Genomic DNA, 70,890 nt, shown 5'->3' with positions numbered 1-70,890 from the left:
GGTCTGTATTTCAAAACGAGCCTCTGCAGTTTGATGCTGTCGGCTCCAATAAGAGAGCTGTTCTTCTTCCTGACCTGAATAGATCACGCAGGTTGAATGGAGTCAGTGGAGTCCATTAAAGAAAGGGAGGGAAACAGGGGCTGGAAATAAAGGGAGGAGGGAACGTGATTTAAAGGGATGCTCCGTCTGCTCACTGCCTTCCAAAAACCAACGCTGCTCCGCTGACATTCCACCCACGAACTTTGACCTGGGCTTTGTTGACCACTCCGAAAGAACACGGCAGGGGTGGGGTGGGGTGGGGGTGGGGGGGGGGTATAGTGGGGTTCTGGTAGTTTCATACACCGTTTCTTTTTTCATTCTCCATCGGGGGTTAAAGAAACACTACTACCTGCCTTGTTTATCCCCCTCTCTGTTTCTCTCTCCCTCTCACTCTCAGGGTCTCTTCTCTGTATTCTCATCTCATCTGCTCGCTTTCTAGAATATTCCACACATATTTCTCTCCCTCTGCCTCCACCTCTCAGTCTTTTTGTCTGCCCTCACAGGCAGGATCTCACCACAGGGAAGGAGTCACAGAGAGACAGAGAGACAGAGACAGAGAGAGAGAGAGAGAGAGAGAGAGAGAGAGAGAGAGAGAGAGACAGAGAGAGAGAGACAGAGAGAGAGAGACAGAGGGGGCTTAGAGAGTCAGAGCTCCATATCTCCTCTCGTCTTGTCTCCCTCCTTTCTCAACCACCCCCCACCCCACCCCACCCCAAACCAATCCCGCTACCCCCCCCCCCCCCCATCTCCTTGCCGGAAATCAAGCAACTCCTTTGGCACAGCGGCGCATCCTCGGTGCCAGAGAATGTCAGACACGAAAAACAAAAACAAGTGGGAGAAATGACAGGCGCGGCAAGAGAGCGATCGCCCGCCGGAGCCCTGTGGCAGAAGTCTCTCTCTCTCTCTCTCCCTCTCTCTCTCTCTCTCCCTCTCTCTCTCTCCCTCTCTCTCCCTCTCTCTCCCGCTCTCTCCCGCTCTCTCTCTCTCTCTCCCGCTCTCTCCCTCTCTCTCTCTCTCTCTCCCGCTCTCTCTCTCTCCCTCTCTCTCTCTCCACCATGCAGTGCCGTCTCTCCTCACGGATTGTTGTTTTCCACCTGAAGGGAACAGGTGAATTCCAGCGCCGGGCAGCTCTGTGTGTAGCTGTGCCATACGGTGCGTTCACAAGGGTGGGTGTGGGGGTGGAGTAGGAGACACAGAGAGAGACACACAGAGAGAGAGAGAGAGAGACACAGAGAGGGAGAGAGAGACAGAGAGGGAGAGAGGGAGAGAGGGAGAGAGAGAGCTTTGCTGTATCATAGCTCTGGCAAAGGATCAAGTGCTATAACAGTTATGCAAGCCTCCAGAAGAATATGATTTCTTTTTTGATCTCTCTGAACTCTTTCTTTCTCTCTCTCTCTCTCATTGAACTCTGTTTTTTTGTGTCCGGCTGGGCCGCCTGTCCCGTTTGGCTGCTCCGAGACACGTGACGGCGGTCCAAGCAGATCGTCCACGCCACATGCAGGCCCTTTGAGGAGCGAAAGACCCCGAGATCTCACCAACTTATCTTTGTTTTCATGTTGGCAAAGCCACAATATTCTATGCCCTTTGTTCTCTCCTCTCCCCCTCCCCAAGTTTGATCTGTGAGCTCAGCGTATCAAAGTGGTGGCGAGCAAAGTGGCTTTCATCTCTCGCAAAGCCTCGGGGGGATTAGGTGGGTGGGGTGGGTGGAGGGGGGCTGGGGGGGAGGGGGGGGGGGGCGGGGGTTTGGTGTGGACATCTGAGGAACAGTAATAAAGTCTCCTCATGCCCTGCGGGGTGAAGAAGCTCCTGTATGCTACACCCCCCCCCCCCCCCCCAACCCTAACAATGGAAGACTCGGAGCCGGCGCTGGCCACAACAGGAGCCGGAGATGCCCGGCCGCTCTGCCAGACCTCTACAGGCCAGATAGAGGATGGGGTGAGTGTGAGGGAGGAGGGAGAGAAGGAGGAGGAGGAGGTGATAGAGGAGCAGGACAGGAGGAGGAGGAGGAGGTGATAGCTAGTGGCAGGTGAGGAGATGAGGGAGATGTCTGGAATGACAAAGTGACTTAACACAAAAGATGCATAAATCATCAAAATTAAATGGTTTATTTTGTCTTTCTTAATCTGGCGTTAGCCACTGCACCGCTAATTATAAAATAGAGCTCACTCACAAATACACCCAAATTGGACACTAAGTAATGCCTTATACAGAGTTGATTATTTATCTGCATTCCTTTCCAGTGGTGGAAGGGTTTCATTTCACTGATTATATTTTCTCCTTTGGCTAAATAGGCCATGGCAGAATGGCAGAAAATATCTGGCATAAACCAGACCCCAGTTTACAGGCTCTGCTCCTGCACCTGATAGAAGTAATGGAAGAGATTGTCCTGGCAGTTTAGCTCAGTCACTGGCCCTCATTGAGTCCCACTGTATATGAAAATGCCATTCATCCCCCTTCATTCAGTTCTTTCTCAAGTCCAAGAGCCGCTGCCCATGGTGTGCTAGGAGTCGACCACTAGCAATCGCGAGCTCACTTGAACTGATTTCTGAGAAGCATCACAGCGGTGCATCTTTGTACCCAAATGGCAGGCTGACAAAGTGGAAATTCCCACACTGGTGGCGCATATGTGAGCCACCCTACTCATCAAAGGGGAACGAGAGATAGAGGGAGAGTGGACACACACACACACACACACACACACACACACACACACACACACACACACACACACACACACACACACACACACACACATACATACAGGCACGCACACACACACACACACACACACACACACACACACACACACACACACACACACACACACACACACACACACACACACACACACACACACACACACACACGGCGGAGGAGAGGAAATGCACTCGGGGAGACAAGACAATTTATGGAGGGATTTGATGGGATTTCCAGTTTGGTATCGAGGATGGGTCAGAGGGCTAGGGTGGGGTAGAGGTTACAGTAAAGCAACCGCAAGCACACGCACACATGCACAACACACACACACACACGCACAACACACACACACACACACACACACGCACAACACACACACACATGCTCTCATGCAAACTGCCGTGCGGCACCCTAATCTCTGACCAGATGTGTGCCTGGGAGCAAGCCCACGCCATGTCAGCAGCCCTGATGTTCTTCCTACCCCTTTCTCCTCTTCTTCCTCTTTTCCTCCTCTCTCTCGTTCTCTCTCATTCTCTCTCTCCTTCCCTCCTAGCTTTTATCTTGCAGCATTTGCTCCTCCACATCAAGTCCCAGGCTCAGCCACCTGCTATTGGTGCAGAAGAAGCATGCGAGGCCAGACACCAGGCCAGCAGGAATGAAAAGGACGTGTGGAGGGCTCCATTTGTGCACTGTCACTGCTGAGCCCAATAAAATACTATATGGAGTGCACCTTGCATGCAAATCCAGTGTGTTTTATGGGACTTCTCCAGAGACTAAAATGATTAAGCCATTTGTTCCTTTGCAAGCAATCAATATAATATTTATCTACTTTTGGAATCCTAAAAAGCCTGGCCCATGCCTGAGTTCCATGCCTGAAAACGTTAAAACCTGCTGTAGTTAAAATAAATGGGATAAGGGAAATGTAGTAAGACAGCTCAATATTATATGACACTTCCTACAGTTTTATGTCTGGTTTATCCAAGTAGGTTGTTTGGTTCGAACAGTATGTTGGAACAAAGGAATAGTCTGTTCTGCTTTAAAGGCACCACCGCGCAGGGTTGTGATGGATGAACTTTGAGCTCGTGCCAACCGTCTCCCATTCCTCAACCCAGAACAGGTTCCCCTCTTGTTTTGACAACGGCGCGTTATTGTGACAGGCATCACATTCCGGTGCCAAGCACGAGGGGGTGAGGGGTGGTGCAAGGCTAGAGACGGGGGGTGGGGGGGGGGTCGGGGGGATCCTTTAAGAGCCGAAGAGGAAGTGAATTGGGATGCAGTCAGACCGTGACCGAGACCCCAACAAGATAAACACAAAATCAGGTATGCGAGTCTCGATTCGCATGGACAAAACAGCACTCTCTGGAACCACTCACAGCACAGAAATGTCTGTTGTTCTTGGCCATCCAAAACAGTCAACCCCCTACCATCACCCCCGCCCCCAGCCCCTTCTCCCCCCTCCCCCCGCCTTCTTTCAGTCCATTTAGAAACATCAGGGCCCAGAGTCTCACCCACAGCTTTTAAAAAGTGGACGTTCACCTCTGCTGAGTGGAACTTGGCCTAAATAACCCCCCCCCCCCCTTCTTCTCTCCACCCACCCAAAGGCACAAACCTCTGGTGGTCCTGATTGATCCAGCAACACTCCCAGGTCACCCTGCGTCATCCACAACAACAAGACTAAGTGACCCGTAGCTGGAGGGCCTGCCAAACAAACTACTAACACCCCCACCCCACCCAACCCCAGCCAACCAACCACACCCCACCGACTCACATCCACCCCTCGAGCTCTGAGTCATAAGGCTGCAGAGGGTGAGGTCAGACGGGGTGGACGTACCTGTCACGGACGATGGGACGATGAGCCCAGGGCTCCAGGGCTTTTACCTGGGCCTTTAGGTAACAGCCCCATTGTGTGGGCTCTGATGGGGGGAGATACGAGACATCCCGCGAGAGGTGCTCCCATCTGATAGCTCTTTTGTTGCCCCACTTTGTTGCAAACGGGAGAGGATGGGAAACCGTTGACCCCCGCAGCTCTGCGTCTCTGGTCACATTTGTTGATTTGAAGGCTGTTGATTTGAAGGCTGTTGATTTGAAGGCATTTGTTTTCCCTGGCCGGCGAGCAGGATGGAAATATCCCTCCCACACACCCCACCAACCCGGCTTTTTCCACAAGTTTGTCCCTGCAGGACTCTTTTCAGTAATTTCGCAGTTACATTTGTTTATTTATTTATCTGTTTCATAAAGAGACACTACTGTCATTTTCGAATCAAAGTTTTGGATTCTATTTACTGGAAACCGTTAGTTGATTTTTTTGTGTTCTCAAAACAGTGTTAAAATTGTTTTGGATTTGGATTCTGAATGCATTCACTGAAGGTTTTCGTGCAGCGACCGCTACACTCTAGGAGGGCAAGTACTGTGGAATTAGTCAAAACAAAATGGACAAATTTTTGTTTTGCTTGAACATGTGAACAGTAATACCCCAGAAGAACACAATAATTTGTTACTGCTGCTGTTGCTCAACAGCCGCGTTCCCTACGCCACAGACAGGGAGGCCTGGGGGCACTTAGTGAGAGCAAAGCGGTGAAGCCCAACTGCTGCTGTGGGAAGATATGGATGGGCTCGCCTCTGACCCGAGGCCCGGTCACCCCCTGGTCCTCACATACTTCTGTTGACCCCGACCAAAGCCTGCGCCGCACCACCTGTGTCCCGGTGCCCCTGAGGAAGAGAGAGCTTCATCCAGGGCTTTTCTCAAGGTCGCCGAGTTCACGCCGGTGGTGCTCAGTCAGGTGACCTGCCGTCTCTACCTGGGGGACCTGGTTAGTGTGAGAGTGAGATAACGGGCGGCTGACAGCAGAATCACAGCGCCGTTATGTTGCACCGGTGCGGACGTCTCTCTCTCTGCGCAGGATTCTCTCGAAAGCCGTGACGTCTGAAAAGCCTTTAAATGGAGTCAAGGCACAGCGCAGCGATTTTCTCTCCTTTTAAAAGGCATCATTTAGTCAACTTTCCATCCACCGCTGGACTTCCAACAACTGGCAGTTTTGTTTGGATGTGCTGACGGAGGCTAAATGATGTTTTTGGTCACTTCATTTGGTTCACCGTGTACCCACAGATACACACAAACATCCACGCTTACACATACAGAAAGAACACACACTCTCACACACACGCACGCACACGCACACACACACACACACACACACCCTATCTGTGTGAATGGGAATGGTGGGCTGTGGGCAATTTGTTGCTGACTTTTCATCAACATCGGTGTCCCAGTAAAAAGCCTTTCATTAGACTGAGGCTGGAGCACTGGCCCGTGCTAGTCAAGTAGAACTGGCTAGATGAGGGGGTGAGGCCTACAGTGGTTGACCACAGGACTGTTCATTACTCTGATATATAGCAAAAGAACAGCTCCAGCCCCACCCCACCTCCTCACTAGAAGTCTCCGCAACCAGCGCCACCGCCACACAGACCCAAATTCCGCTCCACACCAGCATGGCATGAGAGGAGATGCGAAACCTCACCGTCGCCACTGATTGTGTGACCCAATAGCCCCACAAAGGCCTCCATTCTTTCGCCGGGCTCCAGTGAGGTCATCCCAGAAGGTGGGGCCTGAGACGGACCGCGCCGTGTGGTCCGCTCGATCCGCTGCGGTCCGGCAGCACTGCGGTCTTCTCTTGGCCGCCACAGGTCTGGGGTCCCCGCGACGGGGGAACTGAGGCAAGGCAGCCGGCTGAAAGGACCTGGCCTCAGGCCAGACGTCAGTTTGCCTCCATCCTCCCTCCCTCCCTCCCTCCCTCTCTCTCTCTCTCTCCACCCCAGTCCAGTTGCCACCAGGGTAATCAAGTGCTGCAGACAAGACACTCAGAGCCTGTGGTGGCCACACATCCATCCCTCTGGCGGGGCTTAAAGACTCAAAGCCACTCTAGGCATGTTTTTACTAATTCTCCGTATTTGCGCCTCTTGGGAGCTATATCAGTGCCACTGATTGCAGACAGCTGCATGGCTTGCTCCCATGTGAAAATGAATTATTTTCATTTGGCTTTGTAAAAACAAGTCAGTTCAAACTCAATTAAAACAAACTAGTTCCTTTATGACTTTTGGATGTTTGCTGCCATAGCTCAATCATCCGTAGAGAAACGTTTCAGATATATAGGCCTATGCTTCCTCCAGGTGTCAGGTTGGATGATCTAATCGATGGTTGATCGGTGATTGGGACTTCTCTACTCTTTAAAATAGAAAGGCTTTCTGTGAGTTCAATCTTTTCAGAGCTCAATGACATAACAATCATTCTGAACAATCAGTTCTTTGTGTAACAATGCAGCTACGCATTTAGACGTTAGGCAAAAAACTGACATTGTGTAAGGAAGGACACGAGTGTGAAGGATAGGAAAGCATGCGGTCACACAATATAGGCCAGTGACACTGCACATCTCAAAGAAAGTTAAGTTTTGTTTCCTGGGCCTGGGGAAGACATCATCACTACAACTGCTCCAATCAGGACCTTGGGAAAGACACACAGCTGCAGCCTAGACCATAACACAAGAGTTTTAGTGCTTCATTAGTGTGTGTGTGTGTGTGTGTGTGTGTTAAATGCATATAGGGTCAAGAACGCAATGGAGAAGAGTTTGTGTGTGTGTGTGACAAAGAGTGAGTTAGTGAATATGAGAGAGAGAGAGAAAAAGAGAGAGAGAGAGAGAGAGAGAGAGAGAGAGAGAGAGAGAGAGTGTACATGTAATTGAGCTTTGGCAATAATGTTCATGCAACGTTCATGCCAATAAAGCTTTCTTGAATTGAATTGAGAGAGAGAGAGAGATGAGGCTGTTCCGCTCATCTGGTTGTTGTGACTGTGCCGAGCGTGTTTTGCGGGGAATGGCCTCTGGACAGACAGTTGAGTGTCTGTTCCCAAGTTCTCAGGCCTCCTGGGGGTCAGAGGAGAGGGGACAGTGACGAGGACGAGCGTGGGAGCATCTGCCAGCCCGTCTGATTATGGCTGCCGTCAGCGGTGTTTACCGGAGGCCACTTCCTGGACAAGCCGCCATCAGTGCAGGGGGGTGGTGGGGGGGCTCTGCCCTCACAGTAGCACCACACGTCTGTTGTTACCTCGGGACGGCCGGTCAGCGGAGCTTCTGCGTCGGGTCGTATTACAGCCTGTCCGGCGCTCTGCACGCTTCCCAGGGGAAATGAACACCTCACTCTGAGCATGTGAGATTTACAGAGGGGCTCAAGACGCAGGCTTTATCTCTCTCTCTCTCTCTCTCTCTTCTCCTTTCATATTTTCCTGCTTTTTTGCTTCATCTCCTCTCCCCCCCCCACCGGATTCCCTCCCTTTTTCCCCTCCCTCTGTTCCCTTTTCTTTCTTCTGTTTCTCTTGCTCTCCATTTCATTTCGTTTTCCATTTTTAACTTCATCTTTTTTTTCTCTCTCACCTTCTCTAATTGGTACGTCTCTCCCCACCCCTAAGTGCTGGCCTTGCCTCTTTCACTCTCTCTCTCTCTCTCTCTCTGCTTTCCTCACTCTCTCCTTCTGCTCCCCCTCCTTTCATTCTCTCTCTCTCTCTCACAGGTGGTTGATGGCCCCAGGGCCAAAGCTACCGTGCCTTATCTTCATCTATCAGCATCCGTCGGCTCGTTAAAAGCGAGGGGCGGCAGCTCCCTGTGTCCCCGCTGACACTGGCCCCCGCTCTGTTTTGGAGATGATGCCGATGTTTTGGAAACGGGCTTTTTGACTGTCTGTATTATTTGCAAAAAAAAAAAAAAAAAGTTTTTCAGAAAAAAAAAACTGAAGAGCTCTGTGTTCTTGCCCCTTCTTCAAAAGCCGTATTCATCTCTCGGAGGGGGAAAACAATCTGTCGTACTCACAGCTCCAGAAAGGCTCTGAGGCACTTGAGGTTGGCTTGTCAGCTGCTGCAGAGCATCTGTGGTGAACGGATCCAAGTGGTTGACAGCTGGAGTGATGTGCCTGTGTGTGCTTGCAGCGAGACTTCACAGAACAGATAGAAAAAGACACTGAAGGGATAGAAATAGTATGGCAGAGAGAGAGAGAGAGAGAGAGAAAGAGGGGGGGGGGGGGCTCAAGTAGCCTCTGCATTGTCCAGTTATTAGTTTTGGGCACTTACACAAAGAAGAACAGTCTACTGTTTACTTGTCCATTGAGTAGTTTTACACTGACAACTGTTACATATGAAACTCTGTTGAGCGTAGCTGTGCAATACTGGGAAAATGAGTGCCATTGTCTACACAGCAACAACTCAGAGCCCACATCATGTTCACACAACAGTTATAAGGACTAGCACAATCTACAGGCCTCAGCAGTGCACTCGTGTGTCATTTACTCGGAACATTTACTGTACATTTATGCAGGGTTTCTGCAGGTATCAACAAGTTCAATTCAAGAATTTTTAAGGCCATTATAAATCAAATTTAAGACTGATCTAACCAAAAAATGTGAAATGCTTAAATCTAAACAGGCTGCAATGTTGAACTACAACACGACTACAACAACTACAATCTGTGCCACCCCAAAAATGTAAATAACCACTGGTAAAAATATGTTAAATGGGTGCTAACACAATTAAGACCTATAAAGACCCAGTGCATAATATTCTCATCCATTTACGACATCTGAACACCAAAAATCCCTATTATTAATTTTTAAACTTTTTTAGACCCTGCTTATTAATTAAGACACTTTCATTCAAACTGAACCATAGTACCATTCAGATATACTGATATGCATCAGTATGTGAGTTGACTGGGTATAATCAAACCTGTGGCATTACTCTTGCTCTACCACTTAAGATCCAGGAACAACACTCGTCAGTGTTAGAAAAGTCAACTCAGCTCCTCATCAAATAGACAACTCACACTTGGCGCTTACACTTCTCAGGCTGGACGTGACAAGAGAGGACGAGTCTCGTCTGCACGTACACACCGCCGAGGACGGAGGCGAGAGGATCAAGGCGAGGCCCACCCAGAGGGCCGGGTGTTGTCCGGCACTCAAGTCAGGCTACTCTCTGACATGGGTACTCATCAGGCATCACCGCAGGGCCAATACCCACAACTGACACATATACCACCAATCCTTTGTCACAGAGGGACGGTGCCAAGGGCTTGATGTAACTCTTCACAATCGCCGACTTCATCGTATCGCACCTGGTTGAGGACGCAGAGTGTTGGTCATGGGGGCGAGGAGGAGAACCACTCCCTGTGCCGTGATGTGGAGAGGGGAGGTGGGAGAGAAGCAGAGGCCCTGGTGCTCAGCGCACTATTTACACTGCAGCACGGCAAACGGCAAAGCCATAGAAAGACTACATTCTACATTCCGAACAGTCAAGCACAGCTGGGATGCTGTTTTGATGGTTACCATGGAGACAATAGGGAGCAGACTGATAGATAAAGAGCAAGAAAGAGAGAGAGAGCAAAAGAGAGAAGGAAAGAAAAACATGAGTTCTCTGGCTACAGGATACATAAATATTTTATATGCACTATTTTCTGCCTCTTTATCCTTTGTTCCTATAATCTGTAATTAATCATGCTCGGTAAACGCTCCCATATTGTTGTTTAATCCAACATGAAATAAATTGGAGACCTCCCAGCACGGCCATCTGCCAAGGTCATACGGGCAAATTCCAATAATTCATTCCACAATATTGAAATCACTTGATTGTTTTAATAGTAGAATCTAAAACACTGCTTGCTATTGTTTTGCTCTTCAGCTCTGAAACATAGCTAACAAGTTAGGTTTGATCCTCGCATATCACAAAACCCAATATACAGTCCACTAGCACCCCCTGGTGGCTACCACTTTCACATGGAAGCAGATCTAGACATTGGCTGCCAACCACTGATTTGTGTTTCCTCAACCAATTTTTGATGGTTTATAGAAACCATTTTTGCCATTCATATTTTAATAATAGTTATTAAGGTTTTCAATCACAGGTTCTTACATTTAGACAAAATTACTTATTTTTTTACTGTAAATGGTCATTAACTTCATTACATGTTGTGTGTTCCCACAGGGAAAAAGGCATTATCTCACACAATATATTAAATACATACACCAAATATATCAAAACACCAGAAAAATAACAACTGTGCCTATATTTGTGTCATTTATTCAATCACTTTTCCATCAGTCCCAGTGTAAAGTGAATGCTTCAAAAGACTTGGGGTACAGTACTGCACACACAAACACTCCATACCACTCCACCCAACACACCTCCACCCTCAACAGACCTCCTCCTCTTCTCCACCTCCTCCACGTCGCTCGTGAGGTAGCCTAACTCAGTCTCCTCCTTAAGCAGCTCGCCCTCTGTCCACTAAGGATCCCGTTCGCCAGCGCCCTGCTGTCCTTTCGTCTGTAAACGTTGCGGTGTGCGGAGGTGTGGGGGTGGGCGCCCGTCTACTAGCCAGGCTGCGGGTTACCCTTCTAGAATATTCTGTCTTTCTGTGCGTGGCCCCCCACCAGGGCCTGTCTCCAGCCTATGAGGCCTCCGGGGGTGAGGGGGGTCCAAAATAGGGGAGAGGGAGGTCCACCAGCTCCACCTCTCTGCTACTAGCCGTGTCCGTGACCTGAGGGTCTCTTGCCTAGAGAGAGGAAACAGAACAATTCCATCAACCTCGCTAAAGGCCAAACCTGGCTTATTTCGATAAGTCTCGCTAATTTTAGTGAGAATTCCGTTCCATTAATGAGGTTAACGTGAATCCCAGCTTGGTAACCATGGGAATTTATGCCACAGAACTAACCTGCTCCGTAGCAGGTTAACTTTCAAGCTAAATTAAGCTGTGTTGCAAAAAAAAAAACAATCAGTCGGAAAACGAGTCCAAACAGAGGGTTCCGTCAACCTGTGCTCTCGTCACCTGTAGCATACTACTTCAAAAATAGAAGTAGGCCTATAGTAATGTTTTTTTCCGACAGTGCACCAAGCATGGATTTACACATTCACTAGCTCCAAAGAATGTATGTTATTATATGATTAAAAATGTTTTAACTTCACATGCGTGTGGTTCTAGGAATCGTGCTACTCTGCGTCATTTACGTTCGGTGGTGGTGTAATGTGCAGCGAGACGGCATAGGATAGGATTTACATTCTTGCGTGTTCGCAGGTTCGCTTCCCATACGAAGTATTAAGGCTACATTGTTTATCACCTTGATAATGGCATTTTTAGTTATAATCTTTGATGAAAGACATATGTCTACTGCTGATAAAGGGTCATGCACATTTGGTAGGCTGTTCAGTGACAGCTTTGCCAGTGGGCTATAGCCTATTATATCTGATGCCAGCCAAAGGATAATTATTCTGTAGCCTAGGCAGCTAATAATTAAAACTGCTTCATGTGTCGACGATTGTTCATGAATGTCAAATCAACTGTGTGCTACACAGATTAAATATTAGGCATAAATTGAATTGAAAGCCATTGCATTTCAGATAATTTTATTTCAAAACACTTTGGGACTTATGGGAGACAATAGCCTATTATGTTGATACTAATTTATTTTATGACCACCTACACCTAGACAATAATTTGGAGTGAATGAACTCTTTTAATCTAAGAACGTAAGCTAGGCTATAGATAGTTTTGAATATCTATATGCATATCCATAAGTTGTTTTTGAGTTTATACTATTTATTCATGCACTCGTTTTGTTCAAGCATAGACTGTAGACCTATGTGTTCAAGAGTGAAGCCAATCAAACTTGCAATTGATTTCAAAACCATTAGCATTGTTGTTTTAAATGTATGCTTTCATTATTCTCCCATTTCTGTAGGCATTAGGCAATCTATTTTTTTCTCTCGATGTTAAATTTGATGACTTTCGATGAAAATCCTGTAGATGGCGCTTGCCAAATCGAACAGAAATCATCTAGTATTGTCTTAATTTTACGACATATATCCTCTTTTCGTCAATCTACTGTTTTGGTCTACTGTTGTACCTCGTGCACGAGCAGAGATGAAGCTGACTTCAACCTCGCTTGAATAAACGAGACCAAGATGCCGCTAACTTGAGTTAATGGAACGGCTTCAGCCCCAAGTGGAAGTCTACGCTAGTTCAAGCCAGGATATTTCTGTTAAGCGCCGCCTTCATTAGCGAGGTTGATGGAATATCCCCCTGATGTCTAGTTGTGAAGAGTGCTACACTTTTCTAATGCTGATGTTTTCACCTTTGTAAAACTCAGACATGGTTAATATTCTACTACAATGGTCACCAAACTACGGCCCGCCACCTCATTTTGGTTGGCCCCCCAAAACATGTCTGTGGTATGTAGCATCCGGCCCGCACGGGAGTACGACATCGTCAAACTATAACCTCCGCAATTTCCCCCATTCATTCTCTATGGCGAGTCTTAACAGTACACATGTAATACTCTTTTTGTCCACTAGTGGTTGTTTTGACACTGTTTCGCGTTTGCCATCGAAAACGGAATGAAATGTACAGGCCTACCTGCAAACAATGTAAGAGGCCTATGCTGACTTCATCAGTGCTCAAAGTATTCTAAAAGTTTATCCATTAATTGTTAATAACTAACTAACGTCTATTCAAGTCATATTTCTGGGACTTTCTGGGATAATTATTTCTATTTTTTATTCAATCGTTCAAATGTTCATACAAAGAGTTCACAAAGTTCTCATAAGGTGAGTGAAAGTTAGAATGGTGGTAATTTCAGACCACTTCAGCACTTCAGAGTTTGAGAACTTTAAATTATTTGTAGGATATTCACAACATGTGCTGTGTATTCGAAGACACAGAGTTCAGAGTTCACACATTTTTAATAAAATATACTTTTGGGACTCCCTGCTAATACTTTTGGGAATGCAAAAGTATTTTTATTAGTAGGCCTATTATTTAATTTGAGCTACATTTTACACTGATATGGCAATGATGGCAATATAAACACAGCTAACAATGGTATTAAATTGCAATAGCCTATGATTAAATGTAATGGAATATTCAACTAAGGTAGACTGCTGTTCACAGCACTAAGCTATTTATGGTTACTGATATACTCTGAGTTTCTGGCCCTCTCTTAGAGCCAGGCATAGTGAGCTGGCCCTCGGAAGAAAAAGTTTGGGGACCACTGTTCTACTACTACAGCCATTGGTTTGCACCGTTCTGTCTTATTGTCCTACTCAGCTACAGTACATCTAATGTTGTACTTATGCCATGTCTGCATGGTTGTATTCTATGATCAAGACAGGTGCCACAAAACATTAAATCGCTGGTGAAACTGGTCCCTTCAGTGTATATAGAAGTTTTTACCCCCCCCCCCCCCCCCCAGAAGAACTCTAGGTTCTTGAGCTCGTCCACTGCCTCGTCGTCCAGGGCTCTCACCTGTGGCAGTCAGCTGAACATTTTCTTCAGCTTGGAGAAGAAGCCTCCTTCCTCCTTCTTTCCCTCCTCTTTCTGGCTCTCCTCCTCTTGCTGCTGCTGCTGCTCTCCTCCAGAGGACTGGCTACTCTTGGCCCTGGCTGGGGTACAAAACCAGACTGGTCAGGCCACCTGCTCGCACAAGCTCAACACTACCGGCAGAGGGAAAGCAACAGTGTGGCTCGTCTGACAGGATCTTTTAAGGTAGAACCAAAGATGTTAGAATTACTATCCTTCTTGCCCTGTCAGCTAGCAGCATTGTACAGAATACACCGCATACGTAGCAATAAGTAAAAGATTATGTGAATTAGGCTTCAAATTATGTGCCAACTGTCTTTGTAATCAAAGATTTTAAAATGACCTGCTCTTGTGTCAGCTCATCTGAGTGGAGAGAGGGATTTATATTTGAGGGATTCAGCACTAGCATAGAAGTGAGGTTGCGTCTCAGATCCGGTACCAGACACCAATTCACAGAGGGGCATTATATTTTTCCAAGAGGGGCACAAATTCACCGTTGATCCACTGTTCAGTGTAGCGGGAATTTAAATTGATCACGTTAAGATAAGCCATTAATATACACTGGGGTATCTATTGTCTACAATGTACCCAAGTAAGCAACAGGGGACTTCCAGGATGGGCAAGGCCCCCCAATGACACCGGGACTGTTACATCTGTGTCCAAGGAGTGATTAATGTGTGTGTGTGTGTGTGTGTGTGTGGGTGTGTGTGTGTGTGGTGGGGGGTGAGGGGTGCTTGTGTGACATCACATTTCCACTCCAAGACAATCAAAGACAAATCACACCCTGTCTGTGTCTGAATGTACTGCAGCCAAAGGGTTATTACATGGCAACATGTAGAGCTATTCGATTTGACTCAAGAATGTTCTCATGAATTTCAAAGCACCCCCCCCCCCCCAACCACCCTCCTGAAAATCTGAAACACAGAAACACAAACTAAGAAACGCTATTTTGGATGAGTTGGCATGGAATGCCTACTAATCTTGTTGTGTCTGCACTGGCAAGTCCTGGCTAAATTCCCAACCTGGCACATTCAATCTGGCCCCCTAATCGCTCATAATCATAATCAGCTCATTCATTCATTCTCTCCCTCTCCACCTCAAGCTGATGGCTGCCGTGCATCACCCTGGTGGGTGCTACACATTGGTGGTGGTTAATGGGGTTCCCCTGTAAAGCGCTTTGGGTGCCTGTATGAATGCAAGGTGTCGTTGCAAGTACGGAGAGACTGGTCCACTGTACCTGCAGGAGTGACCCCGTTGACCGTGCCCTGCACGTCCTCCTCCTCCTCAGCATACTCCAACAGGAGCTTCCTCTGCCTCCGGCTCAGTTTCCTGCACAAGATGGCAGGCAGAGAATGAGACGGGACAACAACGCAAAAACACCTACAAATCAGCCATCTTGTGTGTATGCTGGAGGGTAAGTGACGGAGTCAGGATGTCTCTTACTTGGGGATTTTGATCTTGATGTGGACGTAGTGGTCACCGTAACTGTAGCTGTTCATGCGCTGGATGCCCTTGCCCTGTAGCCTGAGGCGCTGGTCAGGCTGCATCCCTGGAGGAATCTGATGGTTTTGAATGGCCACAAATGACTTCACTCCATACTACTGCAGCACTTGCCTAAACACCCTCAAATCGCCCTCAAAGTCCACTTAAGAGACTATCAATGAACCTTGGTGTGGAGCTACACATTGTGTTACATGTCCTGCATTACAAGCACAACAACCTTAAGGTAATAGCATGGCAATACCAATGTTATTCCGAAGATGTTATACCAATGTTATGCAGATGTCTACACAGATTTTTGTACTAACACCATCAGATACGTGTAATGATTTTCCTATTAATGATGCCGTATTGACAGTGTGGCCCCATGTTCAGAACGTGGAGAGGAGGCAGAGTAGCCGTGGCAGAGTGAGTCTCAGTCCCACCTGTATGCTGATGGTGTCATGGAGACCTGGCGCGGTGGCCGCGCCCCCCAGGACGGCCTGGGCCACCGAGATGTGCACGTCCGAGTGGATGTCCGGACCATCGCGTCTGAACACCGGACTCCTCTGGACCTGTGCGTGTGTGAGGGAGACCGTGTGTGTCATTGTTAAGTGACATTTACTCAGATATTAATGCACTATACACTATGCTGGCCTAGACACAACTGCAAAATAACACCACTGATCACTGGTAATAGTCTTATAGTTGGAAACGACTACTATTTGATTAAGTCTTGTTGTCCACTTTGACAGACATCTTAGATGGAGGATGTTCTCATTCATCTGAGCAAGGCCATGCCAATAGCAAAACTAGTGCCACTAGCATCAGAAAGATTTCAGGGCCCGGCCCAACAGAATTAGGCCACTATTTGCTCTCTCAGCCCATCACATACAAACAAAGACAAATTACTTTTGCAACAGGGACAAAAGAGCCAGAGAAATGTTTGTTCAGGCATCCAGAAACATCACCTGCGTTGGCTGCCGAGATGCTTCCTATGATTAGCCTGTTTCTCTGGCAGCACATAAGAGCTTTTCCTTTCCAACAGCTAATTATCTACTGGGTCAGCAGGCACACAATAGCCACATGTCAAGAGAATGCAGGCTAATCTAATTAGATTTTTTTCCAAAGCACTTCCATTAGCAAGCGAATACCTTCTGCACAAGCCAAACATACAGTATACAGTGACAATGGAAAGGGAGGAGATGTTCCCCCATGTTTGGGGCGAGCCCTGTCTCAGTGCTGGCTGACGCACTCACTCTAAATGTGATGTACATCTCCTTCTTTCCCACAGGCATCCGCACAGTCTGTCCGTCATCCACACCTGAAACAGCACCAGAACAGAGAGAGGTCAGACAACTACTCAACATGTCATCCACACCTGAAACAGCACCAGAACAGAGAGAGGTCAGACAACTACTCAACATGTCATCCACACCTGAAACAGCATCATGAAATGCATAAGCTTTAACTAAATAAGTAAATGTTCTCTCCAAATGCCGCTGTTTCAATGCACAAATCCCTTCAGCATAGGAGCCGACTGATTGAAGAAGTTGACCCACGGAGCCATAGACTGTATAAAGCATGGAGCGCTGAGTTGGAGCACGGAGTTGTTCTACACAAGCGTTCGATCATCTCAGTGATCTTGAGTGGCGCCTCACCTGGCGGTACCGGCACCGTGACCGTGTGCTTCTGCTTGGTCTGGCCCCGGCCCCGGCACATGATGCAGGGCGTGATGACGATGGAGCCGCGGCCACCGCACCGGCGGCAGGTGGAGCGCATCATGAAGGGGCCCGTGTTCACAGACTCCTGCGGAGGGCAGCAGAGGGCCAAAGATAAACAAAGCTTCGTTCAAGAACACTCTGTGCACAGAACTGGGACACCGTCTGCCACACAGGGCTGTACGTTCACTTTTTTTTTGTTGCTCATAGCCCTGGTGCTACAGAGGTTGATAGTTTTGTAGCACAATCCAATGGAGCCCGGGAGGTGTCATTGCAAGATTGTATATTTGTATATCTAGAAAACATTTGCTCATTTGACTAAATTGTGCACTTCTTTAACCAAAATGTGCTTTACAAATATCCTAACTACAGAACAACTAGGAAGCAACATTTAGTTCATATATTTACTTGATAATGTATTACATTATCATTTAGCTGGTAATGACTATATAACAGGTCAACTATGATGATTAAGCTTTCATACACCTATAATAACCTAACCAGTCCCATAACCCATTTGCACCTGAAACCTGAATGAGCATGACAGAAAAGGATATATCATATCATAGTCATGTTTACAAACGTGAAGGCAATGATAAGGCACAACATTGAAGACTCTTAAAATGAAAAGGGTTTCCTCACCATGCCTGTGCCATTGCAATAGTGGCAGTGCTGGACTTTGGTGCCAGGTTCACTTCCTTTGCCATCACAACGCGGGCAGGTGTCCTCTATGTTGACTGTGATCTCCTTGTTGACACCCTTGGCGGCTTGAGTAAACGTCAGATCCATTACAAACTGGGGGACAAAAACACAGAAAAACAACATGAATCAACATGAAACCATCATCAATACTTATGTAAGACAATACTAATCCATATACCTCAATTGATACATCAGGCTACTCAATTCTGTGAGCAAAGACATTAAAAGTATACCTTACTTATTGTGCAACTTATTCTAGTTAAGTGTGTTCTAAACATAAAAAAGGCAAATTAATCTGCAATGAGCTGCAAGTGTTGCCACTACTCATGAGCAATCAACCCTTTGTGACTGTGTGTATGATATAGTTCAAGAAGCTGTTACAAACAGGTGTATGATTGCAAGAACACTTGTTGTTCTCAATGTCACTAATGGACAAAGATGTCCTCTACTATGTATCCTGCCTCTGCAGGTGTCAATACTGTACATATCAGTGGAAACAGGACGGACCTCTGGAGGCTGCTCGAATATGGAGCTGAAATCTCCGAAGCCCCGCGCTCCAGTGAAATCACCAAAGATCTTGCGGAAGAGTTCCTCGGGGTCCACGTTGGAGCCCCCTCTCCAGAACTGCTGCTCTCTGGCGTTGCTCTGGCCTGGACCACTGGCCGAGCCGTACGTGTCATACTGCCTCCTCTTCACCTCGTCACTCAACACCTGGGGGGAGAGATTACAAAGTAAGGAAGTTTAATTTATATTGCATATTTAAGATAAAAGTGCTTCACACACAGTACCACAACGTAGTCTACAGGAAGTTATTTCTGAATCATTATTATAACTATACATATTGTTAAAAAGTATTATTATTGTTTATTATGGTTGTTATTGTTGCTGGTCTTGAGTTTTGAATTTCCCCTTGGGGATCAATAAAGTCTATCTATCTATCTATCTATCTATCTGTCTGTCGTTGCTGTTGTTGTCATCACCACCATCTTTTCACTTTTTCTACTTTTGGTTATTGAGGGACTTGCTATGGCATTGATATGTAATCATTTGAGCTTCAGATATTTCTATACCTCATATGCCTCTGCACACTTGGCAAACTTCTCTTTTGCTTGAGGATCATCTGGATTGGTATCCGGGTGGTACTTCTTTGCCATCTGAGGAACAGAAAACGCAGTAATTATAATAATCAAAAGTATAAAAACTCTATTCTGTGTACATAACATGTGTTAATTATACTTTCACTCAGGTAATACAAATAATATACTGCTATAAATTTATGTTCATAATATCTGATAACTTTAACGTCCGGTTCACAGTTTGTGGCCAAGGAATAATGAAGCCATCAAAATCTATAATTTGTAGAGCAACTACAAAATATAAGACTCTTATGGCTAAACAAAAAAAAAAAACTACATGACTTCACCTGGTAATATGCCTTCTTGATATCTTTCTGCGAAGCATTGCGCGGAACACCCAAAAGTTGGTACAGATCCTCCTTGTTCTGACAGACTGCACTGGTGTGGAAGGGCTGAGCACTGAGGACATGCCCGGCCTTGGACCCTGCAAACAATGTAAAAGAACTGTGCTTAGCACAGAATCTACAGATCTGACTACTGGTCAGAAGTCAACTACGGCATATCACCAAAAGAGGACCAATCTAATGTTACGTTTCTTCTATTCGTAGCCAGCAACAAAGGATTAGCATTTTGGATTAAGATGACAAAGAATGGAACACCGAAGTGTCATCACGTGCAACACAGGTTCACGATACAAAATTTCAAGTCGACCTGATCGACTCAATAGTCGATTTTTAGACATGACTGACATGCATGGTTCTGAGGTTCATGTTATTAGAAATTCTCTGGTATCAACATCACGATGTGCCAAGTAGCATGTCGAAAATGAATTAACATAATACTTCTGTCACAAAGCCCTGGGTCTTTGGAAGACCAGTTGAGTGAGTTGAATGTATCAGGTCACTTGTGATGGTAACGCTACCCAAAAGGCAAGTTTGTTAGTTTGTATAACTTAGTTGTCCTTGTGTAAGGCTGTTGCATCATCTTACAAAATTAAGGGCAGCCAACGTTAACTACGCTAACGCTAACCAGCTAAAATGACAGGACGAAGGTCGTTCACAGCTTTTTACCCCTGGGGGGTAAATAAAAACAATGCTCTGCTGCAAACTCAACTCTAAACTTCAGTATTTTCTTGCTTGCTAGCATAGCAACCATTAACGTTTAGCCGAGTAGCTTACATGACAACCTCCTCAATGTCACGCTGCTTGCCGCTTTCCAACATCTCGCATGACCCACAGCTGAATAATAACGTGTTCCCGTAAGCGACAGAAGCCGTGCATCACCGTATACTGAAGTGACAAAAACAGATACTTTGAAAGGTGCAGTGGATAAGGCAACTGATATTAAGCGTGCAGCACGACTTGATGTGGACGCCGCCATCTTTACGTCATGATAGGTCTAAGGAGGTCTACTGCGCATGTCAGTAGAAGTCATCATCAGAAGTCATACACACTAACTTATTTTTATACCAAGTAATTTTGATAACTTCATGACCACTGATAACAAACATGACCCACTCCCCCTCGTGTTCCATTTTTATGTTGATAGACATTTAGGCTATTATGTAATGTTATACTTATAGCTATAATGCATTGAAAATGGTTTATAATTATATTAACATTACTTTATTTTTTACTTTGTAAATGTTTTAATGATATTCCAGGTTAACATCAGCATTCATTTAAGGAAATGAAAACATTAGTTATATGAAAATGTCTGCTATCATATCACTATTCAATTACAGTAAATTCAATTCAATTCAATTCAAAGAACTTTATTTTTCCATTACAAATGAGTAAGCTTTTGTACTCAGTATGCAAAAACCAGTCTGAATACCTGGGAAGGCCTGGGAAGCAATAAGACACACCAACAAATATTGTACAACCAATTTATGTAGCAGAATGATTGGCCTTTGCATGTATCAATATCATTGACATTTGGGTGTGTCAACATGGAGATCATCTGATGAAGATAACAATCAAGTAGTTGTGCATATCAGAATCATTGTACACCAATGAAAATTACACATTTTGTAGGTGAAACTTGCTTAACTAAAGAGTTCCCATCTGGACAGCACTCGCTCTCAGGCACTAAGTAGGCTAGTACACAATGTACTACCCCACTTCCATCTTACAATAACACACAGATCAAATCAAATGCTCAAGGCAATGATTCCTGTAACAGAGTTGCAGAGTGCAGCAGCAGCACATGAGACCATCAACAAGAGAATGTCAGGGTTAGTGGAAGACCGAAACAGAGTGTGTGTGCGTGTGTGTGTATGTGTGTGGAAGAGGGGGCCTGTGTGTGTGTGCTTGTGTCTGTGTGTGTGTGTGTGAGAGAGAGAGAGAGAGAGAGAGAGAGAGAGAGAGAGAATCACGTCAACAGAAAATTTCAATCTAGCTATGAAAAAATTAAAAGATAAAGACAGCAAAGAGTGCCCTCAGCCAATTAATCATAAATGAAAATGTTAACACCAATACAATACACCCCAAGAAAATCATGACACAACAAAAAGAAAAGTATATACATTACTGGGAAAATACAATTAAAACTCAAAGTAAAATGGCATCAATCACTAGAAAGAGATCATAAAATGGCTGAATATACTTATGCATCATAAAAGACCCCCGGATCCGAAAATCAGTCACTAGGTACAGACTCAGTGACCACACATTGGAGAGAGGCCGCTACAAGCAAACATGGCAACTAAAAGAGGAGAGGGTATGCACATGCTGCACACAAGAAATCGAAAATGAAAAACATTTCAAAAAAATTGAAAACATTACATCAATATAATTCACAAAATTTGAAAAAATAATCCCAAATTTTAGAAATTAAATACTTAGGCCTATTGGAGAGTACCCAACCTTACTACCACTAGCAGCACGATATGTCCCAGAATGCCATAAAGCAGAGACAGCCACTAGGTAAGCCACTATGTATTTATTTCCTTCTTTGCTTTTTCTCTCTCCATTGTGTGTTAGTGTTTGTGTGTTGGGGGAGAGGATTGTGTGTGTGTGTGTGTGTGTGTGTGTGTGTGTGTGTGTGTGTGTTTGTGTTTGTGTGTGTGTAGTGTGTGTGTGTGTGTGTGTGTGTGTAGTGTGTGTGTGTGTGTGTGTGTGTGTGTGTGTGTGTGTGTGTGTGTAGTGTGTGTGTGTGTGTGTGTGTGTGTGTGTGTGTGTGTGTGTGTGTGTGTGTGTGTGTGTCTAATGTTCTATTCTTTTTATTATTCTCCATAGTCCATGTCAATTATTGTTACATTATTACTATATTAATTGCTAATTCTTTTGATGTAACAACTGCTTTGGCAACATTGTAACACTTACAGTCATGCCAATAAAGCTCATTGAATTGAAATTGAGAGAGGCTGTTCCTGTAAGTATGTGTGTGTGTGTGTGTGTGTGTGTGTGTGTGTGTGTGTGTGTGTGTGTGTGTGTGAGAGAGAGAGAGAGAGAGAGAGAGAGAGAGAGAGAGAGAGAGAGAGCAGGCCTCAACAGAGAATTCCCCACTTTAGTAACATACCACATAAGCAATAAATAATGTGTGTTTTGATCAAAAAATAGGGTTGCATGATTTGGAGAGAATATCATATTGCAATTTGTCTGACATATATTACGATTAGGGCTGAGCTACACCAGGCACATAACTGAAGCGTTCTGTTCGCGTTGCGTCTGCTGCAACAATTAGCTTCCACTAAAATCAATGGAAGTAGCTACACCAGACGAGATAGCGGCACGTACGGTCGAAAAAAATAGACCATTAATTTAAAATGGAATTTTTACGCGTCGCAAACGGAACGCTTCAGTTATGCGCCTGGTGTAGCTCATACCTTACAATTTGCGATATGATTCTTGAATGTGAATGATCTGATTCAGTTCAATATTCCAAATGTCTCAATTGTCTTAATTTGTGCCACCCCTGACTGGTGAGCACGGCTAGTGCACAAAAAGCACAGCACCCCGACCGACTGGGAAGCTCACTAATCAGAATTTCTGTGCCCCACTCGAACTACGCATACCCACCAACCAGAAGTGGCACAGTCAAGGAGGAGGACATGAATATAAAAGTCATAAATGTGACAAAATTAACTGAATGTTCCCTGAAGTTTTTTCAGGTTCAAAATTCATGTTTTCTGGTAGGTGTTTTCGTGACTCTTTTGACCATCATTTTACTTGTTTTGCTGTTGTATTCTGGGCGTTGTAATCAGATGTTACTTTAGCTGGCTGATTTCATGGCTACCTGAATACATGATGACCCCTGCCTACCTGAATGCATGATGGCCTACAGGTTGCTTGCCTCACTTTGAAAACTGATGTTCTAGTCCACCTCCTCAATGTTCCCCAGTTAACTGGCCCCTGGACCGCAGTGTGCCTGGGCACCACAGCCTCCTACTGGCATCCCTCCCTACATCCCTCCCTGGTACAGTTTGGAGATGATGAATTTGCAGTCCTTCTCCAACTCCTTCTGCTTGTTCTCGTACTCCTGTTTCTCAGCCAGTTTGTGGTTCTCCATCCAGGTAAAGTTATGGCTGCACCGCTCATCAACTGCCTTAATGTGGAATACATGTGGAATACATAGGACTCCAGGGAGATCTTGGCAGCAATCGTCTTCCTCAGCATGTCATCTTCTGTTTTGTATTTCTTTGCATCCTGTATCATCTTCTCAATCTCCTCCTTGCTGAACCATAGTATTTCAGCTGTGGCAGATATCTTCTTCTTCTTGCCAGTGACTGCCGACACATTGAGGATCCCATTAGCGTCAATGTCAAAGGTCACCTCAATCTGAGGAACTCTGCGAGGGGCCAGAGAGATCCCAGTCAGCTCAATCTTACGCAGCAGGTTGTTGTCCTTAGTCATGGCTCCTTCTCCCTCATATACCTGGATGGTGTCAGAGCATGGGGTGATGGTTTTGGTATATATGTCGGGGATGGTGGTGTTGCGCTTGATGAGGGCAGTCATGACTCCTCCAGCCGTCTCGATGCCCAGAGACAGCGGGGCCACATCCAGCAGCAGTAGGTCCTGGACGTTCTCAGACTTGTCGCCCATGAGAATGGCAGCCTGGACTGCAGCACCATAGGCCACTGCCTCGTCAGGGTTGATGCCCTTGTTCAGCTCCCTCCCATTGAAGAAATCCTGCAGCTGCTTCTGGATTTTAGGGATTCTGGTGGAACCTCCCACCAAGACGATGTCATGAATTTGTGACTTGTCCAGCTTGGCATCTCTCAGGGCCTTCTCCACAGGCTCAAGGGTTCCCCTGAAGAGGTCGGAGTTCATCTCCTCAAAGCGAGCTCTGGTGATGGAGGTGTAGAAATCAATGCCTTCATAGAGAGAGTCGATCTCAATGCTGGCCTGGGTGCTGACATCACAAACACACACACAGCCAATTTCACTAATGGAACACAAACACGCTCACACACATACATACACACACACACACACACACACATTTGTGTGTTCTTTTGAATTGTAATGGATAATGTTCTCTCTCTCTCTTTCTCTCTTTCACACACACACACACACAAAACACACACACACACACACACACACACACACACACACACACACTCAACACACACACACACATACAAAACACACTCAAAACACACACACACACACACACACTCAAAACAAACCCACAGTGTCCATTTTTGTTTTTGTGTCCTCAACACATATGGAAATTCAGAGGAGCTATGTCTAACGACCAGTGGTGGAATGTAACGAAGTACAAATACTTCGTTACTGTACTTAAGTAAATATTCCACGTATTTGTACTTTACTTAAGTAGAATTTATAGTGCATACTTTTGACTTTGACTTCGTTACATTTTACAGCAATTATCTGTACTTTTACTCCGCTACATTTCTACAACACCATCGTTCCTTTTTATGATACATTTTATGATCAGATTTTTTTTCTCTCTGGCAAACACGTTTGTTTTACCAGGGGGCGGGGTTGCTACCACAGATTCTGGAGCGCTACGTGCCCCGCTTCTAAATCTTTGAAACTAGTCTAGACCAGGCAAAGCGTGAGCTTGTAGCCATCTGCATTCGGTAGGCTATATTCACCAGACCCATGGCTACAATGGACATGCAACTGTGTTCTGTGCCTTTCTCTGTCTGTTATCTGCAGCGTTAGGGCCTCCCCTCCGATGAGATTGCTATCCGCGGATCAGCGAAGTTACAGGCTATGCCCATGCTTCTGTCACACGTCTGATCATTTGCGCCACAAATGAATGGCTATTATAGAACCGCAGGCAGAAAAAAACGTAGCATTTTCCAGATTAGGAAATATTTCTTAATTGTGTGTGATCAAATAAAGAGGCATAGCCTACAGAAATGTGAGCGCTCATTCAATGTCTATGTGCGTCTGCGCAAGTGAAACTGAACCTAATCATAAAGACACCTTTCTCAGCAACTTTTCTGTTCAATCAGCAGAATTGGCATTACGATCCACCCGACGTTTCCCTGTCCGTTAAACTTCAGGCTCTCGTGTTTTGCTGAATGATATACTCAGCAGATCACCCTTGTAGATAACCAGAATTACAGTCTCTAGAATTGTAGGTCAGAATGTAAACTGGGCCACAGATGGTAAGCGCAATTGCATTAGCTTAAAACTATCTAGTCGAATATAGCCTAACCTAAAACTAGCTTAGGCCTAATTAAAATGCCACAGCCCATACTATTTTTTCTTTTAGAATATTAAGAGAATAAATCATTATGCAAATACTTTTGCTTTTAATACTTAAAGTAGGCTACATTTAAACGCAGGTACTTTTTACTTTTACTTAAGTAGGGTTGTCATTGTGGTACTTTTACTTTTACTAAAGTAAATATTTCTCTGTGTATTTGTACTTTTACTTAAGTACTGAGATTCAGTACTTCCTCCACCACTGCTAACGACTCGTTTCAGTATGGTTCAGTTTGGTACAATACGCTTACTTGTACGCGGGGTGTAGGTTGAGTTACGTTGCGTAGGTAGGCTACCTTGGGCAGTTCAGTGGTTTTGTTGTTGTTAGCTTGCTGCTAGCAATTTACTTCGGCTGGCCAACTGAGGATAATAAGTAGCCTAAGGGATAATGTATAGAACGCCGGTCATTGTCGGGAAATAGGTCCCGACAGGGCGGACCGGACCCCGACGCGCAGCGGAGGAATTAAACAATTTTGTAACAAGTAAACTGGTTAATGACAATAAATACATAAGTCCATGTCATATTTTGTTAATATAATGCAACAACATTTCAAATCTATTCTGTTCGTGTGTAAGAGGTAAATCACGTGGTTTTGGTTATTACTAGTAAGGACAGATAGGCCTACAAAATGAAGGAGGCAGTAAAAACGACAATATTTAATCATGAGCAGTCACCATTCACAAACAATTCAGAGGTTTTTGCAGTTTTCAAAGACAAGCATTGAAATTACTATAAAATAGGCCAATAAAATGTGAGGGAGGTACTACCAACATAGGCCTACTGTAATGCCACTCTCTGATCCACATTCAGCAACATTTCAAAGACCAGCATTAAATTAACTTTATACAGAATTAGACTATGAAAATGTGGAGCAGAGTAAAAACGCTACTATTTAATCAATAGGCCTAGTAATCAACACTATTAATCAATCAACCCTTAAAACTAAACTACCAAACCAGTATCACGCTTTGCAACAATTATTAGGCCTACATGTGAACCAGTCTTCATATATTGTTATCTTTCCATTGGCAGTCAGGCCTACTTCTTTTCTTCAAAAATACCTTCGGCATATAGGCTATGGACTGGCCGTCCTGCCATCAGCGACGCCTGTCGTGGCCGTCCTGCTCTATCTAAGCAATAGGGGCCTACGGCACTGATTCTACAACAGTTAAGGGGCATTGTTAGGCATGACGGGTCTTTGGTGTAACCTACGGACTCGAGTGGCTTATTGCTTTTCTAAAACTGTTGCTATAAATACCTGGCAAAGTTTCATGAAGTAAAGGCTAAGCAACGAGAAATGTAACGATTTATTCATAAATAGTCATTCTTCCACCAAGAAATATTTTCCTCTATCTGAATGGTTGCCAAGCAACGTCGAGACGCAGCTGCTTTAACTTTTGTATCAAGTCAAAGAGTATAGGCCTACTCTATGATCAAGTTATATAGCGCAGTAATATAGAACGGAATGCCGTCAAGGTGTATGTTTGTGCTGGATTTTACAACAGCATCGAACATTATTCAGGCAATCACAATCAAGGACCGGAACTAGCCTATCAGTTTTAGAAGTTCCCTTAAGATTTCATCTATTACTCGTAGGATTTTATCTGACACTGTCATAATGCTGGCTCTAGTAGCAGGATTGCTGTCCACCATTTTGGACACTGCTCTCCTGTAAGGATTCCCAGATAGGATACTTTGGATATTGCTGGGCGTGACGGTGTGAGTTAGTAGTCTCTCCCCGATGCACAGCTCAGCGATGACCTTGCCCATCGCCCAGACGTCTGAACGCTGGTCCCGCACACCGTGCTGCTGCAGGATTTCAGGAGCGGAGTAAGCCAAATTGCCTAAGTTACGGGCAGACGATATTCCATCCCTGAAGAATTTAGCCAGTCCTAGATCTATGATGACGGCGCGGCGTGTTTCATGTTCCACCTGTAACACAATAGCAGAAGGAAGAAGCATAAGAACAGCACTCTGTAATCAATTTGTGTAGTGGTAGGGTCAGCTACGAGAATGGACTAGAACATACTTTAGGTAGATGAGGAAGGTATTTAAGCAGGTCACAATGCAAAAAGAAAGCTTTGAACATGATTCCATGACTTCATAATGTGGAGCAAACATCTCAATTAGCCTAAGAGAGTTTGATTCAAGCGTTCTTTTCCGAATTGCTCTTACCATAATGTTGTCAGGTTTAATGTCCTGGTGCACAATGTCTTTACTGTGAAGATAAGTCAGCCCTGCACACATGCCACTGATAATGCTTGCTTGAACAAAACGGTTCAACTGTAGGACACATTTGAATGGAAAAAGATCATAATTTACAAGAACATGTACTACCAGAAAATAGGCAATAGCAAATCAAACATTACTCACACAATCACTCATACAAACTTTTATTTTAGACTTGTGAGGGTAGAAGATTGTTGTCTCCAGCTCTTCTCCTGAGATAAACTCCAGAGGAATGTTCCATTTCAAATCCTTCACCCAGGGGTCACCCAGAAGCCTCACCACATTTGCATGCTTTGCTTTGCTGCAATTTTACAATGTTATATGTCAAAACAAGTATAATTATCTAATCGAATGATCTTTCTAGTCTAATTATGTCATTGCCTATTTATTATCCAAAACCACAGTATCCATTTCAAATGGATGGAAGTATTGTCAATTGGTCTGTGAAGATGAACAGACATAGACACTATTAACACTCATTCACTCATTGTCAACATCCACAGACTACCAACCTCCACCTCACCATTCACCATGAACTCCTGCCCTCACACGAAACTCACCGATACACTTTGTACTCTCTCACTAGGTCAGTCTCGCTGATGCAGTCCACTGGAACCCTCTTAACGCAAGCCCATTGGTCCCCATACTTTACCTTGTAGACCTTCCCAAAGCAGCCTTGGGCCAGAGTGCTGGTGTCTTGCTGTGCCATCTGAAGATGTAATCACAACAGAATTAAGTAAAAGTAAGTAAGTGGATGAATTGAACTACAGTAAATGGGCTCAGCCATACAAGGCAAAATCCTGAACAGGGTTTTACGCAAAGATTGATTCAGAGAAACAGTTCAAAAACATCATCATTAGTCACTGCAGATAGTCTTAAAACTATTCTGACATACTGTAAAAGGAAGAAGATCTTCGCTATTCTGAAGAGATAGACCTTTGCTACTTAAAATTTTCTGAAGAGGAAAAGATGAATAGCACAAAAGCAACAATTACAACATACAACAGTTCAATGACAACAATAGCATGCTGTTTACATGGGATGCTACGTTTTGTCAGGATATAGGCAGTCAAATGATAGGAACACTTATGAAAATAGTTCACGAATGATAGGACCACTTACGAAAATTACGAAAATAGTTCCTGCAAAAAAATTGAGATTGCAAACCTTTGCTTTAGCCATGTTGTCTGATGGGAGATATGCTCTTTGATTAGAGCAGTGCGCAAGCTGAGCTTTAAGTAGTGGTCCTGGTCCTCCTTTTGGTATTCCCGTCATCTTTATCATGAGTCATGACAGTCAGGTGCCTGACATATTTATATTATGAGTTGCTTGACTTCAACGAGGGTGTACTCAGCAGTATCAGTTCAAAATAAAAACAAAATCTAATGCTATGCTATGATTTATCTCAAGTCAAGTCAACTTTATTTATCCCTTTATTTAGACCATTCCATACACAGAGGTCATTCAATGTGCTTTACATAAACAAAAGCAAACAGGAATAGCTGATAAGAGCATAGAAGGGCAATAGTCAAAGAATAGTTTAAAAGGTAAAGAATAATAATAATAAAAGAAGAAGAAGAAAGCATAGAACACACAAGGTAATAATACATAAAACCATAAAGGGGCAATAATTTAATAGTGTTTAAAAAGTAATAATTAAAACAACATAGAATGAAAATAAAACAACATAGAATAAAAAAACAATATAGAATGATTCTACTATTCAAGAACCCAGTGTACAGTAGCACTCTATGAAGATTCTTGAAGTAGTTCCAAACTGTCTCAAGGGGTAGCTATGCTGCACCATCAAACCCCTCCCTCGCCCCCCGAATGACAGTGGATACCTCTCTTGGGGATTACACAGTCAGGCACATCAGTCTACATATAGTAACTGATTCACTACAGCAGAGGCCAGCAGACTCAGCAGTCACAGTACAGTAACAGCAACAGTAGCGGACTGCTTTCCGGGAATTCTCCCAGTGTACTGTAAATTGGTCTCCTGCTTTCACTTTTCCAAGCCTGGGCTGAAGTTAAAGGAACATGGCAGGTTTTTTGGAAATTAGTTTCTTGTCTACCACAGATATAACCTAGGGGACACAATGAAAACTAGATGTACCGCATAGCGGTACAAAATATGACCGCCGCTCAGTCCTGTACATCCGTTCCGCGAAAATAAATCACACTTCAATTTGTCTCCATATTTTACTCCATCCCCCACTCTTGAAACTTTTGTGTATGCTTGTTTGGCATGCCTGAGTGTGTGTGTGCGGCTGCACAGAAAGTAGCCTACTGGTGCTGAAAAGGTGAATAGATTGTAGAATAGCCAAAGAAGATGTAGCATTGTTATAAAACCTTTAAAATCTCTAAACAATCACAATGGCCTGTAAGTAGCTGAAGTAGGCAGTACAGTGATGACGGCATTGGTTACTTTTTGTCCAAGGTAGGCTTCAGCCATCTCCTTCATCTTGACCTGGACCATGGAGGAGATCTCTTCTGGGTAAAATGTTCTGTTCTTTCTTTTGTACTCCACTTCAACTTTAGGCTTTCCTCCATCACTGATAACTTGGAAGGGCCAGTGCTTCATGTCAGACTGCACAACGGGCTCATCAAACTTTCGTCCGATCAGACACTTGGCATTAAAGACTGTGTTGTTGGGGTTCATGGCCACCTGATTTTTTGCAGCATCACCAATCAGTCGTTCTGTGTCTGTGAAGGCCACATAACTTGGGGTGGTTCTGTTGCCCTGATCATTGGCAATGATCTCCACTTTTCCATGCTGGAACACTCCATGGACACACAGGAATAGGTGGTACCCAGGTCGATTCCAATGGAAACACCTTTTGCTGATGACATCTTGAATTCTGCACACACACACAATATACATTTTTGTATTAGTTTAGGACATAATCAAGATAGATCTTTAAAAATATGCATTGGTATGGCATATGAATGCATCAGTTTATTAATCTACATAAAATTCAAGACATTTTATGTAGGCTAACCTTCTGATAGGAACACTACTGACATGAGTATTAAATGTTCTCGTCTACATGGCATAACTTTTTGATTAAAAAATCAAAAACCTACGCGTCATTGTTGCTGACATGTCGAAAAGAAGAAAGCAACTCCATGTGAAACAATGTAAGGTTGTAAAGTTGAGTAATTTTAAGTTGATTTAATTAAACAGTCAAACTTTACTTTGTTGGTCCGTGGATTCATTTTTTGTCATGTGGATTGAGCCCATAAATGCTCGGGAAATCTGTTCAAATGAAATGAACCTGATCCATCGGGACGTTTTATGTAAATATTCTAGATTTAGATAAATGGCATCACCCGTGTGCAACGAATTTTCTCTTTATAATAGGCCTATGTCTGTTCTGGTGTAGGCTATTAATGCAACGACCAGCAGTTATACAGCGTTAGTAGAGGTGTAGGCTATTAATTTAGGCATAGCAGTACTTATTAAGGTGTGCAAACAAAAATGCACAGAAATGCAGGAAATGATGCCATTTCGCTTTAAAATGTCTGAGCAAGACATGTCATCTCACCTAGATTCTACTATCAGCGTAGCTTACGTGACTCACAGTGACTCAAAGGAAAAGTGCCTTCTCTTTTGGAATAGTTATGACAGACAAACTGAGAGGGATAAATGGCAAGGTTTCCCTTCTACACTGAAAAAAGTCTTTTTGCCAGGTTTTACTACTGAGATGCATCTATACACTGAAAACAATTTTACTTGATTCTATCATGCACATAGGTTGCACATGAATGAAATGTCTAAGTTTACATTACTGATTCATGCTGTGATGCTTATGCAACTTGATCAAGTCATTTCACTGACATTAACTGAATTTATATGAAGAATGTAAGCTCAACACAATTATATTATATACCGGCATCATGGAAAGGAGGCAACCAAAAGCATCTAATATAGAAACATTAATGTTTAAGGGTAACATTTGTTCAATCACAAACACAAGAAGCATACACTGTAGATAGTCACCTGTGCCATGGAACCATGTGCATGCTCAATACCTAACACATTCATGGTGGGAACAAAGCATGGCTAATCTCAAAGCATAACATAAGATAAAACCTGGCTCCACATTCTACTGGTCTCCTAGTCCTCTTTAAGAAACTCATGTGAAAACTTTTGGCGACACTGTTAGCTGCATGCCTATCTCATATTCTTGCAAAGGCCCATGGGAACACATTGAAATGGTGACACCAGAGCCCGTCTGGTGACACCAAGGCATCCCATGTGTTCATTTGCCTTACTTGTTCAGTACTGTGCTTCACATTGATCTGACATGATTCTGTTGTTACTTTGAGATGAAACATGCTTTATTCCCACCATGAATTAGGTATTGAGCATGGTATATGGAACACATCTTTTACCTTACAATTTCAGGACGATTCCATAATTTACTGAACGGTTGGCAACCCTAACTTCCTAGGCTACTGCCGACTGCTCGTAGCCCTGGCAGCCGCTAGGGGCGCGTCTAGATTTCTAGGCTACTGCTCGCGCTTTCATTTCAAAGGAGAGGCTGTTGGCGCGCTACGACTGTGCCAGTGCCAACTGTATGCCGGGCACACCCGGCAACGTCAGTGAATGTGAAGTCGGGTAGGCAAGGCTATGTATGGAAGTTAAAACAATATCTGAACATATATTTAGTCGACCCCAAATTTCACTTTTACATAGTCAAGAGGAACACAATCAAGAAAATGAATCTGAAGTAGGCTACTGACGTTCCACAGCCTAGGCTAGACAGCAACATGATGTTTCCTTGCTATAGCCAACCATTTTATTCATTTTACCGATGCCTTGCCATAGCTTATTTATCATACTTTACAGCAAAATTACCTACAGCACAGCATTATGGAATAAGTGCATCTGTGAAATCTACCCGTTTTAATGTGTTCATGAAGCCTCACTGCTTTTGAGAACTTGAAGTTTGCCTCCTGTCACCTCAGTCCGATCCAATACATAAATATGCAAAAATGCGGTATAGGCTAGGCTGTTATTTAGGCTACTCACAGCGGTTGATGTTGTCAGGCTCCAGAATATTTAAGTTACAGTAACACAAACGTTAGTGCACTGTTGGCGACTCCAATGATTATGAATTCCCGCTCTAAAATGTTGGATTTTGCCCTAAGGCTTTTCGATTTGTTTCAGGAACAAACAACACACCAATGACATCAACGCCCGCTCTGGAGTAGCCTAACCAATCACAATAACATTACATTATTGGTACCAGAACACAGAGACTGCCTTAGATACTGTTCGTTATTAATTTAAGGGGCTACCGGAGGAGGTTTAGGAGCGTTAGTCAAAAAAGACGTGACCCTCCCTCGCCAGCAAGACATTTTTCTATGACTCTCCAAAGTGAGTGAGAAAAAACGCATGACCCTCCCCAACAACTTATTGATGCCTTCTGTACTGGGTCAATTTGGGAGCTTGCATGCTACCCATTCCTTCCTTGAAATGAAAAAGGCTATCATTTGCACAATTTCACAAATAATCACCGGGACCGAAACATACCTGTCAACTTTTTTCAGGTTTATCACATAGGCTATTTTAACTTTTTTCCCGCTGTCTTAGGAGCTGCAGGGCCGTTGCAAGGGGGTGCGAGGCCCTGTGCGAACTTAACAGGTGCGAGGCCCTTTTTAATTACGTGCATGAAATCGATAGCCTACTTTACACGTAGCTGTCGGTGCATTTTAATAGTAGGCTAATAGGCTACACCAGCTTGTCTTTAAGAGGGGAAACTGTATAGCGTATACATTAGCTGAGTCACATATTTGGTCATAAGCCGTTTATCATAAGGCTTCATCACGAAAAGTGTAACAAAGGCGAACACTGTGCTGAACGCTATTTGTCAATGAGCAGAAACACACGACATTCAAACTATTGATAAGATGTGCACTATGGAAACTGGCCTGTAGGCTAACATTGGACAAATAAATGACATTGACTCGCCATATCCTGACTCAAAAAAAAAAAAAAAAAACATTTTCTTGCCGCAAACTCAGCAATCATAGGCCAGCTTGCAGGTAGCCTACAACGTCTTTATCAATTCATAGAAGGGCGAGCCCATCTCTCCTGTGACATGGAGGTGTGCAAATAGTTTTTAATAGCCCATTCAACTTCGAAAAGCTTCGTTCACCCGATGCCAGTCACTGATCGCAATTTCAAAGATCGGGAAGGTTTGTTCAATCTTGTTAAGTTTTAAATGCAGTATCCTATCTGTCCCCTTTGGAATTATATCTCGAGCCTATATTAGGCTATGGTGTTATGTCCTGGGAGTCGGACCTGCCGGGTTGTTATGAGGACCAATATGGGAGAGAAATTTGATGATCATCGTTGTTTTGAAACGTTAAGCCAAAGATCCTTCTGGTTAAGCTTTAGGCTACAATAGGCGGTAAGAATAAACGCTTAATGTCATCCAGGGCCAGAGTGGGGCCACTTTTCAGTCCCTCGTGCATCTTTCTACCACCCATCCTCCCTGACGCTTATCACTACGGTAGGGCCGGCCCGGCTGGTATCTGAGAAAACATTTTAGGAAAGACGGGCTATATGGAACCAACCAATTAACTCTTCTTGGGAGGGGAGAACAACCCATGCAGAGGCTGCGGTGTTAGGCATAGAATGCGAACGTGTGTGCCAACTTTAAGAGAAGAGAGATTAGTTTGTTAACTACCACAGTCAAGAGTTGGGTCGCGATTCTGTCATTTTTAAAAAGTGGGTCCCCAGAAAAAAAAGTTTGAAAAACACTGGATTAACGTGACAAATGCCAATATTTTTCCCTCGTCCAGCCCGAAAGTGAAGAGGCCCACCGGGGATTCTCCCGATTACCCACTCCGGGCCTCATGTCATCTTAGGTGCGAGGGCCATCAGACGCGAGGCCCAGTGGGCAACAACCCAAATTTTGCTGTTTTCATGAATACAAAAGTTGGGTGACCCTCCCTCCTAGACTAAAAAAAAGTTGGCTGACCCTCCCCTCAACAAAGAATAAAAAGACATGACCCTCCCCTATTTTCCTCCGATGGTCCATTCGATAAATACCGAACGGTCCCTAACTAACAGAGGGCTGTATATATAGGCTGACTCACAAATTCGTTAAGCAGTTTGAACAAGAAAATTAAAAAAATCGTTAGCCTTTTTTAAAATTATGTATTTTATTAAATAAAATATTCCTTGTATAATGGAATTTATTATTAAACCTAAGTGAGTAAGTCTGTTGAAGGGATAGGGCATTAAGTGCATGCTGAACCACTGATAATGTGAAAGTGGATGAATTTGCCGAGTGGTGCCACTCAGTTGAAGGATGGCAGCAGTGAGCAAAGGAGCCAGCCAGCAAAATGGACAGACCAAAGCTGGAGTGAAGTAGGGTCATTCCCCGGAGTCAATGCAGGCCAGGGCTGGGCTCTGTTGTCCTCACAGACCATGATGTTCAGCTGATGGTCTTCCTTGAAGAGCTCCTCTGGAACCAAGAGCCTTGGTTTGGTGGCTTCACATCAGGCGATGTTACCTCAAGCTCCAGAGGACATTGGGTGATGGCTTGGTAGCTCTGGAGGGAGTCACTATCTGATGACCAGACACTCCAGAGCTTTGGCCATCTCGTCAACTCCCCAGCCTGCCTGTATAACGGCTTGACCACAGGGCTGGGTCCCGCTGTCCTCCCAGTCCATTGGCTCTTCTGCATCCATCGCCACGCCTGCCTGCACAGGAGCTAGGCCCCACATAGGCCAAGTCATGCTGACCTCCCATTCCATGGGTTCCATAATATCAGTGTTAAACTTTAAATATCAAAAAACAAAATGGAAAATAAAAATTGCTATACGTGTCTTAAACAGTACTAGAAATAAGTAGTCACACAGAAGTAGAGTAGTATTGGAATGGTAGAATCTTGGCAGTTTTCTGACAAAAGATGGCCATGGTGAAGATGTCATATTCAGGTGATGATGTCATAAAGACACCCCTTTTTTTCCAAATTCTCAATGGATGTTCCATGGCATTCTAAAGTTCTGAAATGAAACTGTAGGCCTACATTATACACACACACACACTGGCACATGTGTATACACAGACACAGACACACATACAGTACATATTGTAAAAATCTAGACATATCACATAGTGACACATGATATGACCACTGCATAACTGCAAAAGTATATTTCCACAATGCAGATAAGAACTGTCAACAAAATAAAGCTAAAGAGGACATAATTTTGACCCTTTTTCCACAATATTAAATACTTTCTTGGGTTCTTGCGTTGGTATTATCACAGTATTTTTAAAAGTGTGTTCAATATATTCAAAAAGCACTGATAGGCCTACACAAGCTGAAATAGTTTCAAAAAGTGTGACAGTGTTTATTATATTACAGAAATATAGGCAAAACCTCATCATAAGTGCCTTTAACCAGGACGCTGCTCATAGAGAGGGTGCTGGGGGGGTAAAAAAAAATGTTATGGAATAGATGTGATTTCTTTATTCTGGTGCATTTTAAGGTGACTGCACAAACAAACCTGGCTGAACTGAGCATTCTTAATCCATAGCATAATGTTACCGTGGCATTGTCTGTTGTCCCGTTCACTTTTTCCTTGGTCATGTATAGTTCGCTGAGAGAAAGTGGAATAGAACATTATGTCCAATATTCCAATATATGGTTTAATGTTCTGCATTTGTCATTAGTAGGTCATACTAAAAGTATGATTCTAGGTAATGACTGTATGACTGCAGTGTTTCACTGTTCTGCATAGCTGCGTCAGTAGCCCTAACTATTTCCTTGTCTAGTTGGAGCAGCTGATGGATCTTTAGGTGAAGTCATGCTGTCTCTCCCTTGATGCGCATCATTGTAAATAAACTCTATTCCTGATTTTTCATACTATTGGTCTGACTCGGTCTCTATTAAATCTATGGAATCAAAATGACCATCATCGCTATGTGCATAACTTACCCTACCATGACTTGGAGTTTGCTATTTCTGTTATTTGGATCCAATGAGTGAGACCCAGAAGTGTTCAAAATAAAACTTAAAGCTACGATATTCTCATGATAACGTGAGTGGAATGGATTTAATGTGGACGCGCACATAAAGATGCAGAGTGATACAGCGCACATTTTGCTGTGAAAATGTTCTGCCTTTTAAAACAGGTGTAACCTAATCCAAATCACGGCCCAATTCATCAATTAGACCAGTTTTTTTCAACCCTTTTTTTGCCACGGCACATTTTTGACACTTAAAATGTCCTACAGCACACTAACATCCTGTGTAAAGAAAAAATTAACATACCATAGCCTAACATTTCAAATAATACACAGATATGGCCGTATTATGGCTTCTATGCAAGACCTGCTCAATAAAACAAGCGCCCTCTGTTTCATTTGGTGACTATATATAATTTAATTGTTGTGATTCTGTGAATACTGGATATGGGGCCCCCGTTGTACAATGCCTGCATACCACAAATAGTGCAATCATACAATCAATGAGAGCATGTGGTTATAAATTCTTTGATGCAACAGTTGTTTTTCTGGACCAGTGAGTGACATTTGGGTAATTTTCTGCAGCACACCTGATGATCTCTCATGGCACACTAGTGTGCCCCAGCCCAGTGGTTGAAAAACACTGAATTAGACAACAGAATCAGTAGGGTACCAGTTTTGTTTCATTGTACCAGGCCTATGTCAAAAGCAGGCTCAAATGAAGCTGGGAAGGATTAAACACACGGTTTCCACACCGTGGTAATTAACTGTAATAATTGTGATATTTGAAATGAATAATTGTTAATTGTTAACAGTTTTATCATGGTTTACCGTTACACCGGTAATAGTTACATCCCTATTTAGTTATAAGGAAGCAAATGACAGTTCAGCATCCTGGTGGCTTGTGGATAGAAACGGTCTCTATATATGCTGGTACAGGTCCACATACTCTTGTATCTTCTACCAGATGGTAGGAGGGTGAAGAGACTGTGACTGGGATGACTGGGGTCAGCGAGGATCCACTTGATCTTTCTCCTGCAGCGCTGGCTGTAAAGGTCCTGAATAGTTGGTAACTCAGTCCTTGTAATGCGCTACGCTGACCTGATCACCCTTTGCAGAGCTTTGCGGTCATGGGCTGATACCATACCATGCTGTGATGTTGCCTGTCAGGATGGTAGAAACTGGTCAGTATTTCACCGTCCATACCAAACTTCCGCAACCGCTGAAGAAAGAAGAGCTGCTGTCTTGCTGACTTTGTGACCATGCCTTTATGGTGTGACCAGCTCAGATCCTCGCTGATGTTAGTTCCAGGGAATCTGAAGCAGCTGACTCTCTCCACTGCTGTGCCTCCTATGTAGATGGGTGTGTGCTCCTCTCCCTTCAGTCTCCTGTAGTCCACTATCATCTCCTTGGCTTTGCTGACACTGAACAGCAGGTTGTTGTCCCGGCACCAAGATGTCAGGGTTGCCACCTCTCCTCTGTAAGCACTCATCTTCACTCGTGATACAGCCGATTATGGTGGTGTCATCAGCAAATGTAATGATGCCGTTTGAGGTGAGTTGCCATAGAGATAGAGTGAGAGGTGATTGTACAACGAGTACAACAGGGGGCTTAGCACACATCCCTACAGGACACCAGTGCTGAGTGTTAGAGTGGAGGAGATGATGTTACCCAGCTGTACCCCCTGTGTCCTGTCAGTCAGGAAGTCAAGGATCCAAGTGCACAGGGATGAACTGATGTTCAGGTCTCTCAGTTTCATGATCAGCCTGGATGGAACTACAGTATGGTGTTAAAAGCGGAACTGTAGTCGATGAAGAGCATCCGTACATAGGTGCTTTTCTTATTCAGGCGATAGAGAGCAGTGTTCAAAGCAAATGCTATTGCATCGTCTGTGGAACATTTTGGCTTATGTGGGTCTAATGTAGAAGACAGGGAGGATGTAATATGATCTTTAACTAACCGCTCAAAGCACTTCATAACTGAAGTGAGAGCAACAGGGCGGTAATTGTTAAGGCAGCTCACTGTTGATTTCTTAGGGACTGATGGTAGACCTCTTCAAACACGCGGGCATAACAGACTGAAGCAAGGAGATATTAAAGATGTCCATAAAGACCTCAGCCAGTTCAGATGCACAAGCCTTGAGAACAGGACCTGGGATGTTGTCAGGTCCTGGAGCTTTATGAGTATTCACCTTCCTAAGTGATTTACATACATCTCTTTCAGATAAATGAGCAGCAATCTTGCTCTAACAGAGACTCTGACCTGATGTCAAATACTTGGTCTAGACTAAAAGATATTGGGGTCCTCTACAGTTATACTGACTAAATTATTCAGATTTATTCACTACACTTCAGTGTTGCATTTCTTAGATCAGAATCGAAATTCTCACCACTACAAGTTCAACCTCCACATCTAGTCATGTGTGCACATCATAATGGTAATGTGTCATTACACTGAATTAACAGCAAATGTTTTGATTGTGTACAACTGTCTGTTTTTGTACATTATTTGCTAATGTCATATTGGTCAAAATGCATTATAATGGGCATTTGTTGAATAGTCCATCACTCCAAAATAAGGAATTAGTTATTACAAGCAAAAGGGTTGAACCAGTTATCATTTATCATCTGTCAAGTATAACTTTGCCATTATTACAGTTTTTTTGGAAGTAACTTTTCACACATGTTCATAATAATGGATCTGTGTTACATCCCCATAATGTTCCTTTAAGGACAATTTGATGCAAGTTCTTATGGGATATTTGTATTTCATTTATCCTTTATTTTTCTAGCAGAGACCCACTAAGATCTTAATCTCTTTTTCAAGGGAGCCCTATTTGAACACAATGCTGAACAACACAGAGTAACACAGGACAATGGAATAATACACCATCCTAATGGTAGCTCAAAACATCACACAAGTTGGTAAACATCAGTTCAGTTGGGGAGCAGCATCGGATATGCTGACTGTAGCCTACTTTTTCATTTGTCTTTCATTTTCATTCTAACTGATGAATGACTAATTGCAGCCCTAGTGATCAGATTAACATTATTCAATTTTCTGTGTGGCCTGACTAATTTTGTGTGCAGTAATTTTGAGTGGTCTGGGCGCGCACGCGCACAGCTTAGAGGGAACATAGGTCATATCCCAGGGCAACAATCTTAGATGTAAAATCATTTTTATTTACATGTAAAGTGCAGACAGAGGTATTTACCATTTTGAAAAAAAGAAAATGAGATAAGTAAATAAAATACATTTTTCAACACTTTTCAACTCATAGAATTGAACAAATAAGAACACTACACTCAATGCAAATAAGACATTTCAAAAGTCCAGTGCATGTCTCTGTAATGAGATTCATGTGCATTTCATCATGTGCATTCCAAAGTCTATCTTAGTCCACCTCCTCAATGGTGGGGCCCTGTGAACTGGCCCCTGGGCCACTGCTTGCCTGGGCACCACAGCCTCCTGCTGGCATTCCTCCAGGCATCCCTCCCTGGTACAGTTTGGAGATGATGGGGTTGCACACCTTCTCAAGCTCCTTCTGCTGGTGCTCGTACTCCTCTTTGTCGGCCAGCTGGTTGTTCTCCAGCCAGGAAATGGCCTGGTTGCACTTCTCAACAACTGTTTTCTTGTCCTCCTCACTGATTTTGCCTTTCATGTTCTCATCCTCAACGCTGCTCTTCATGTTGAACGCATAGGACTCCAGGGTGTTCTTGGCAGCAACCTTCTCTCTCTGAACATCATCTTCTGCTTTGTATTTCTCTGCATCCTGCACCATCTTCTCAATATCCTCCTTGCTCAACCTGCCTTTGTCATTTGTAATGGTTATCTTGTTCTCTTTGCCAGTGCTTTTGTCCACTGCCGACACATTGAGGATTCCATTAGCGTCAATGTCAAAGGTCACCTCAATTTGGGGGACTCCTCGTGGGGCCGGGGGGATCCCTGTCAGATCAAACTTGCCCAGCAGGTTGTTGTCTTTGGTCATGGCTCTCTCTCCTTCATACACCTGGATCAGGACCCCGGGCTGGTTGTCTGAGTAGGTGGTGAAGGTCTGGGTCTGTTTGGTGGGGATGGTGGTGTTGCGCTTGATGAGGGCAGTCATGACTCCTCCAGCCGTCTCGATGCCCAGAGACAGCGGGGCCACATCCAGCAGCAGTAGGTCCTGGACGTTCTCAGACTTGTCGCCCATGAGAATGGCAGCCTGGACTGCAGCACCATAGGCCACTGCCTCGTCAGGGTTGATGCCCTTGTTCAGCTCCCTCCCATTGAAGAAATCCTGCAGCTGCTTCTGGATTTTAGGGATTCTGGTGGAACCTCCCACCAAGACGATGTCATGAATTTGTGCTTTGTCCAACTTGGCATCTCTCAGGGCCTTCTCCACAGGCTCAAGGGTTCCCCTGAAGAGGTCGGAGTTCATCTCCTCAAAGCGAGCTCTGGTGATGGAGGTGTAGAAATCAATGCCTTCATAGAGAGAGTCGATCTCAATGCTGGCCTGGGTGCTGGAGGACAGAGTTCTCTTGGCCCTCTCGCATGCTGTGCGCAGCCTCCTCAGTGCCCTCTTGTTCTGGCTGATGTCCTTCTTAAACTTCCTCTTGAACTCCTCCACAAAGTGATTCACCATGCGATTATCAAAGTCTTCCCCACCCAGGTGAGTGTCCCCAGCTGTGGCTTTCACCTCAAAGATGCCATCTTCAATGGTTAGGATAGAAACATCAAAGGTGCCACCACCCAGGTCAAAGATGAGGACATTACGTTCACCACTCTTGCTTTTGTCCAGCCCATAAGCAATGGCTGCTGCTGTGGGCTCGTTGATGATCCTAAGCACATTCAGTCCAGCAATCACTCCAGCATCCTTGGTGGCCTGGCGTTGTGAGTCATTGAAGTAGGCAGGTACAGTGATGACGGCATTGTTTACTTTCTGTCCCAGGTAGGCCTCAGCAATCTCCTTCATCTTGACCAGGACCATGGAGGAGATCTCTTCTGGGTTAAATGTTTTGTTCTCTCCTTTGTACTCCACTTGAACTTTGGGCTTTCCTCCATCACTGATGACTTGGAAGGGCCAGTGCTTCATGTCAGACTGCACGACGGGCTCATCAAACTTTCGTCCGATCAAACGCTTGGCATCAAAGACGGTGTTGTTGGGGTTCATGGCCACCTGATTTTTTGCAGCATCACCAATCAGTCTCTCTGTGTCTGTGAAGGCCACATAACTCGGGGTGGTTCTGTTGCCCTGGTCGTTGGCAATGATCTCCACTTTTCCATGCTGGAACACCCCCACACAGGAGTAGGTGGTACCCAGGTCAATCCCAATGGAAACACCTTTTGCTGATGACATCTTGATTTCTGCACACATATAGAAAATTAGAATAGAATAATTAAAAATGATAATATCTTATGTCATGATATTACTGATGCACCTTCAACTAGGCCTACATCATGCCCCTCCCTCCCTATAAATATTCAAGTTAAATAAATTAACACAAATATAATGCTTTTCCTATCAATTTCTGTACATCATTTTCAAGTTGGCCTTTTTATGGGTAGCCAGCCTATGGATTTTTTAATAGCCTAGTGGTTATTCCATAAAACATGTAATTGCAAATGTGGTCATGTTACATTTTGATAGCCTAAATACATATCTAGTAAAGAACAAATATTGTGTTTGGGCTTTGATGCAAATAATCTTAATTTAAATTCATTGAAGCATTAGGGAAAAAACATATAAATTGAATTCATTTCTCAACATACAATTTTTGCCTCATGCTAATGTGTAGGCCTATATATGTATATAATAGGTCTATCATTTTACTCACAGTAGTTGAGATTATATTGAAAGTTGCTTCGATGGTAAAATTGTTTAAGGACCAATTCTGTTGGTCTTCGTCTTCTTTCTTCTTCAAGATTATAGCCTGTCCCTTGCTGCTTTCCTGTCTTTCACTTCTGGACAGCTGTCTGAAGTTCCGATTTATATCTAGGCACACCGCACTCCAGCAGGTTCTGGAACAGTCATCAAACTCTAACCAATAAAATCGCCTCCTGGTCTGCACTGACCAATACGATTGCAGTAGGCTACGTTGTGCAGATCGAAAAAAATTCACTACAACAGCTGAGACTTTCCAGCAGCTGTTAGAACTTTCGTGAACTTTCCAAAATCCATCTGAAGTGACAGCCGGTTCCAAATAGATTGTATCGAAATTAAACAAATTCAGGCTAAGCTCTTAAGACTTTTAAATGGTAACCTAGTGGCCATTTATTAACAGTCACATCGCCGAGGTTGATATTAGTGTAAATAAGGCTATGCGTGTCTTCGCATAATATTCCCATATTGTAGGCCCTATTGTTTTTTTTTCTTCAGGTTGGTAAGAAATATAGGCTACCTACCCCATACTACACAATTGAAGAGGGAAAGCCACTCGTCAGTTCTAATCTAGGTTTCGCATTAGGCTACCCAGACAGATGTTTTTTTTTAATTATTATTCCCGATCAGAATAATGTATGCATGACAGAATTTCTGGAACATTCCCTCTTTATGTTGTGGATGGTTATCGACGGACAGTCTATACGAACCCTGGTGTAATCGTACCGTAGCCTATAGGCCTATACGTTAAAACTGATTCTGATGAACTGAATGTGCCCAGGTTCTTTCCCGTGCACTGATAGGAGAATGCCTGTAGGGGGCACAAGTGGCATTTTATGTTGTGGTCGGCCAACTCAAACACAATTTCTGAAAACACCTGTCTAAAAAGTTGATACATAACGATCATGTAACTTATGCACAATAAACCATATCCAACATGCAAATAGCCTATGCTTCTGCACATCCAAGTCCATCAAAGTATTGATAAAAACATAGAATTCTGCTGGTATCCTCAATAGAATGTATTATGCGGTTTTCCTTATTAGTCAGGTAAGATTTTATACAGAAATCATTTGGCATCACTTAGCCTACAAGACCGCTTGTTCGCTGTGAAAAAAATCTAATCTTTACTCGTAGTGGTTGAGATAGTAGGCTACATTAACTGTAGGCTACGTTCATCTTCCTCTTTCAGATCTAGATGGTAGAATTTATTCTGAGATTGACTCTGATTTTATTTTATTTTGAATAAAATAATCTTTTGACCATAAAACAACAAAGACCAACACATAGAGAGACCAGTTACATAGTTGAACACTCCTTCCCTTTCTGAAAATATTGGCGGATTATATGTCATAGATGATCTCATGAACTTCAGGAGACTGCAGAGTAGTAGGCCTACATGTCTCAGTTGTGAACAAGCTGGTACATGGAGTTGGCTCTTCTAAGTGAACACCAACAGCCGACTTCTGTCTGAGAGCCATTTTTTTCTGTTTACTAATACAAGATGAAATAGAAGTATATTTTTGCCACACTGTTCTGCTAGACACTATAAAATGAATGCGGTGTTGTTGTTATGCATGCAATGCAACTAATCAAATACCATCATGGAGGGGCCTGACAGTCTACAGAAAGGAGATGGAGGGACACAACATCTAAAAACAAGATGAGGAGTTGCATATTGCATGATGTTTTTTCCATCTCCCAGACAATTAAAAATAGTGATTTTTGTGATTTTGTAATTCTAAGGTTTCGGATAAAATACACTGAATACTTTAAATTATATATAAATGGACATATAGCCTATAGTATATATCTGGTGACAGCAGACCCTTGTTCATATCTCGGAATGTTGAAGAAGTTGACATATGTTGATATTATGTAGGAGGGCCAAGATATGGTGACCCTCTGCCTTGATCGGAAGTTATCTAGTTTTGTTATGTAAGCAGGCTCGCAGACAGGCCCAACCCGATCATGGGGCAACGGTATTTGTAATTCAAAGACTGAAGTATAAAAGCCAGAAGTGATACCAAATGAAGAGCTGTTTGGGAGCGGAGTTGAGCCAAAAGATTTGGATCAATGAAAAGTGCCAGAATTCCCATCACTACAGAGCCTACAGAGTTGCTGTTTCAGATTATCCTCAACCAGTGTCCAGGCTTGGTCAAAGCTAGAAGTGTTATGAGTTGCCAGACACTTTTAAAAATATACCTTCATTTGTTGAATGGACTTTTTGTAAAGCCCACAGACAGTCAAGGCTGACCAATAATGAGCACACAGTGCCCTCCACTGTCTAACAGGCTACATACGTGCATGTGAAATAACTTGCAATACAGCAGATTTATGAACGTAAGACTATAATTTTCTTATACGTGTTAAATAATTTCACTAAAACACTATTTTCATGTAATACAAAGTTAACCATTCAAGGTGTGAACAAAACAGGAGACCATGAAATTTAATTTTGTATAAAAATGTACTTTGGAAACCGCAACCAAGGGAAAAAAGAACAATAAAAACATCTCAAAATTACTAACATAGGAAGACAGTTAATCACAATACACCAAATATATGACATCTTGTTCCAAATGATGAAAATACATTTGTGTAGAGTGTTTTGAATAACATTTTATTAGGCCTGTATTCTGCATTACAGATTGACCGCTAATAAGGGTGGTATAAGACCATCAAGATGAAATTGTTCATTCACCAAACTATACCTTCTAATCTGTGGAACTGGCCACATGAAAAAGGCTTTTATTTCAAATATTTTAAAAATAATTGTAACTTAGGAATCGAGACTAACATTTTCTCACAGCTGTGTTAAATAATGTACACTATTACACTTTAAACACTATTTCATAGTCATCCAATAAAAATCAGGTTAATCATGGTGTGAACAAAACAGGAATCCATGAAATTTCATTGTTTTAGACAAATTTAATTTACATGTAAACTGCATAGAGGTTTTTGCATTTCCCCTGGGGATCAATAAAGTATCTATCTATCTATCTATCTATCTATCTATCTATCTATCTATCTATCTAATTGTTGGCCATTTTTTTAAAGAACATCCCAAAATGAGTAAGACATGAAGACAGGAAGTAAATTACAGTACATCCAATATATTGACAATCTTCTTTCAAGTAAAAAAGTCACAAGTATTAACACTGTAAAAAATATATACAAATTTCAACAAATGAACAAAACATTTTGTGAGGGAGTTTCATGTGCATTTCAACATGTGCATTCCAAAGTCCATCTTAGTCTACCTCCTCAATGGTGGGGCCCTGTGAACTGGCCCCTGGGCCACTGCGTGCCTGGGCACCACAGCCTCCTGCTGGCATTCCTCCAGGCATCCCTCCCTGGTACAGTTTGGAGATGATGGGGTTGCACACCTTCTCAAGCTCCTTCTGCTGGTGCTCGTACTCCTCTTTGTCGGCCAGCTGGTTGTTCTCCAGCCAGGAAATGGCCTGGTTGCACTTCTCAACAACTGTTTTCTTGTCCTCCTCACTGATTTTGCCTTTCATGTTCTCATCCTCAACGCTGCTCTTCATGTTGAACGCATAGGACTCCAGGGTGTTCTTGGCAGCAACCTTCTCTCTCTGAACATCATCTTCTGCTTTGTATTTCTCTGCATCCTGCACCATCTTCTCAATATCCTCCTTGCTCAACCTGCCTTTGTCATTTGTAATGGTTATCTTGTTCTCTTTGCCAGTGCTTTTGTCCACTGCCGACACATTGAGGATTCCATTAGCGTCAATGTCAAAGGTCACCTCAATCTGGGGGACTCCGCGTGGGGCTGGGGGGATCCCAGTCAACTCAAACTTGCCAAGCAGGTTGTTGTCTTTGGTCATGGCTCTCTCTCCTTCATACACCTGGATCAGGACACCGGGCTGGTTGTCTGAGTAGGTGGTGAAGGTCTGGGTCTGTTTGGTGGGGATGGTGGTGTTGCGCTTGATGAGGGCAGTCATGACTCCTCCAGCCGTCTCGATGCCCAGAGACAGCGGGGCCACATCCAGCAGCAGTAGGTCCTGGACGTTCTCAGACTTGTCGCCCATGAGAATGGCAGCCTGGACTGCAGCACCATAGGCCACTGCCTCGTCAGGGTTGATGCCCTTGTTCAGCTCCCTCCCATTGAAGAAATCCTGCAGCTGCTTCTGGATTTTAGGGATTCTGGTGGAACCTCCCACCAAGACGATGTCATGAATTTGTGCTTTGTCCAGCTTGGCATCTCTCAGGGCCTTCTCCACAGGCTCAAGGGTTCCCCTGAAGAGGTCGGAGTTCATCTCCTCAAAGCGAGCTCTGGTGATGGAGGTGTAGAAATCAATGCCTTCATAGAGAGAGTCGATCTCAATGCTGGCCTGGGTGCTGGAGGACAGAGTTCTCTTGGCCCTCTCGCATGCTGTGCGCAGCCTCCTCAGTGCCCTCTTGTTCTGGCTGATGTCCTTCTTAAACTTCCTCTTGAACTCCTCCACAAAGTGATTCACCATGCGATTATCAAAGTCTTCCCCACCCAGGTGAGTGTCCCCAGCTGTGGCTTTCACCTCAAAGATGCCATCTTCAATGGTTAGGATAGAAACATCAAAGGTGCCACCACCCAGGTCAAAGATGAGGACATTACGTTCACCACTCTTGCTTTTGTCCAGCCCATAAGCAATGGCTGCTGCTGTGGGCTCGTTGATGATCCTAAGCACATTCAGTCCAGCAATCACTCCAGCATCCTTGGTGGCCTGGCGTTGTGAGTCATTGAAGTAGGCAGGTACAGTGATGACGGCATTGTTTACTTTCTGTCCCAGGTAGGCCTCAGCAATCTCCTTCATCTTGACCAGGACCATGGAGGAGATCTCTTCTGGGTTAAATGTTTTGTTCTCTCCTTTGTACTCCACTTGAACTTTGGGCTTTCCTCCATCACTGATGACTTGGAAGGGCCAGTGCTTCATGTCAGACTGCACGACGGGCTCATCAAACTTTCGTCCGATCAAACGCTTGGCATCAAAGACGGTGTTGTTGGGGTTCATGGCCACCTGATTTTTTGCAGCATCACCAATCAGTCTCTCTGTGTCTGTGAAGGCCACATAACTCGGGGTGGTTCTGTTTCCCTGGTCGTTGGCAATGATCTCCACTTTTCCATGCTGGAACACGCCCACACAGGAATAGGTGGTACCCAGGTCGATTCCAATGGAAACACCTTTTGCTGATGACATCTTGAATTCTGCACAAAAAATATACAATGTCATAAATGATTTAGAAGGTAGATATGTAGGCTAATGACACTAATGCACTATCAACGAGTTTTCCAATATACTGGCATTCTTTCAGGTAAAGATACAATACACTGATCACAAACGTTTTATGTTGCCTTACCTACACTATAGGCCTGGGCTACCTGGTCTATATACTGTTTTCCCCAGTTTTATAGTATCATCTGATGAATTATTCCATAAAACTTCCAAAAGCAAATTATATAGTCTTGCTAAATGACATTGACAATGAATCTAAACACCATTTATCAATGTCTATGCATTAGTCTACAAGGCTGTTATCCCCACCTCCAATGCCAGCAGTAGCCTATATGTAATTATTTTTGAGACATAACAACATAATATTTACTCACAGTGTCTGAGGTAATATTGAAAGTTGTCTCGAAGGTAAATGTTCTAGTAGTCAAGTTCTGTTCTGCCTCTTCTTCTTCTGCTTTTTCAGAACTGCACCGCCTCTTCCCTCTCGTTCACCTCTGTCTGGATACTGCGATTAACACCTTTCAGAAGTTCTAGTAGCCTATATATCTCAGCACACGCACTCCAGCAGTTTCTGGAACACTCAGCTAGCTTTAACCAATAAAATCGTGGCTATGTGCATTGACCAATAAGAGCTACGGACACACCCACACACTAAAAGCTGAGACTTCGAACAGCGCCGCTCCGCAGAAGTTACATAAGTTATAGGCTAAATTATCATACCTAGGCTACCAAATTATGTTGAAGTGTTGAAATTAAACATACAAGAATTCTAGGCTAAACGTAGCATCTTGTTTATTAATCAATCAGAATCAATTCAGTATAGGCTAGTGTCTGGGATAAATCGAAAGAAAATGAAATGTTTGCAACAACAAGAACACAAACAAAGAATGACATTAACTTCCATTTAAAAATAGCCTAATCCATTAATAACATTAATGTTGATTGTCGATGACAAATAATTTAATGAGTAGGTTGGTTGAGAGCATTCTCGACAAACCGAGATCAGGAATATTCTACACGCTTCTGGAAACGTCTCGACAGAGAATGTCTAATAAGACGTAGACGGGCTCTGGTCTCGACAGCTGAATGAGCAAACTGCAATATGATTGGTCCGAAACAGCTGCACTTACAGAGCTTTCCAGAAACTGCTAGAATGTAGCGCGCGGAACTATAAAGACGGTGGGCTTCCACTGTGTTTGACAGTTCACTTGAATAGTTCTAGTCCTAGACATCTTAAGAACTATTCCGAATTCGGCGGAAGACCAAAGGGGTTTTCGACGTTAAAAGTCTTCTTCTGACGATCAAAGGTAAGTCAAAGTGGATCGAGTTGCTCTTCACTTTGAACTCGATTTCTTTTCAAGTAGCCTATCTATGTTGTACATTGTAATGTTATTTATGACAAAGGACAGCTTTATACCTTAAAGTTATAATAACGGTAGCTAAATTATTGTTAACGTAACGATAGCTCATGAAATATTGCTAACTGTTATCGTAGGCTAATGTAACGTTGAAAACAGGCTATGTTCAGACCAGACCAGAGCCCTTGAGTCGAGAGATAGGCTATCTATGTTCGAATTAGGCTATAACGTTAGGCGGCTTTTTAGCTTCAATTTTTACATTAGGCCTAGCATTACAATCCCATGAGCTGCTAGTAAGACAGCGTTTCAACAAAGTCCACGGCGCTGAAATCGCCGCCGCCACCGCATTTCTGCAGCGTCTTAACATTAACGTTAAAGTTCTCAGAAAAAAGGGCCAGCCAGCTGACCATATCCAAAAACCAGCAGAATGGAGACATACATAACGTTATCTTTGCGCGGAGAAACATTTGTTTTAGGCTACCATCCACTTTGAGCATAGTGAGCTATATTCATGCATGTAACGTTAGTTAAACTAAAGTGTTAACGTAGGTTATGGCACCAATGCGTTTTGCTGCCAGCAGTTTCTCAAATCAAAAAAACGCCCCTGGCCATCTTTTCTTGTCAAAACAGACGCCCAGTCTTACCTATAGGCCTACAGGCTGCTACACTGCAAATGCCACAGGAAGGAACAATTAAACAAAACAGTTAAGGATAGTTAATGTAACGATGAGGAGATGTGTGGAATGGGCCATTGACTGTAGCCTAGGCCTAGTTTCTATGGTTTGATTTATCGTCACACATTTCAAGCAGCGCTGGTCTCCTTGGTAACACGTCTGCGTCCTCCAGAGATCATACATCATTTAGGCCATCCTTAAAAATATTTTTGTTTGCAGTAACAGCCAAAAAAAAATAAAAATGGGTCGGTAGGTAGGTCAATATTTTTTTTTCCAAGATTCAAAGTAAAAAAAAAAAGTACAATTTTGGTCATGGTGATTATGTAAGAATGAATTTACACAAATGTGCATATCGTGACGTAACTGACTGGGTCTTCAACCCGTGCCTTCAGGCGCACCATTGCAAACCTCATTCTGATGCAGGTTATATAGACCAGCCTTTCTCAAACTTCTTTGACCTGAGGCCCGGTCATGGCAGACTTTGGGGTCATAGGGCTCATCTACATGTACCCAGAAAGAAGGCTACAATAGCTCTTGGCCACGTTATATTGAAATTTGACTATACAATACGCAATGCTATACAGTGTATTATACAGTCTCTGCTCTGTTTCTAAGGAAGTTCCAAAAAACAACGTCGTTCTATTAAGTTTCGTTAAATAAATAGCCTTCCAACAGGTTGAAGCGGAGCTTTGATACCAACGTTATCGATTAGTTTCAGTTTCTCTCGCGCAGACGCGCATTGAATGAATGCTCATACCACCACTTAATTGTAGGGCTCCATGTTTAATGACATCGATAGCAAAAACGTTTGTTTTCTTTTTTCGTCGATCCGCGGTTTCTTGATCAACTGCGCAGCAAATTATCAGATGAAGCACCGGGCCTACTTTCACTCCACGACTCCGCGGACCAGCAGTCTCCATGTTGCGGACCCATATTTTGAGAAATGCTGAATAGACCACAACCGATTTCAATACTCCGACACGGTCACCGTTAGACTAGGGGGAGAAGGGATGAGAAAAGATCTGGCCACAGTTCTTCCAGAACTTCGTGCCAAGTAAAAGCGTTATCAGTTTGTGTGAATGAAACGAAGCGTAGGCCATAGTGTGACATGCGTAAAACCAATGGTGTAGAGATGACGCCACAGGGTTTTATTTAAGTGAGCTACGTTTGCATGTAGGCAATTTATATTCACAATACTTGGGCCTACTAAAAGAAATATTATTTTATTGCATTTGTATTGGTTGTTTAGAGTAAAAAAAAACAATCGGTCGGTATTAACGCAAGTTTACAACCGGCAAGTCGGTCGGACTAAAAGGGGAAAAAAATAAATATTTGGGTCGGTTTTAAATTGACAGGGTCGGTCGGGTTACTGCAAACAAAAATATTTTTAAGGATGGCCTTAATGTGGATGCTGTGTGTTAATTAATTGACATTAAATGTAAATTAGGCCTATAACAGTTTTTATCAAATGAAAAATATGGCAAAGCTTTTTTCCATTCGACATGATGGTATTTAAGTAGGTAAACATGTAGACCTATCTAGACTAGTCTATATTAAACAGAAACATGTATCTAGACTACTCTATATTAAACAGAAACATGTAGACCTATCTAGACTAGTCTATATTAAACAGAAACATTTAGCCTAGGCCCATCTAAACAAAAAATTACATTTCTGAAAACTCAGTCATGTAATTATTTGAACTACATTATTGAATAATACTTACTTTTTCTGTTATTTCTTCTTCCCCCCCCCCGCGTAGGTATCAACATGTCAGCAAAAGGTGTTTCCATTGGTATCGACCTGGGTACCACCTACTCCTGTGTGGGGGTGTTCCAGCATGGAAAAGTGGAGATCATTGCCAACGACCAGGGCAACAGAACCACCCCGAGTTATGTGGCCTTCACAGACACAGAGAGACTGATTGGTGATGCTGCAAAAAATCAGGTGGCCATGAACCCCAACAACACCGTCTTTGATGCCAAGCGTTTGATCGGACGAAAGTTTGATGAGCCCGTCGTGCAGTCTGACATGAAGCACTGGCCCTTCCAAGTCATCAGTGATGGAGGAAAGCCCAAAGTTCAAGTGGAGTACAAAGGAGAGAACAAAACATTTAACCCAGAAGAGATCTCCTCCATGGTCCTGGTCAAGATGAAGGAGATTGCTGAGGCCTACCTGGGACAGAAAGTAAACAATGCCGTCATCACTGTACCTGCCTACTTCAATGACTCACAACGCCAGGCCACCAAGGATGCTGGAGTGATTGCTGGACTGAATGTGCTTAGGATCATCAACGAGCCCACAGCAGCAGCCATTGCTTATGGGCTGGACAAAAGCAAGAGTGGTGAACGTAATGTCCTCATCTTTGACCTGGGTGGTGGCACCTTTGATGTTTCTATCCTAACCATTGAAGATGGCATCTTTGAGGTGAAAGCCACAGCTGGGGACACTCACCTGGGTGGGGAAGACTTTGATAATCGCATGGTGAATCACTTTGTGGAGGAGTTCAAGAGGAAGTTTAAGAAGGACATCAGCCAGAACAAGAGGGCACTGAGGAGGCTGCGCACAGCATGCGAGAGGGCCAAGAGAACTCTGTCCTCCAGCACCCAGGCCAGCATTGAGATCGACTCTCTCTATGAAGGCATTGATTTCTACACCTCCATCACCAGAGCTCGCTTTGAGGAGATGAACTCCGACCTCTTCAGGGGAACCCTTGAGCCTGTGGAGAAGGCCCTGAGAGATGCCAAGCTGGACAAAGCACAAATTCATGACATCGTCTTGGTGGGAGGTTCCACCAGAATCCCTAAAATCCAGAAGCAGCTGCAGGATTTCTTCAATGGGAGGGAGCTGAACAAGGGCATCAACCCTGACGAGGCAGTGGCCTATGGTGCTGCAGTCCAGGCTGCCATTCTCATGGGCGACAAGTCTGAGAACGTCCAGGACCTACTGCTGCTGGATGTGGCCCCGCTGTCTCTGGGCATCGAGACGGCTGGAGGAGTCATGACTGCCCTCATCAAGCGCAACACCACCATCCCCACCAAACAGACCCAGACCTTCACCACCTACTCAGACAACCAGCCCGGTGTCCTGATCCAGGTGTATGAAGGAGAGAGAGCCATGACCAAGGACAACAACCTGCTTGGCAAGTTTGAGTTGACTGGGATCCCCCCGGCCCCACGCGGAGTCCCCCAGATTGAGGTGACCTTTGACATTGACGCTAATGGAATCCTCAATGTGTCGGCAGTGGACAAAAGCACTGGCAAAGAGAACAAGATAACCATTACAAATGACAAAGGCAGGTTGAGCAAGGAGGATATTGAGAAGATGGTGCAGGATGCAGAGAAATACAAAGCAGAAGATGATGTTCAGAGAGAGAAGGTTGCTGCCAAGAACACCCTGGAGTCCTATGCGTTCAACATGAAGAGCAGCGTTGAGGATGAGAACATGAAAGGCAAAATCAGTGAGGAGGACAAGAAAACAGTTGTTGAGAAGTGCAACCAGGCCATTTCCTGGCTGGAGAACAACCAGCTGGCCGACAAAGAGGAGTACGAGCACCAGCAGAAGGAGCTTGAGAAGGTGTGCAACCCCATCATCTCCAAACTGTACCAGGGAGGGATGCCTGGAGGAATGCCAGCAGGAGGCTGTGGTGCCCAGGCACGCAGTGGCCCAGGGGCCAGTTCACAGGGCCCCACCATTGAGGAGGTGGACTAAGATGGACTTTGGAATGCACATGTTGAAATGCATATGAAACTCCCTCACAAAATGTTTTTGTATTTGTTGAAATTTGTATATTGTTTTTTACACTGTTAATACTTGAGACTTTTTTACTTGAAAGAAGATTGTTAATATATTGGATGTACTGTAATTTACTTTCTGTCTTCATCTTTTACTCATTTTGGGATTTTCTTAAAAAAATGGATAACAGTTTACTCTATGCAGTTTATATGTAAATTAAATTTGTCTGAAACAATGAAATTTCATGGATTCTTGTTTTGTTCACACCATGATTAACCTGATATTTATTGGATGACTATGAAATAGTGTTTAAAGTGTAATAGTGTACATTATTTACAACAGCTGTGAGAAAATGTTAGTCTTAGTTAGAAGCTATAGTTTGGTGAATGAACAATTTCATTTTGATGGTCTTACACCACCCTTATGAGTGGTCAATCTGTAATGCAGAATGCAGGCCTAATGAAATGTTATTCAAAACACTCTACACAAATGTATTTTCATCAGTTACAGGTTATTTAATATAATGATATTGTTATGTATTAGACATTGTTATGCATGTATTGTGCCTTTGGGACACATGGGGGTGCACCCCATTGATCTCCCTTTAAAAGGTGTCTGACAACTATTAGTATCTCTGGCTTTTGCCAAGCCTATAAATAGAGCTTTTATAATTCAATCAAATTTAAACCTTTGTGTTATTAATAGCGTCGCCCCATGATAGGGTTGGGCCTGTCTGCTAGCCTGCTCACATAGCAAAACTAATTGACAACTTCCAATCAAGGTAGAGGGTCACCATACAGTATCTTGTCCCTCCTACATAATTTCCACTTTTAATTGAATACCAAATTATTTAAACTTGTTCAACATCTTGAGATAGGAACATCTTGAGATAGGAACAAGGGTCTGCAGTTAGCTAACTGCTCTTATTGTTAGGCTATATGTGCATGGCCATCTTTATCACTTCAAGGTGCAGTCAGGGAACTGAACAAGGGCTGAACAATTGCACGGAATGGCCAGCTAGCAGTAGTGAGGAGGTGATTGCTGAATGTGACAAAACATGTTATGTGCTTGAAATCACGTAAAATCCCTGAATGTGGCTTTAAAGTATTCAGTGTGTTCTATACAAAAGCTAATTTCCAAAAAATCACTATTTTGCATTGTCTGGGAGATGGGAAAAAATCATGCAACATGCAACCCTTACTCATCTGGTTGTCTCACTCCATAGATAGATAGATACTTTATTCATCCCGACGGAAATTTTAAGCATCCAGCTTACACAACCATAACCATCTCCTTTCTGTAGACTGTCGGGCCCCTCCACCCACTCTTTTCACCTGATAGTAATATTGATTGGTTGCATTCCATGCATAACACAATACAACATTAAATGCATAAGTGTCCATGGCCGAGCAGTGTTGCAAAAATATGACTCTATTCTGTCTTGTAATATTTAATGTTTAACAAAAAAAGAAGACGTTCACTTAGAAGAGCCAGCTCCATGAACCAGCTTGTTCACAACCGACACATGTACTACTCTGCAGTCTCCTAAAGTTTATGTAATCGGTCTACTATGACATATTCAGCCAATATCTTCAGAAAGGAAAGGGGGTGTTCAACTACTGTATGTAGCTGGTCTCTATGCGTTGGTCCTTTGGGTTTATTGGTCAAAAGATTAAAATCAAAATGGTCTGAAATCAGAGTCCATTTCAGTATAGATTCGAGGCCTACTCAATCCCAATCTGAAAGAGGAAGATGAACATCAGTGCAAGCAAATTGACTATCGAGAATACATGATGAGATCTCAACCACTATGAATAAAGATTAGATATTTTTTTACTGCCAAGCAGTGAGTTGATATGTAAACTAGATCAAATGGTTTCTGTAAGCCTAGCCTACCTGACTAATAAGGAAACCCCATACTAGGCTATGGAGGATAACAGCAGAATTTTATTTTTTTTACATTTTATTATTATTAATGTGTCTTCACTTAAAAATATAGACTAATTCTTTACATGTTGAACATGGTTTATTGTGCATCAATTACATCATTACGTATCTGCCTCGAAACTGTGTTTGAGAACTCAACCACATCAACAAAACATATCCTGTGTGCCCCCCTCAGGCTTTCTCCTGTCAGTGCACGGGCAAGGTTGACCCAGCTCACGCGAATTGTACAACCTATTGCACCAGGATCCATTAGCCTAGACTTTTTTGTTAATACCCATCCACAAAAGAAAGGGAAACTATTCGGGAAATTCTGCATGCATGCCATCATCGTAGGTTACGATCAGGTTGTGAATGAAAGGAAAACCTGTCTGGGTGATACTGTTAAAGCTCAAAAATGGCTTTCAGATTCAAATTTGTATGGGGTTCTTCACATTTGTATGGGGTAGGCCTATGTATTGCCAACCTGAAGAAAAATCGAATAGAAAAGCGTAAGCCTACTTCTGTTAAGGCTTTAGGAAAGACACAAATAACTTCACTAATAATGAAGAGACTGTTAAATGGTCAATACTCTTTACAAATTAGCCTTCTAAATTGCTTAATTCCAGCACAATATTTGCCACACCGTCACATCCTGAAAGTTCACGAAAGTTCTGACAGCTACTGGAAGCACTGGAAGACTCAGCTGTTGTGTATTTTTCCGTCTGCGACACCTACTGCAATCTTATTGGTCAATGAAGACCGAGCAACGATTTTATTGGTCAGACTTAGATGACTGTTCTAGAAACTGCTGGAGTGTGGTGAGCTGAGATATATATTGGAAGTAGCCTAGGTGTTAGGTAGAGACTGAAGTAAATGAGGAAAGCAGCGGGGATTGGAATACAGAGAAGAAGCAAGAAGACGGATAATTTATTTGTAGGTTACCACAAAAAAGCAACTTTCAAGATAACGCCAGTCACTGTGAGTAAATGTTAGTTTATGTTACAAAATGATGTTTAGGCATTCGAGTGGGGCTAGAAAGCCTGTAGACTGTTGAGATATCCTAATATCCTAGTTGAGATATCCTAATTAATATAGGCTAGAGAAAACAATTCACGATATGTTTTTTCCCATGCTTTATTGAACTACAAAGCTCAAACATAATATGTGTTATTTACTGTATGTTATGAAGGCTGTAACCTTTAACATGATCACATTTGCTGTGACATGAGCTTTATGGAATAGCCACTCAAAAATCCATAAGCTAATAGACCTAGCCTAGGCTACTTGAAAATTATGTACAGAAAGCAGTAGCAACATTGATTTGTACTCATTTGTTTTAACTTTTGATATATTGTTGATGGTGCATCAGTAATATCATAAGATATTATAATTTTTAATTATTCTTTATTCAAATTTTCAAAATGTGTGCAGAATTAAAGATGTCATCAGCAAAAGGTGTTTCCATTGGTATTGACCTGGGTACCACCTACTCCTGTGTGGGGGTGTTCCAGCATGGAAAAGTGGAGATCATTGCCAACGACCAGGGCAACAGAACCACCCCGAGTTATGTGGCCTTCACAGACACAGAGAGACTGATTGGTGATGCTGCAAAAAATCAGGTGGCCATGAACCCCAACAACACCGTCTTTGATGCCAAGCGTTTGATCGGACGAAAGTTTGATGAGCCCGTCGTGCAGTCTGACATGAAGCACTGGCCCTTCCAAGTCATCAGTGATGGAGGAAAGCCCAAAGTTCAAGTGGAGTACAAAGGAGAGAACAAAACATTTAACCCAGAAGAGATCTCCTCCATGGTCCTGGTCAAGATGAAGGAGATTGCTGAGGCCTACCTGGGACAGAAAGTAAACAATGCCGTCATCACTGTACCTGCCTACTTCAATGACTCACAACGCCAGGCCACCAAGGATGCTGGAGTGATTGCTGGACTGAATGTGCTTAGGATCATCAACGAGCCCACAGCAGCAGCCATTGCTTATGGGCTGGACAAAAGCAAGAGTGGTGAACGTAATGTCCTCATCTTTGACCTGGGTGGTGGCACCTTTGATGTTTCTATCCTAACCATTGAAGATGGCATCTTTGAGGTGAAAGCCACAGCTGGGGACACTCACCTGGGTGGGGAAGACTTTGATAATCGCATGGTGAATCACTTTGTGGAGGAGTTCAAGAGGAAGTTTAAGAAGGACATCAGCCAGAACAAGAGGGCACTGAGGAGGCTGCGCACAGCATGCGAGAGGGCCAAGAGAACTCTGTCCTCCAGCACCCAGGCCAGCATTGAGATCGACTCTCTCTATGAAGGCATTGATTTCTACACCTCCATCACCAGAGCTCGCTTTGAGGAGATGAACTCCGACCTCTTCAGGGGAACCCTTGAGCCTGTGGAGAAGGCCCTGAGAGATGCCAAGCTGGACAAAGCACAAATTCATGACATCGTCTTGGTGGGAGGTTCCACCAGAATCCCTAAAATCCAGAAGCAGCTGCAGGATTTCTTCAATGGGAGGGAGCTGAACAAGGGCATCAACCCTGACGAGGCAGTGGCCTATGGTGCTGCAGTCCAGGCTGCCATTCTCATGGGCGACAAGTCTGAGAACGTCCAGGACCTACTGCTGCTGGATGTGGCCCCGCTGTCTCTGGGCATCGAGACGGCTGGAGGAGTCATGACTGCCCTCATCAAGCGCAACACCACCATCCCCACCAAACAGACCCAGACCTTCACCACCTACTCAGACAACCAGCCCGGTGTCCTGATCCAGGTGTATGAAGGAGAGAGAGCCATGACCAAGGACAACAACCTGCTTGGCAAGTTTGAGTTGACTGGGATCCCCCCGGCCCCACGCGGAGTCCCCCAGATTGAGGTGACCTTTGACATTGACGCTAATGGAATCCTCAATGTGTCGGCAGTGGACAAAAGCACTGGCAAAGAGAACAAGATAACCATTACAAATGACAAAGGCAGGTTGAGCAAGGAGGATATTGAGAAGATGGTGCAGGATGCAGAGAAATACAAAGCAGAAGATGATGTTCAGAGAGAGAAGGTTGCTGCCAAGAACACCCTGGAGTCCTATGCGTTCAACATGAAGAGCAGCGTTGAGGATGAGAACATGAAAGGCAAAATCAGTGAGGAGGACAAGAAAACAGTTGTTGAGAAGTGCAACCAGGCCATTTCCTGGCTGGAGAACAACCAGCTGGCCGACAAAGAGGAGTACGAGCACCAGCAGAAGGAGCTTGAGAAGGTGTGCAACCCCATCATCTCCAAACTGTACCAGGGAGGGATGCCTGGAGGAATGCCAGCAGGAGGCTGTGGTGCCCAGGCACGCAGTGGCCCAGGGGCCAGTTCACAGGGCCCTACCATTGAGGAGGTGGACTAAGATGGACTTTGGAATGCACATGTCAAAAACTACAAATTGAAATGCAGGAGAACCTTCACCATAGAAACATTCATTTGGTTATTGAAACTTGTATATTGATTTTTTTTATATAGTTGTCATATTGATGACTTTTACTTGAAAGAAAATTTCTTTTTGCATATGTAAATAAAATGATCATAATAAAAAAAATGACTAATTGATAGTTATTGATATTATATGTTGTATTTGCACACATAATGTATTCTGCATAAATATACACAGCATGCATGCATTCATTTCGACAAGGGTCTATTGGAGAGACAAACTAAGTATAGTCAGATAGACAGACTATAGTTTTCATCTGCTATTTTCAAGTTTTGAGTTTATTTCCATGTACTGAAGACAGATTCAACATCATTACCAGTAAAGAGCAATACTTAATGTTTAAAAAAAAAATAACTCTGAAGGGCAAAGAAATAACAAAAAGTAAAAAACATAAAACCACTGGGACAGTATAGGTGTTCCAATCTTTTGGAATGTGTATGTTCTGTTTAACTGTATTGTGAAATAGCACATGTGGAGTTGTTAACATTCGTACAGTATCCTGATTACTTGTAGATAGAAGCTAAATTTCAATTCAATTTGAATTTAATATCACTTATAGAGTGCCAAAACATTACACATGTCTCATGGCGCTTTACAGAGTGTTAAACAATCAGAGAAGGCCCATGAGTAAAAGGGGCGTGGAAAAACTCCATAGAATTGGAGATACATAAAGGAAGAAACCTTGAGCAGATCCACGACTCAAGGGCCTGACTCATCTGCCTAGGGTTCAGTACAGAACAGTAAGGTCTGTATACATGATAAATGAATAAGTTAGTTAGGTGTAGAGAATAGAACATGGTGTTTAAAGGCACCTGAGGTGTATATTACAAAGAGGTGGGATGGTTACATATCCAGTATGATAATGCATGAATCCAAGCTGTCTCTGAATCTGCAAGTAGACGGGTCCAAATACTTCCATAGCGCCTGTCGGATAGTAGGGGAGAGTGAAGACTGGCATTAGGATAACGGGTCTGAGAGGATCCACCTTGCCTCCAGCAGTGCTGACTATCAAGGTCCTGGGTGGCTCATAGCTCATCTCTGATTCTGTTCTGTTGAGTTCTGCAAGCCTGGGAATACCCATACGAACCCTTGGTAAATCTCCATTGATCCATTGATAAGGGTCTGGTCTGGTCTTAACGAGGCTACAATTCTGCTGTAGCTCAGTTTAAACGTTTGTTCATACAATGACACAAATATAACTCTGGAGGGCGCTGTTTGCTTAGTTAACACAGACCCATGATCTAATTTTACAGTGGTGGCTCATCTGAAACAACCAGTAAAATCACGATTTGCCTGTATTATTGTCAGATTACCGGTACTGACTTCTGGTTAAAAAGATGGTTAGGCTATATAATCAATGGTGGGATTTTAGATGGTTTACAGATAGTGGTAACCTGAAACTTCAGACTGCTTTCTGAGGGCCGAACAAGTAGCCTATAGGTCTCCCTTAACTCAGAGCTCCCTTAACTCAGAGGGGTTTCATTCAGAAAGTGGAGAGCAATTATTTGATATTGCAGTTTTTGCAGTTTTCAATTGTTTCACATTTCAAAGCTGTGTCCATTTTTCGAAACTCTACACACAAATCCCAGAAAACTTTTGTCATAATATGACATTTTGGATACATCATGTAGGCCTACACACTGTTGCTCAAAACCTAAAGATCTTCTGTCTTTCATGGGCTTGTATATTTCCATACAAGAGTGAAAGTCAACATGTAAGCAATGTTGATACCACAATATAGATTTTTCCAAATGTATGCTGTTGTGAATTGAACACTTTTGAAAAAAAAAAACTGACAGAAAAGACTGTATATTTGTGTGTGTTTGTGTGTGTGTGTGTGCCAATTAGAATGCAGGATTTTGGCAGCCAATCTGAATGCAGGATTCTGACAGTCAATCAGAATAGACCTCTGAAAAAAACCTCTTCGCCTCTAAAAAAAGCTGCCATCCTTGAGATCCGGTATCTTGCGATTTTTACTATGGGAAAATAACATGGGGGTTTTGAATTGTCGCACCTGTTCTCTCGTGGGGACGAAGAAGTCTGAAATGCAAACGTTTTGCTCAACACACATTTGTCGTCTGCCTTCGAGTGGCTCCTGTGATCTTTGGTATGTTAAGACGGCAAACTTAGATTTTTGCTACCCAAGCTAACTTGCAATGCAACTTGCCATAGGTAGTTAGGTTCAATTAACACCCGGATCTCCTTATATGGGCAAAGATGGCAGCTTTGGTTCTTTTTTGTAGGTGAACTTCAGAGGTCTATGTAGGATTTTGGCAGCTGATCAAAATGTAAGATTCCAACAGCCAATCTAAATGCAGGATCACAACAAGCCAATCACAATGCAGGACATTGGCAGGGAATCAGAATGTAGTATTTTGACAACTAATCAAAATGCAGGATTTTGGCAGCCAAGCAGAATGCAGATCAGAATGTACTAAATTGGTCACTTGGAGGCGCATCGTTGCAAGCTACTTGTTTTGTAGCACCACCTACTGAGTATCATCAGTGTAAAGGCCCACAGGAAATAAGTCTTTCCAATGTATAAAACTAGCAAAAATATTATATAATATATATATATATATATATATATATATATATATATATATATATATATATATTTCCAAATGTTAAAATGTTATTGTAGTTTCTGGTTTACACCCATCTCCTGATAATGGCAAGGCATCATTTGGTTGGCCTATCTCCTGTCTTGGCTGCCTACGAACTTGTGCATAATACAATCATTTGATAAGCCTGCAACAGTGTTCCCATGGTCCTTCTGTAAGGCAGCCTCAAATCTTGGAGGGACACAAGTTAGAAACTGAGAATCTATAGATAATCTGGTAAAAAAAGAATCGTTGTTTGAATTTGGAATTGTGCTCCATTGCAAGAATGGCAAGATTTCATTGATTTGTGTATATCGTATTGCGTGTGTGTGTGTGTGTGTGTGTGTGTGTGTGTGTGTGTGTGTGTGTGTGTGTGTGTGTGTCTGTGTCTCTGTGTGTGTGTGTGTGTCTGTGTCTCTGTGGCTCTGTGTGTATGTGTGTGTGTGCCTGCACGCATGTATGTGAGTGTGTGCATATAGGCTTGATAAAAGACAGTGAGACAGTGGCCACAACCTGCTTCCCATTTGCTCCATTTCCCCTCGTTGGTTGCTGCTCATCTGCGCTTGGGGCGCATGATTGCTGCCATATGCTGAAGAGGTCACCTGAGAGCAGAGGTCACGGGGTCAGGGCTATATCTGCACTATTGCGCTTCATGTCGCACAATAACTGATAACACATAATCACCTACCTACTTATAGAGGCTGAATATCATCATTTGTCTGGGCCTTCAGATCAGAAAATTGACCAAAAAGCATTTATTCAATTTGAAACAGTGTGTAGCATGTTAAAGGGAGTGAAAGGGAGTCGTAACTTTATGTGAAGTGTCATTTTTTGGTCACAAGAGGGCCTCAGGGAACTGTTCCAGGGACTTGGCTATTACATTGGAAACTGATGTCAAATCCACTCACTTATCATCCAATCAGTAGTTCTGAGAATTTGATCAACAGGATAAGGTTTATTAAAAATCAATATGAATAATTATTGCTTCTCACAATTAATCAAAATTATCCAAATAAACTATTTTGTAAGAGGAAATGATCTTAACAAATGATTTTGTATGAATGAACCATCACAGAAAGTCTTATTGGTAAGCTCTATTATTTATTGCCTGTACAAATGTCATAACCATAATAACACTTTAACTTAAAAAAAAATATTATAATCATTATTAGCCATTTGATTTAAATCATGCCGTCTAGTTCCCATGCTTTTTCTGGGATTTCAGCTTGCTGGATTGTGATACCAGAGATTAATTGAGTTGTTATCAACTCTCCCTCTTTGATTTGTGTAAATGGGTAAAACATATTTTAAAAGATTTAAAACATTAAAGTTCAATTGGTTGGGAGAACTAAGAGTGTCTTGGGGAAGGAGTCTGTGGCGTTGCCCAGACAACAGACATGACACAGCCAAGGTGGCTATGAAACAGACACAATTTACAAAATGGTCAGACAGATATGCTAATACAAACTGAGTAAGTCCAGACTCTCAAAATGGTCAGACAGATATGCTAATACAAACTGAGCAAGTCCAGACTCTCTACAGAAAACTACTGCTGCTGCAAAGTCTTGTGTCACTTTGAAGTCATTGTCAAGTTAGAACATGTTCAGACAGTCCATACTGGGAATATAAACATGGATTTCATCAGCGCATGACACAACATTTCCCAAGTTATTTTAACCTGGTCAGCGTGCTGCACTCACCACAACTGGTGGTCGATTTAAAATATTGCATGATCGCACAGTTTATGATTTCAGTGAAATAAGAAACCATGTTTCCTTCCTGTTAATTCTATATCTGAATGGGATGAATTCATAATATGACTGAAATGCAACATTCATTTATTTCCTCCTTTTTAGCTGGCTCTCTGTGCTGTTCCTCTCTGAACAGTGGCCTTGTGCTGCAACATATTTCTCCTTATCAGTGACCCTCCTTAACAGGCTGGGAAACACTAGGGAAAGCTAAGTAAACACTCTGGTTTGAAGGAAATCGTATGGTCCAGCCACGACACCATGAGACTGCAGAGGAGTATTCGGCATGATATCATGTACTTTTACTTTAGCCATAACAATTCAGACCAAAGCTAGGCCAAGTTATTCTCTCAAGTTAATGAGTAAGTTGCAGTGGCAAAATCATAACAAACATCCTAAATGCATCCTAAAGATGACTTTTCATACTCAGTAAAAAATCTCCAGTCATTTGGAGATTTCTTTTAGTACAGAACTTTTTTTGTTTGTAAGAATTAATTAATTAATTCATTCATTAATTCATTAATTCATTCATTCATTCATTCATTCATTCATTCATTCTGTCGTTTCAAAATGGTACAGTATGCCATGCCTTTGCTCTGCCTGACATTATTTAATTTGCAGTGAAATATGTATCTGCCACAGTAACGCAAAGGAAGGGGAAATGAACTGAACAATGCTGTTGCCTCATATCAGATGTGGGTCTTGTGATGCTATTGGCTGTCAGGCTCCCTGTTGGCCGATCGATGACCTCAGATATGACGTCAGCGTTTGTCCCTCCCTGTGAAGTGAGTTAAGGACTATGTCAAATTGGCTGATTCATTCTGTTCATCCATGGTTTAAATCACACTAAAACATGAGTCAACATATCCTTGACCAACATGTGGCAGATGGGGTGGTGAAGTCAACATAATAAGCATACCCTACCACCTACATGTTACTGCCTCAGCCGGTGACACTTGCTTCTGTAATCATCGCTCACTGCGAAGTGGCAATATGGAATCTTTGTTTACCGTGGCCGAGCTGAATGGCATAGCATTCACATTTCACACTCGCGCTAAAATAAGAAAGCATTTGTTTCAGCCATTGGTCCTCCGGCCTGGAGGAGTGAGGACAGGAAATGAGGTATATCCATTATCTGCTGGCGTGTGGGAACTCATGGCCCAGGCACGGCGTGCTGATTAAATTAGAGACGAGGTGCGTGCCTCTCTCTCTCTTTCTCTCTCTCTCTCTCTCTCTCTCTCTCTCTCTCTCTCTCTCTCACACACACACACACACACACACACACACACACACACACACACACACACACACACACACACACACACACACACACACACACACATACTTTCACACACATGGAGCCAGCCATCCATCCATCCCGCCCCAGAGGTCTGCTGGAATGATTGTGTGCACACAAACATCTGTATGCGCTCCCACTATAGGACGCCCAAAGCATGGAGATCCCATTTGTGGGCCTTGAAAGACAAAGAAAGAAAGAAAGAAAGAAAGAAAGTGAGAGAGAGAGAGTTAGAGAAAGAAAGGGAGGGAGGGCAGGGACATAATGTATCTGAGAGGAATCTGGAATCCTGGAGGATGGAATGGCGTACGGGGTTCCCGAGCAGTCGGAGAGGAGGGGAGGTTGAGCGTCCGTCTCAGGGGACAGATACATAATGCTTGCCACTGTCCCACCTCCTGGCTAAATGGGTGGGCTTTTGCTCTTGTGCGGACTGAATGGATATTAGCACAGACTCCTGCTGGAGAGACCAAGCCACGTGTTTTGTTTTTCTTCTCATAAGCCGGCGAGGACAAATCTCTATCTGAGATCAGATCGGGGCCGTGCTCCCTACCTCTCTGTTTAGGGTGGAGTGCTATTGGGACATGATTTATTAGTTGCGGCGGGCCAAGCGCTGTTTTTTTTCTTCTTCCAACCTCGGAGAGAGGTGTAATCGAACCCCGTCTGAGCGACTATCTCAACAGTTTGGGTCATATCCAGCCCAATCAGGGCCTGCAGACCGCCGGTTTGATCCGGTCCCATCGGACCATGATTGAAGACATGCTTACGGGCCGAGTTTGAGGCTATTTTGAATGGGAGTGGTTACACATTAAAAAATGCACTGACAGAGGAGTCTTCACCTCTCTTCAGACAAAACGGTTCCATGTGGAGTAGCGCTTCCAAGACCGATTTATTTTCTTTTAAAACGACAGCAGGGCCACAAAGAAGTCAGGCTTAAAAACTTCATGCCCGATCGTTTTAAAACGGACGGTTGTGGTCACTGGGTTTGAAACTGACAGCTCATTCGGGTGCAAACATGCCAAGACTCAAGATCCATATTCTGACAGATATAGTGACTGTTCATCACATACTGTGTTACACAGACACTCACAGACACACTCACCCACACACTAAGCATAGTCTTGAAAAGATACCACAACACTCATTCATTTTAATGAAGCCCGTTTGGTGATGCAACGAAGAGACATAAAACAGGCGATGGCTGATGACAGCACAGAACTCCAGAGTCAGCAACGCAAGTTCATCACTCCCAGCTTTCTTTTTCTAGTCTACAATTAAGCAACATGGCACAGCCGGGGGAAGAAATCGAATCCCTCGTGAGTAACATGGTGAGACTTAAAATAGTCCCTCTTTCTGTGTCAGTGCGACCGGTGATGGAGTAACGGAATCGGCGGGAGTTCATGAGAATCCCGTCACTCTCCCTTCCCTCGTCTCCTCTCCCTGTGATTAAGAGGGACGTCCCATGCCCGTTATATTGGGGACCGTGTCAGGGGGTGGCCACAATTTATGACCGGGAACCCTGTAGGCCCAGCGAGAGCTTCGCTCCATGTACTGTGTTGGTGTTTTCGTTCCTTTAGTCATTCTCTCAACAGATACGACTCCATGCTTCGGTTCAGACTCAATCCAGTACCTGCTCAAGTGATTCACTGGCTGTCTGACTACTCTGGAAGGGCCTTAGCTATAAACCAACTCAGATGGTTTATCCCCTTACAAACATCTCGCACCTCCTCGTTAGGAGAAGTGCTTCTCAGTGTTAAACACAGAGCACCTCTATGTGCAGCAGCAGATATGAAAAAAACAGTGATTTAACTTGGTGCCAATCCTATTATGAGTGTGGTCGGTTTCCACTGGACTTTGGCCACCTTTCTTCATAAAACATAAACGCACCATTCACGTAAAAACCAGAAGACTGCTCCATGACGCATGGTGCTAAACGGTTTCCCTTTGACATTGCCAGTTCGCTCCATTTTACAGCACCCGTATTGTTAAATGACGCTCCAGACAATTATTTAAGGGCGGAGGACAGATGAAGCCAACGGTGTAATGATTTTGTGTTTTATGGTAGCCTCTAGCTTACTTCCAACAACCTGGCACTGATACGAGGCTCTGGGTCTCCACCTCAAGAGAGCTGCTCAAGATAATATGTCTTCTTGCAACAGCAGCACCCATTTGGAGTGTTTGGGGCTTTAAACTGTTGTGACAGGAGGGGCAGTAATTGTGTGTGCCCAGTAACTGATTGATCTCTTCCCTCTCGGACAGATGTAGGCGCATTGCCCAGTGCTCTGAAAGCCAGACCGCGCAGAACCCACCAGTGGGATGTGGAAATGATGTCTTGGTTCTTTCTTTCTCACATTCTCTTGCAGGACCTGAGCGAACAAACCCCCTGCCGTCTCTCCATGGAAACCCAGCTGGAGTCGGAGCTATGAAATCAGTCTGACCTCAGCTGCGCTGACCTCCTCCAGCCGTACCCATGTTTATACGGCCATCTAGTGCCCAAACACTCGTAATTATTGATTTACAGCCCCGCTGGTCCTCGGGCAGAGGCCGTGGCCCAGGACGGGGAAGGCCCCCGGGGGTCAACTCTGCCTGGCCGTGACCCTGGGGAGTCAGCTTTGACCCCTTCCCCCTCCACCATCCACTGCATCACAATTATAACCCAATTCCAACCAATCAAATGTGACATGTGACTCCCTGTGGTTCCGTCACTGTACAGCTCAAGTGAGTATTGTGTGCTCAGAGTTTGACATAACCAATTATTCTCTGCTCTTGGACAGATGAAGGCCCTGTTCTCTTCAGTCTTCTACAAGGGCTATGGGGTTCCTGTAAAACCGTTGTGTTCACAAATCAAATTTGTCAGTAGGCGCAGTTTCCTTCTCTGATATATAGTTTCCCCTCAGGCTACCACATTTCCCCTTTTGAAACTTGTATTAATTATCACTTGGCAGTTTGGCTTTTGATTCATGGTAATTGTGATGGTGTGAGAATAACTACTCTCTCCTTGACACTTTATTTAGAATGACTGCAAGCTTAGCACCAACTCGTGAGACGAGTATTTTAAATGCACAATAAAGATCCATTAACTCATTTATTGAGAATGTGTTATCTGTCACATTAAATCTAAAATAAACTGTTGCGCTTTATTTAAGTCCATTTATTGAGGGTTAGAACGGCATGTTCTGGAGACAAGCATTTGTGGTTGGATAGTTTGTGTGGAAAAAGAACCATCGTGACGTCAAATTGACGCCAAAGATGCTACGTTTTTCATTTTTTACTTCTTTACTCTCAGAATTCTGTGGTAGAGGATGTCTTGTGGGAATTCTATTTACTTTTCTAATTTCAGGTTAAAATGATGATGAATCTCTCAAATCATGATGAATCTCTTCAACACTTTATCCCAGATAAGTTATTGGTCAGTGTCATCTATGACAGCAGTGTTACAAGTGGACTACTGTGTCCAAATAGACAACTATTTGTTAATTCAATATTCTGAACATAATCTTTAACTGCTTACCCCCAAAAAAGTTTTAGCACAGTCTGCTTGTATGGTAACTAGAAGCAAGACTGGTGCTAGTGATGTAGAACATTGACATTTAGTGTTCAACATTCATCCCAATCTGAAACACAAACAAACAAGCGACTGTGTCCGTGTTCAGCAGCTCTGAGTGGATGTGGTGGCGTGCTGCTGCTGTGGTCCTTCTGTGGCGCCCCCTCTCCCAGACCTCCCTCTCCGGCATGAGCTCACCCTCTGTGGGGCTTGTGGCTTCAGACACGTGGCTGGAAAGGATGAGCTGAGCAGGGAGTTATTTCAGAGGCAGAGGAGGAGGAGGAGGAGGAGGAGGAGAGGGAAGAGGAGGAGGAGGAGGAGGAGGAGAGGGAAGAGGAGGAGGAAGAGAGGGAACAGGGAGGATTTGTGCCATCGCAAAAACTTTATAGGAGGAAGAAGTGGGTGTTGGAGAATATATGTAAAACACCTGGGCAAATGTGGAAATGCTGTGTGTGTGTGTGTGTGTGTGTGTGTGTGTGTGTGTGTGTGTGTGTGTGTGTGTGTGTGTGTGTGTCTGTGTGTGTCTACAAGAGAGAGAGAGAGAGAGAGAGAGAGAGTTGGTTGAGTGTGTGTGTGTGTGTGTGTGTGTGTGTGTTTGATTGTTTTGAATAAAGTCATTAGTGCATTTTGTTTTGCCCTATATTATGATATATTTAGTTGCATTGTTTATGTTCTGTGCACTACTGTGTCTGTATGCACATATTTGTCATTTTGTCAACAATCCTCGGGTTGTTGTTTGCCGTTTAATGTTTGTTGCTGAAATGCTGCCTGTCTATGTGTTTGTGTATGTGTGGGTGTGTGTGTTTGTGTTTATGTACTAACGTGTCTCTCCACCTCTCTGTGTGTCTATTTGTGTGTTTGTGTGTGCTTGTGTTAGTGTGTTCCTCCATGTGTATTTTTGTAAAGTTGAATGCAGATGGAGCCAAGGAGAGCAGAGGTCTCTGTATGGGGTGGGCAGGCAGAAGGGAACAGTTGAGTAAATCTGCTGCAGATTCTCATGAACAACCCCCCCCCCCCTCGATCCGGAGTGGGGGGGGGGGGGTGAGAGAGTAGTCCAGAGAGAGGGAGAGAGAGAGAGAGAGAGAGGGCTGAGCTGAGCAGAGACTGGGCCTCTTGGCCCTGCTGATTACGACATCAGTCAGTGCTGCCTTCAGGGGGAATATCAAATCAATCACAGGCAAAGCGTGAATGTGCAAAATGTGGGTTTGTGCAAGGCAGCGTGGGCAAGAGTGTGTGTGTGTGTGTGTGTGTGTGTGTGTGTGTGTGTGTGTGTGTGTGTGTGTGTGTGTGTGTGTGTGTGTGTGTGTGTGTGAGAGAGAGAGCTTCAGTAAGTGACAGGTAACACCTGAGCAAATCTGTGTTTTCAAATCATTATTCTTGTGAGTTCATGTGTACATGTGCCTGCCTGTTTTTTAACAACGTGTGCTTCTTATAAGTATGCAGACCTTGCAGAACTCTCTTTCCCACCCTCTCTCTCTCTCACTCACTCTTTCTCTCTCTCCCTCTCTCTCTCACTCTCTTTCTCCAGCTGCATTTTGTGCACACCTGTGCGTTTGCGCCCACACAGGTCGTGCATGAAAGCCGAAAGGGCGACCGAGGAGGCCGAGACACTGGACTGCGAGTCCAGTCATCCCTCTTTCATTCCAAACGCGGACGCTCGGAAAAAGAGTCGGGGAAGATGAGAGGGAGGCAGGGGGAGCAGCGCATGCCTGGCACAGTGGGGGTTATTGTTCCCTCGTGTTGAGACAGCTGCTGCTGCTGCTGCTGCTGCTGCTGCTGCACCGTTCCTCCCTCCGCCCGAGTGCCGGCCGGACACACACTGCACCCACGAGGAGAGCTGAGGACCCTTACATTGGAGCGAGGGAGAGAGAGAGAGAGAGGGAGAGAGAGAGAGATACAGTAGAGTCGAGCAGAGAGAGAGAGAGCGAGTCGAGCAGAGAGCGAGGCCTGGTGCCTAGATCCAGCATTGAAGGAGGAGCACCCAGACCTCGTTCACAGATCCAGTGGAACCTCCTCGGTTTGATGGCACCCTGAGATACTGTAAACCTGTGAACATACTGTACATAGGCCTGCTACAGCATTGGCTGTGGGCTGTAATAATCCACGTCTGTGTGTGTGTTTGGTCCATAAAGCCATCAGCCTCTGGGTCGCGAGAAAGGAGCCAGGCGTGAAACGGAGAAGAACCAGGCGTGAGACGGAGAGGCTGTGGGAGCCGGAGAGCAACGAAGGGGCCAAGGCCACCATGACAAGCTGATATTAGCTGGGCAGTATTTACAGCTAACCGCTGTAACCAACATGAGCTCCCTGTCCCTCCCCCTGGACCAGCCACTCCATACACAACCAGCAGAGTAACACAACCAGCAGAATAACACAACCAGCAGAATAACACAACCAGCAGAATAACACAACCAACAGAGTAACACAACCAGCAGAATAAC

At 43.7% G+C, this 70,890-nt stretch overlaps 5 protein-coding genes and 1 pseudogene across 5 annotated transcripts; 2 read left to right on the top strand and 4 right to left on the bottom strand.

Annotated features, from left to right (window-relative positions):
* Positions 1-10,304: 10,304 nt before the first annotated feature.
* Positions 10,305-20,317, bottom strand: dnaja3b (DnaJ heat shock protein family (Hsp40) member A3b). The gene is made up of 12 exons (XM_076281066.1): positions 20,296-20,317; positions 19,443-19,579; positions 19,090-19,173; positions 18,527-18,730; positions 17,960-18,112; positions 17,258-17,405; positions 16,856-16,920; positions 16,043-16,171; positions 15,561-15,676; positions 15,355-15,446; positions 14,064-14,200; positions 10,305-11,318 (listed from the first exon to the last, which is right to left on the bottom strand). The coding sequence occupies exons 1-11, from the start codon at positions 20,315-20,317 to the stop codon at positions 14,073-14,075; spliced, it is 1,278 nt and encodes a 425-aa protein (XP_076137181.1). The 3' UTR covers positions 10,305-11,318; positions 14,064-14,072.
* Positions 20,318-23,412: 3,095 nt separating this feature from the next.
* LOC143119503 (heat shock 70 kDa protein-like) lies at positions 23,413-38,498 on the bottom strand (annotated as a pseudogene).
* A 1,669-nt stretch (positions 38,499-40,167) lies between these two features.
* LOC143133473 (heat shock 70 kDa protein-like) lies at positions 40,168-42,400 on the bottom strand. Its single transcript, XM_076293238.1, has one exon. The coding sequence runs from the start codon at positions 42,360-42,362 to the stop codon at positions 40,401-40,403; it is 1,962 nt and encodes a 653-aa protein (XP_076149353.1). The 5' UTR covers positions 42,363-42,400; the 3' UTR covers positions 40,168-40,400.
* A 3,708-nt stretch (positions 42,401-46,108) lies between these two features.
* LOC143133462 (heat shock 70 kDa protein) lies at positions 46,109-48,554 on the bottom strand. The gene is made up of 2 exons (XM_076293227.1): positions 48,478-48,554; positions 46,109-48,075 (listed from the first exon to the last, which is right to left on the bottom strand). Exon 2 carries the CDS (start codon positions 48,065-48,067, stop codon positions 46,124-46,126), a length of 1,944 nt encoding a protein of 647 aa, XP_076149342.1. The 5' UTR covers positions 48,068-48,075; positions 48,478-48,554; the 3' UTR covers positions 46,109-46,123.
* Positions 48,555-49,225: 671 nt separating this feature from the next.
* On the top strand, positions 49,226-54,692 carry LOC143133450 (heat shock 70 kDa protein-like). Its single transcript, XM_076293216.1, has 2 exons — positions 49,226-49,410; positions 51,898-54,692. Exon 2 carries the CDS (start codon positions 51,906-51,908, stop codon positions 53,844-53,846), a length of 1,941 nt encoding a protein of 646 aa, XP_076149331.1. The 5' UTR covers positions 49,226-49,410; positions 51,898-51,905; the 3' UTR covers positions 53,847-54,692.
* Positions 54,693-57,207: 2,515 nt separating this feature from the next.
* Positions 57,208-59,247, top strand: LOC143133440 (heat shock 70 kDa protein-like). The gene has a single exon (XM_076293206.1). The coding sequence runs from the start codon at positions 57,218-57,220 to the stop codon at positions 59,177-59,179; it is 1,962 nt and encodes a 653-aa protein (XP_076149321.1). The 5' UTR covers positions 57,208-57,217; the 3' UTR covers positions 59,180-59,247.
* Positions 59,248-70,890: the final 11,643 nt, after the last annotated feature.

The sequence above is a fragment of the Alosa pseudoharengus genome, unplaced genomic scaffold (assembly GCF_046254945.1).
Source record: "Alosa pseudoharengus isolate Yale_2024_CS ecotype anadromous, Long Island Sound unplaced genomic scaffold, YU_APseudo_1.1 YU_APseudo_1.1_scf_1, whole genome shotgun sequence".
NCBI lineage: Eukaryota > Metazoa > Chordata > Actinopteri > Clupeiformes > Clupeidae > Alosa > Alosa pseudoharengus.
The sequence above is the reverse complement of the archived record's forward strand: the minus strand, read 5'-3'. Positions and strand labels throughout refer to the sequence as shown.

Bases quoted from the DNA above. Each gene is read 5' to 3' on its own strand.
- dnaja3b (XM_076281066.1), bottom strand. From the start codon at position 20,317: ATGTTGGAAAGCGGCAAGCAGC. The intron at 19,174-19,442 runs GTGAAGTCATGT...TCTGTTCCTCAG, and splicing joins TCAAGAAGGCATATTACCAG to ATGGCAAAGAAGTACCACCC. The intron at 16,921-17,257 runs GTGAGGCGCCAC...GTGCTGTTTCAG, and splicing joins CACGGTGCCGGTACCGCCAG to GTGTGGATGACGGACAGACT.
- LOC143133473 (XM_076293238.1), bottom strand. From the start codon at position 42,362: ATGTGTGCAGAAATCAAGATGTCATCAGCAAAAGGTGTTTCCATTGGG.
- LOC143133462 (XM_076293227.1), bottom strand. From the start codon at position 48,067: ATGTCATCAGCAAAAGGTGTTTCCATTGGAATCGACCTGGGTACCACC.
- LOC143133450 (XM_076293216.1), top strand. From the start codon at position 51,906: ATGTCAGCAAAAGGTGTTTCCATTGGTATCGACCTGGGTACCACCTAC.
- LOC143133440 (XM_076293206.1), top strand. From the start codon at position 57,218: ATGTGTGCAGAATTAAAGATGTCATCAGCAAAAGGTGTTTCCATTGGT.